The 62,251-nt window shown below is 45.1% G+C and overlaps 1 protein-coding gene and 1 long non-coding RNA gene across 2 annotated transcripts; both read left to right on the top strand.

Annotated features, from left to right (window-relative positions):
- Positions 1 to 15,823: 15,823 nt before the first annotated feature.
- LOC136601941 (protein kinase C delta type-like) lies at positions 15,824 to 21,711 on the top strand. Its single transcript, XM_066588863.1, has 5 exons — positions 15,824 to 16,171; positions 20,776 to 20,867; positions 20,980 to 21,042; positions 21,402 to 21,514; positions 21,698 to 21,711. The coding sequence occupies exons 1-5, from the start codon at positions 16,001 to 16,003 to the stop codon at positions 21,709 to 21,711; spliced, it is 453 nt and encodes a 150-aa protein (XP_066444960.1). The 5' UTR covers positions 15,824 to 16,000.
- A 42-nt stretch (positions 21,712 to 21,753) lies between these two features.
- On the top strand, positions 21,754 to 22,533 carry LOC136601942 (uncharacterized). Its single transcript, XR_010789510.1, has 3 exons — positions 21,754 to 21,841; positions 22,097 to 22,222; positions 22,305 to 22,533. It is a non-coding gene; the product is annotated as an uncharacterized lncRNA (long non-coding RNA).
- The last annotated feature ends 39,718 nt before the right edge of the window (positions 22,534 to 62,251 follow it).

Genomic DNA, 62,251 nt, shown 5'->3' with positions numbered 1-62,251 from the left:
CTCCTGCAACACACCGCTCACCCACGCCAACACCCAAATCTTTGCGGGCGAGCAGGCAGGTACTCGGTAAGGACGATACTCGCTCGAGTATCTGTCCTTACCGAGTACGCTCGCTCATCTCTAAACATCACCTTTTTATTTTTCAGCTAAAAGAAAAAAAGATTAGTACTGTGGTAGCCAGTAGATCAAAATGTGATTGTTCCCAGTAAGAGAAACGAAGCACAGTCAAACCTCTAATTTCGTTGGTAATTAGAGATGAGCGAACGTACTCGTCCGAGCTTGATACTCGTTCGAGTATTAGCGTGTTCGAGATGCTCGTTACTCGTAACGAGTACCACGCGATGTTCGGGTTACTTTCACTTTCATCTCTGAGACGTTAGCGCGCTTTTCTGGCCAATTGAAAGACAGGGAAGGCATTACAACTTCCCCCTGCGACTTTCAAGCCCTATACCACCCCCCTGCAGTGAGTGGCTGGCGAGATCAGGTGTCACCCGAGTATAAAAATCGGCCCCTCCCGCGGCTCGCCTCAGATGCGTTGTGGCTTAGCTGAGGGAAAGTGCTATCGTGCTGGAGCTGCTGTAGGGAGAGTGTTAGGAGTTAGTGTAGGCTTCAAGAACCCAACGGTCCTTCTTAGGGCCACATCTAACCATGTGCAGTACTGTGGAGGCTGCTTTTTGCAGTGTTGCACATTTTTTTTTTTTTGGTATATCGGCCGTGCAGAGCATTGCGCCCTGCAGTAATACTACAGGGACAGAAGTGGTGGTTAGGCAGGGAGAGTGTTAGGAGTGATTTTAGGCTTCAAGAACCCCAACGGTCCTTCTTAGGGCCACATCTAACTGTGTGCAGTACTGTGGAGGCTGCTTTTTGCAGTGTTGCACTTTTTTTTTTTTGGTATATCGGCCGTGCAGAGCATTGCGCCCTGCAGTAATACTCCAGGGACAGAATTGTGTAGGCAGGGCCAGAAGACATATATTATTGACTTAATATACGCAGTTGGCCTTTTCAAAAAAGTATTGGGCAAAAAATCTATTTGGCCTGCCTGTCACTGTGCTCAGTGTTCTGGGTCCGTGTGTGCTGGGTGTAGTAGTTCTACAAATAAATACGCAGGCAGCTAAGTGTTACAGCAGCCGTGCGCCAAATTATTTTCTGGCGTTCTGTAAACGAAGTCAGCCTCCAACCACAGGCCAATAAGCGGCACATTTAATTACAGCGTTCTGTTTCTACACTACTGCTAATACACCATGCTGAGGGGTAGGGGTAGGCCTATGGGACGTGGACGCGGGCGAGGACGCGGAGGCCCAAGTCAGGGTGTGGGCACAGGCCGAGCCAGTGCGGTGGCCAGGGGTACAGGCAGGGCCAGACCGAATAATCCACCAACTGCTTCCCAAAGCGCCCCCTCGCGCCATGCCACCCTGCAGAGGTCAAGGTGCTCTACGGTGTGCCAATTTTTCACAGAGACGCCTGACGACCGACGAACAGTGGTGTGCAACCTTTGTCGCGCCAAGATCAGCTGGGGAGGCACCACCACCAGCATGCGCAGGCATATGATGGCCAAGCACCCCACAAGGTGGGACGATGCCCGTTCCCCGCCTCCGGTTTGCACTACTGCCTCTCCCCCTGTGCCCCAACCTGCCACTGAGATCCAACCCCCCTCTGAGGACACAGGCAGTACCGTCTCCTGGCCTGCACCCACACCCTCACCTCCGCTGTCCTCGGCCCCATCCAGCAATGTCTCTCAGCGTAGCGTCCAGACGTCGCTAGCGCTACTGTTTGAGCGCAAACGCAAGTACGACGCCACGCACCCGCACGCTCAAGCATTAAACGTGCACATTGCAAAATTGATCAGCCTAGAGACGCTGCCGTATAGGCTTGTGGAAATGGAGGCTTTCAAAAGCATGATGGCGGCGGCGGCCCCGCGCTACTCGGTTCCCAGTTGCCACTACTTTTCCCGATGTGCCGTCCCAGCCATGCACGACCACGTCTCCTGCAACATTGTACGCGCCCTCACCAACGCGGTTACTGCCAAGGTCCACTTAACAACAGACACGTGGACAAGCACAGGCGGGCAGGGCCACTATATCTCCCTGACGGCACATTGGGTGAATTTAGTGGAGGCTGGGACAGAGTCAGAGCCTGGGACCGCTCACGTCCTACCCACCCCCAGAATTGTGTGCCCCAGCTCGGTGGTGGTATCTGCGGGGGTGTATGCTTCCTCCACTAAACCACCCTCCTCCTCCTCCTACGCAACCTCTGTCTCGCAATCAAGATGTGTCAGCAGCAGCAGCACGTCGCCAGCAGTCGGTGTGACGCGGCGTGAAAGCACAGCGGTGGGCAAGCGTCAGCAGGCTGTGCTGAAACTACTCAGCTTAGGAGAGAAGAGCCACACGGCCCACGAACTGCTGCAGGGTCTGACAGAGCAGACCGACCGCTGGCTTGCGCCGCTGAGCCTCCAACCGGGCATGGTCGTGTGTGACAACGGCCGTAACCTGGTGGCGGCTCTGCAGCTCGGCAGCCTCACGCACGTGCCATGCCTGGCCCATGTCTTTAATTTGGTGGTTCAGCGCTTTCTGAAAAGCTACCCCCACTTGTCATACCTGCTCGGAAAGGTGCGCCAGCTCTGTGCACATTTCCGCAAATCCCACATGCACGCTGCCACCCTGCGGACACTGCAACATCGGTTTAATCTGCCAGTGCACCGACTGCTGTGCGACGTGCCCACACAGTGGAACTCTACGCTCCACATGTTGGCCAGACTGTATGAGCAACGTAGAGCTATAGTGGAATACCAACTCCAACATGGGTGGCGCAGTGGGAGTCAGCCTCCTCAATTATTTACAGAAGAGTGGGCCTGGTTGGCAGCCATCTGCCAGGTCCTTGGAAACTTTGAGGAGTCTACCCAGATGGTAAGCGGGGATGCTGCAATCATTAGCATCACCATTCCTCTGCTATGCCTCTTGAGAAGTTCCCTGCAAAGCATAAAGGCAGACGCTTTGGAATCAGAAACGGAGGCGGGGGAAGACAGTATGTCGCTGGATAGTCAGAGCAACCTCATGTCTATATCTCAGCGCGTTGAGGAGGAGGGGGAGGAGCATGAGGAGGAGGGGGAACAGACAGCTTGGCCCACTGCTGAGGGGACAGATGCTGCTTGCCTGTCACCCTTTCAGCGTGTATGGCCAGAGGAGGAGGAGGAGGAGGAGGGGGAGGAGCATGAGGAGGAGGGGGAAGAGACAGCTTGGCCCACTGCTGAGGGTACAGATGCAGCTTGGTTGTCATCCTTTCAGCGTGTATGGCCAGAGGAGGAGGAGGAGGAGGAGCCTGAAAGTGATCTTCCTAGTAAGGGCAGCCATGTGTTGCGTACAGGTACCCTGGCACACATGGCTGACTTCATGTTAGGATGCCTTTCTCGTGACCCTCGCGTTACACGCATTCTGGCCACTACGGATTACTGGGTGTACACACTGCTCGACCCACGGTATAAGGAGAGCCTTTCCACTCTCATACCCGAAGAGGAAAGGGGTTCGAGAATGATGCTATACCACAGGGCGCTGGTGGACAAACTGATGGTAAACTTCCCATCCGACAGCGCTAGTGGCCGAAGGCGCATTTCCGCGGCCCAGGTAGCAGGGGAGGCGCAGAGATCAGGCAGCATGTACAGCGCAGGCAGGGGAACACTCTCTAAGGCCTTTGACAGCTTTATGGCTCTACAGCAAGACTGTGTCACCGGTCCTCAGTCAAGGCTGAGTTGGCGGGAGCCCTGTAAAAGGATGGTGAGGGAGTACGTAGCCGATGGCACGACCGTCCTCGGTGACGCCTCTGCCCCCTACAACTACTGGGTCTTGAAGCTGGACACGTGGCCTGAACTCGCGCTGTATGCCCTAGAGGTGCTTGCTTGTCCTGCGGCTAGTGTCTTGTCAGAGAGGGTGTTTAGTGTGGCTGGGGGAATCATCACGGATAAGCGTACCCACCTGTCAACCGACAGTGCCGACAGGCTTACACTCATCAAGATGAACAAAGCCTGGATTTCCCCAGACTTCTCTTCTCCACCAGCGGACAGCAGCGATACCTAAACAATACGTAGGCTGCACCCGCGGATGGAAGCATCGTTCTCTATCACCATCCAAAACGGGGACCTTTTTGCTTCATCAATCTGTGTATAATATTCATCCTGCTCCTCCTGCTCCTCCTCCTGAAACCTGACGTAATCACGCAGAACGGGCAATTTTTCTTAGGCCCACAAGGCTCAGTCATATAATTTTTCTAAACAATTTTTATACGTTTCAATGCTCATTAAAGCGTTGAAACTTTCACCTCAACCAATTTTTATTTTAACTGGGCTGCCTCCAGGCCTAGTTACCAATTAAGCCACATAAACCAAAGCGATTAATGAGTTTCACTTGCCCTCTCGGTTGGGCATGGGCAATTTTTCTCAGGTACATTAGTACTGTTGGTACACCAATTTTTGTGGGCCATCGCCTACAGTGTAATCCAATTAATTTTTTGCCCACCTGCATTACAGCTCACGTAACATCAGCTGTGATGGGCACTGCAATGGGATATTTTTATGTACCGCCGGTGGGTTCCAGGGAGCCACGCATGCCGTGGGTCCACAGGGAGTTGTAAATGCATCTGTTTCCACTTCTAAAGAACCCCAGTCTGACTGGGGCATGCAGTGTGGGCCGAAGCCCACCTGCATTAAACATGACATTACTACCTCAGCTGTGATGGGCAATGCAATGGGATATATTTATGTACCGCCGGTGGCTTCCTGGCACCCACCCATGCTGTGGGTCCACAGGGAGTTGTAAATGCATCTGTTTCCACTTCTAAAGAACCCCAGTCTGACTGGGGCATGCAGTGTGGGCCGAAGCCCACCTGCATTAAACATGACATTACTACCTCAGCTGTGATGGGCAATGCAATGGGATATATTTATGTACCGCCGGTGGGTTCCAGGGAGCCACCCATGCTGTGGGTCCACAGGGAGTTTTAAATGCATGTGTCCACTTCTAAAGAACCCCAGTCTGACTGGGGCATGCAGTGTGGGCCGAAGCCCACCTGCATTAAACATGACATTACTACCTCAGCTGTGATGGGCAATGCAATGGGATATTTTATGTACCGCCGGTGGGTTCCAGGGAGCCACCCATGCTGTGGGTCCACAGGGAGTTGTAAATGCATGTGTCCACTTCTAAAGAACCCCAGTCTGACTGGGGCATGCAGTGTGGGCCGAAGCCCACCTGCATTAAACATGACATTACTACCTCAGCTGTGATGGGCAATGCAATGGGATATTTTTATGTACCGCCGGTGGGTTCCAGGGAGCCACCCATGCTGTGGGTGCACACGGAATTCCCATTGCGGAGTTGTACCTGCCTGTGACTATATATAAAAAAACGCGGTCTGACTGGGGCATGCAGACACCTTGACAGAATGAATAGTGTGTGGCACATAGGTTCCCCATTGCTATGCCCACGTGTGCAGCTCCAGATGGAGGTGGCACAGGATTGGATTTCTCATTGCTTCTGTACAGCATTGTGGGCTATCGCCCTGCCCCTTTTAAAGAGGGTCGCTGCCTAGCCATGCCAACCCTCTGCAGTGTGTGCCTGCTTTTCCTGTGGCAGACGCACTTATAAATAGACACGAGGGTGGCGTGGCATGAGGGCAGCTGAAGGCTGGGCAGGGACAGTTTGGTGTGCGCTGTGGACACTGCGTCGTGGGGGGGGGGGGGATTTGGCAGCATGTAACCCAGGAGAAGTGGCAGCGGAATGTCATGCAGGCAGTGATTGTGCTTTGTTGGAGGTAGTGTGGTGCTTAGCTAAGGTATGCATTGCTAATGAGGGGTTTTCAGATGTAAAAGTTGTTGGGGGGGGGGCACTCTTGCTGCTATTGTGGCTTAATAGTGGGACCTGTGAACTTCATATGCAGCCCAACATGTAGCCCCTCGCCTGCCCTATCCGTTTCTGTGTCGTTCCCATCACTTTCTTCAATTGCCCAGATTTTCACAAATGAAAACCTTAGCGAGCATCGGCGATATACAAAAATGCTCGAGTCGCCCATTGACTTCAATGGGGTTCGTTACTCGAAACGAACCCTCGAGCATCGCGAAAATTTCGTCTCGAGTAACGAGCACCCGAGCATGTTGGTGCTCGCTCATCTCTATTGGTAATCCATCCGAAAGCATTCGGCCAAACTTGAAACCAATGAAACTAAAGGCAATTATTTCCATAGGAATCAACTTAAATTCAATTAATTTGTTCTACACATTCGAAAAAAAACACACCAAAAGAGAATAAATATGGTTTTAAATACCAAAAACAATAACAAATGAATATTAAAGACTACTACATGTTACTGTGTTTTATCTGTGGTGTTACACAAGAAGAAAAAGAGTTACAGCAGCACTCCAAAAGTTCAGTCACACCGCTGGTGCAAGGCACTATGCAATAGCCCAGTTAGGGTCCCGACTCCCCGGGTCCACCGTTGGTCATAAATGCAGAAAAGGAGAAGAACCAGGCAGCATTCATTAAAAATCCTCTTCTTTATTGAAATAGCATGAGGAAGCAAGCAGCAAGGCTGCTTTTTTTTGCACCCAGGCCCCTGAGCCTTTAGGTATGCCCCTGACCTATTGTATACTTATAGGCTTGTAAGTCTCACTTCAATAATTAATCAAGGTGATTCTGAGAGATGCCATCCTAGAATACCTCAAGGAAAACAACAGCATAACTCATCAGCATGGGTTCATAAAGGGTCGATCATGTTAGATGAATTTGATCAGCTTCTATGATAAAGTAAGTTCTAGGCTGGACCTGGGAGAGTCTATTGATCTCGTATATCTGAATTTCTCTAAAGCAATTGACATCATGCCACATATGGTAATAAGTTGCTATGTAAAATGAGACAGCTCGGTGGAGCTGGGTAAAGAACTGGCTCAGGGATTGAAAGCAGAGGGTGGTAATAAATGGTTCGTACTCTGATTGGGCCCATTGCTAGTGGGGTGCCACAGGGTTCAGTATTAGGCCCCATACTGTTTAATATATTTATCAATGACCTGATAGAGGGACTGCACAGTAAAATATTAATATTTGCAGATGATACTAAATTATACAAGATAATTAATACAACAGAGGACAATGTACTGCTACAAAAGGACCTGGATAAGCTGGGGGTTTCGGTAAAAAAATGGCAAATGAAGTTCAATATTGATAAATGTAAGGTTATGCACATGGGCAGGAGAAACAGATGTCACCAATACACACTAAGTCGGGTACTACTAGGGAAAAGTGACATGGCAGAAAACCTGGGGTACTAGTGGACTGTAGACTCAATTGGAGCAATCAATGCCAGCCAGCTGCTGTGAAGGCAAATGGTGTGCATTAAAAGAGGTTTAGGGGCGATGGACAAGAACATTATTCTTCCACTATGTAAGGCACTGGTCAGGCCTCACATGGAATACTGTGTACAGTACTGGACACCGATGCTCAGGAAAGATGTAGCAGTGCTTGAGAGGGTCCAAAGAAGAGTAACTAAATTAAGAAATGGAATGTGAGGACTGGAATACCCAGAGAGATTATCAAAATTGGGATTATTTACTCTGGAAAAAGATGGTTAAGGGACAATCAAATAACTACGTATGAATACATCAGGAGACTATATAAGAATCTCTCCCATGATCTGTTTATTCCCAGGACTGCAACAGTAACAAGAGGGCATCCTCTATGTCTAGAGGAAAGAAGGTTTCATCACCAACATAGAAGGGGGTTCTTTACTGTAAGAGCAGTGAGACAGAGGAACTCTCTGCATGAGGACGTGGTGATGGCAAAATCCATAGAGGAGTTTAAGAGGGAACTAGATGTCTTTCTATAGCACTATGATATTACAGGATATAGACATTAGGAGACCAGTGGGGTTGTTGATCTGAAATGTTGATCCATTGATTACTGTGATTGCCATTACGGAGTCAGGAAGGAATTTTTTTTCTCCAATTGAGCGAAATTGGCTCAGTGGTTTTTTTTTTGCCTTCTTATGGACCAAAAAAAGAGGGGTTGAACAGGCTGAACTAGATGGGCATTGTCTTCAACCACTGGCGTAACTATAGGGGATGCAGGGGATGCGGTTGCACCCGAGCCCAGGACCCTTAGGGGGCCCATAAGGTCTCTCTTCTCTATATAGGGAGCATATAGTGGGGGCGCTGTTACCGGTTTTGTATCTGGGCCCAGGAGCTTCAAGTTACGCTACTGTCTTCAACTATGTGGCAGCCAAAGATGGATACTGAATATGTGTAACAATCGCAAATTGGTTCCGACTAGAGATGAGCGAGCGTATTCGCTAAAGCAAACTACTCGAGCGAGTATTGCCTTATGTTAGTACCTGCCCGCTCGTCTCAAAAGATTCGGGTGCCGGCGGGGGAGAGCGGTGAGTTGCGGGAGTGAGCAGGGGGGAGCGGGGGGAGAGAGTCAGATAGAGATCTCCCCTCCGTTCCTCCCCGCTCTCCCCGGCACCCGAATCTTTTGAAATGAGCGGGCAGGTACTCGCATAAGGCAATACTTGCTCGAGTAGTTTGCCTTAGCAAGTACGCTCGCTCATCTCTAGTTCCGACGTGTTATAAAAGATTCAAAATATCACCATGTATCCATGTAAATCCTCAGTGGAAAACCAAAGTTACTGCCAGCAAAAATAGATGCTGACTGTGCATAACACTCACAGATGGATTCCAGCGCATTAAATAAGACTCAACGCGTTTCTATGATGCGGATAAATACTCTTTCATCAGGAGTCTAAAGCTAGTTAGAGAGGTTAGTACTTATAGCTGCAGGTCACTCTAAAGCTTAGTAAGTCAGTCTTCATGCCCTGACATCTGGGTGAATAGACTAGAGTTTGGTAGATGGTTCTGACTGCCCTGATAACTAGCAGCATAGAGAATCAAAGTCTCCTGTCTATTGGTAGCAGGTAAGTCTGATGGCTACTATTTGAACCAAGGAAAAATTAATTTCAAGCTTTAGGCCGAATGCTCATGGCAGGTCCGGATACCGCCTGCAGAATCCCACATGGAATCCAGCCCTGACCATGGCGGGTGACCATGCATACCTGCCATCTTCTTCGCTGGCATCCGTGTGCACCTGTCTTCGGCTTCTCTGTACTTCGGATGGTCCGCACGACAATGTCAATTTCAGACGGACGCTGATCGGATGGCTACAATTGACTTCAATGGAAGCTGTCCTTGCAGGAACCACAGTAAAATGGAGCATGTTGCAATTTTTCATCCGCGAGCAAAAACCACTATTAGTTTCCGCTCGTGTGCATAAAGAATAATTTTTCCATAACATGCTATGGAGGGTTATTGCTGCAGTATCCAGAGGCGGATGCTTGATCAGGATTCTAAAGCAAAAATCTACCCGTGTGCATGAGGCCTTGGAGGGTAATATTTGTGGCATCCTGTAATCTGGTTACTGAGCCCTTATGGAAGGTGCAGTCAGACAAATGTAAACTATAGAGCCTCATTTATCAAAACTGTCTAGTGTTAAGACTATCCCTGTTGCCCATAGCAACCAATAGCAATACTGCTTTCATTTTTCAACAGCAGTTTCAGAAATGAAAGCTGCGCTGTGATTGGTTGCTATGGTAACAAGGGCAGTCTTACTGCTAGACAGTTTGGATGTAAAGAAGTATAAGGAGATTTATGAAACTGAAAGAAAACTGTGTATGTTGCTCATAGCAACCAATCACAGCACAGCTTTCATCTTGTATTCTGATCTGGTAAAATGAAAGCTGCCCTGTGATTGGTTGCTATGGGCAACATAGACAGTTTTCTTTAGGACAGTTTCATAAATCTGCCCTATCTCCCTAAAATACAGTTCATGGGAAATTAAACTACATAAGGTTCAGTAACCGTCTCATGATGCTTCATGGTAATAGTCATTGTAATATGGTTATATTGTTATAATAGTATATACCAACAGACATGAAGATATAATAAAATAATACAAATAAAATATAGAAGTATAGCCCTAAATATATACAATGGGCAGGTAGATGGATGATTGATTTTAGTATGTTATTTAATACACATCACAGCATACAAATTGACAAATGACTAAAATGGGCCCTAAATCCCTCCATCTGTAAGCTAATGCTGCAGTGTAAATGTAGTTGTACTTTAAGTTCAACACTGAAGGGAAAAATAAAGATAAAACCAATATAATTTACATAAAAAACTAGGAAGAATAAAAAAGAAAAGCATTTTTTAATATAACCATTTATTAAGCTTGAATTTACAAATCCTTATGCTATAGCACATATACTTGAATCTCATTGGTCAGTTACTGATCACATGACCAGTGTCATCCAGGTGTATTGTGATGATGTACATATAAGGCAGCTGGCACATGCACAAAGTGACAGTTGGAGAGTACTGGCGACAGTATAGGAGAGTTGTCTATGGACAGAGAAAAAAGCGTTTTTATGGAGAAAGAGGAGGTTGTTGTGGGGAGGAAGAAAGTGGAGAAGAGAAAGCACATCTCAATCTCATCGGCTGATGAGATGTCTTCAAGCCAGAAGACCAAAAAGAGCAGAAAGCAGACCAGGAAGAGGAAGAGGAGTGATCCAATTCCAGGACCGAGGACGTCTGCCGCTCCAGCAGTGGATGAACAGGACGTCATTCCACATGCGAAAAGACCAAAGAACAGGAGAACCAACCAGAACTGTTCAGAGGATGGAAAAAAGCCATCAAGGGACAGCAAGTTCCAAAAGAGAAATTATGGACCTGATGACCAGAGAGTCGCAGGTAGATATATCTGGTCATTATATAACTGTACTGTATATGCATGTTTTATATCTCCACATGTAATCCAGTGATAAATGTTATTATTTTAAATGTACTTGTTTTTAGTAATGTCATATTTCACCATTTTCAGGGAACGCTCACATGTAGAGGAAATGTGGGGAATCTTCCACAGTGCAAAATCCATGCTAAAATCAGCATTAAAATCCACACCATTTCTGTGGACTTTATTATGGATCCGCAGCAGACTTCACCCCTTCTATAGAAAGAATGATATTAGCTGCGGATCCGCACCACCATTAGTACAGATTTGGATGTCGTTTTTGATATGGATTTTGGTGCAGAAGCTCCTCTCCATTTGCGCTACATGTGAGCGCCCCCTTATGTCAGAGCGGGTGATGACAGATGGAATAGGCCCAGTTGACCATTATAATGTTAGTAGAGTTGTCTTCTCTCCCCAATTCATGATGAAATCCCCCTAACATCACACATCCTGCAGGGTGACGTCTGCTGAGGTGAAGCCAATGTGATCTGTTGTCCGCAGACGGTTAGGGGGGATTTATTGTGAATTATGGACAACCCAAAGTTTACATGGATCTCTCCTACAGAAATGTCCTCTGCTGGGAGGGTTTGTTTATGAATGTATAACCCCAAACTGCTGACGTTGGTATTTAATGAAAGGCCAATTGTTGGCACTTCAAAAGCCATAGCATTGCTTTTCAGTCGCCCAAGCTATATGAAGGCCTGTTTTATGTGAGGCGACTTATATTTTTCCTTGGTACAGTTTTGGGGTCAATGTAATGTTCTGGGTTATCGCAGCACTACACTCTTACGGAAACTGTCTAAAAGAAAATTGTTGTTGCCCATAGCAACCAATCTTAAACTAATGAGGTGAATGAAAGCTGCACTGTGATTGGTTGCTAGGGGCAACAGAAAAATATTTTAAATTGTCAAAAAATGTGTATGCATGAACACTGTGTTGGTCACAGCATTTTAACGCTGTGGAGCCGCTGGTGACGTTGCTTATTGGCGCGTACTGTAGCTAAATTGTACTGCACATGACAACATATCATACGCACGTGTCATGCACTGTTTTTTTTTTCTGCTTAAGTTTCATGCGCCATTGTTTCACAACAGCCCGTAGACACCCATTTGCAATGTAATTATGCAGCCATAGAGAACAATGGGCTCTCTCATGCATAATATGCCACAAAATAGAACATGCTGCATTATTTTATGCACTCGCCTATCACACAATTGCAACACGCAAGTGAGAGCGGAACTGCATAAAACAATGTATTTGATTGTCTGCAAATTACCGTGTAACACATGTGCATACAGCGCACGTGTAATACATACAGGGGCAAGGAGTGGAGAGGGGCAGGAGCTCAGCACACTAACCTTCGCCGACTCTCTACGTATACGCCGCCCCGTGCATCACACGGTAGTGTATATTGGCCGGCTGTTTTCATGGCTCATGTGAATAGGCCCATCGTGCCATAAAAAAGTATTAGTAATGCCAGAATGGTAAACTTTTTTGTTTATTCTGAAACTGAATAAGTGGCATGTACTTCAAAATAGCACCCTGAAAACTATAAGTCATCCCACAAAAAATACGCCCTCCTGCACCTCCATCAATGGAAAAATCAAAAAGTCATGGTTACACAAAACAAAGTTTGTGTTTTTATTGTGCAAAAGTAGTAAAAGCAAAAACTATATCAATTTACAATTGCAGAATTGCAGTTTGTTTCCATTCCTCACCCCAAAAAGAAGTAATAGATATTTTTTCAACACATTGTATTTACCCTAAAACAGTTCTACTGACCCCTTAAAGTAACAGGACACAAGGTTACATCATGGCAGAGTGGTACTTAACGCGACAGGACGTAACCTTACGTCATGTGCATGCAGTGGGATCAGAAGTGAGCCTGTGCCATCGCACAGCAGGAGCCAGCTGTTACTGATAGCTGGCCTCCCGCTGCAACAGCTGTTAACCCCCTACATGCCGCAATCAGTGTAGATCGTGACATGTAAGGGTTCACATAGGGAGGGCGCTCCCTTTGTTGAGGAGTAATCGTGGAGGGCCAACGGGTTGCTATGGCAACAGGCTTGCCATTGCCTATGATCACTACTACATCGATAAGGCATTGCAGTACATAAGTCCTGAAATGCCTTATCATAGCTGCAATGGTTCAGTTCACCCTCGGGGCTGATTTAGACGGGCATATATCGATCGGATTTTCACGTCTGCCTATTATACACTGCCCCTCTCTGCAAAGGGAGTATGTGCGCTGGGCCAGGTGCTAGTGCACTTAGCCCCTGCCCCCTCCTCGCCTCTTGCCACTGTTTGCAATGGGAGGGGTGGGGCAGGGCTAGGTTTGACCCCCCACAAACACTGTCCTGCCCCTTGCACTGCAAACAGTGGTGAGGGGTGGAGAGAGGGTGGAGAGGGGGCGGGAGCTCAGTGCACTAGCTCCCAGCCCGGCCCACCTCCCTCCATTGCAGAGAGGGGCAGTGTATATCGGCCCGGGCGTGAAAACCCGACCGATATATGGCCGTCTAAATAAGCCCTCAGGAACATGAAGAGAGTAAGAAAACAAAAATAGTGTAAGAAAAAAAAGCCCTGAAAAAATAACAAAATATCATTTGCAAAAAATTTCAGAAAAACACCACATATTTAGTATTATCATGTCCATAATGAGCTGTACTGTAATTTCAGGACACTATTCATCCTGCGCAGCAAAAAACATAAAAAAACTGGAGGTAAAATGCTTATTTTGTTCGCTTTACCTCCCAAAATACGCAATAAAAGTGACCAAAAAAGCCATATGTACCCCAAAATGGTACAAAGAAAAACCATGACTCATGACTCAAAAATCAACCCCTCACAGAGCTCCTTCCATGGAAAAAGTTATTGGACTAATGTAGTGATATAGAAATAATTATAATTTCAAAAAAAGGGGTTTCACTGTAGAAAAACAAAAAAAATTATAATATTTTTGGTATTCTTGTAATCGTACTAACCCACAGTACTCATTGAGGGCTTATTCAGATAGGCAGACAGAAAAATAAAAAAGTTATGGCTTTTGACAAGAGGAGATGAAAATCCCCTAAAAATCGTTGCGTCCTTATATCGAAAATAGGCCGTGTCTTTAAGGGGTTAAAGAATACACCTCCTCCTGCAACAAGCAAGCCCTCACACAGCTACAATGACAAAAAATAAAAAAATAGTGCTTTGCTGTTTTGTTAAGGCCTCTTGCACACGGGCAGGTCGGATCCTGCAGTGGAATCCGGCCCTGGCAGCAGCGGTGGCCGCACATACCTTCTTTTCTTATTTTTCATCTGTACTGCATATGGTCCGCACGGTCCACTCCTGCTTTTCCCGCATCATTGCTTAGCCATGACGCAGAATCCACGACCTTTCTGCAATGTTAGTTGCAGAGGGGCCGTGGATCGGATGGCTTCCATTGACTTCTTGCGCAAGTGGAAACCCCAATTGCTTTCCGCTCGTGTGCATGAATAGTCACTTTTCCATAGGATGCAATGGACGGTATTTCTTACGGAACATGGAGGTGGACGCCCGCTCCGGATTCCACAATGCAAACTCCACCCGTGTGCGTGAGGCCTAAGGATTTGCATTGTTAGGCGATGACGCAGGAAAAACAGGAGGTTTTTTTAAAAAATCAGTACTGCGCATTTTTGACAGTAAGCCATGCGGACCATCGCCAGTACGGATGAAGGTAAAGAAAAGCAGGTACGTGTGGAAGCTGCTGCTACAAGGGCTAGAATCTGACCCGCCCGTGTGCATAAAGCCTAAGATTCATAGCAGTGGCTCATACAATAAGTTGCAGGTTATGATGACAGAATTGAACTTTTGCCATAAGCAGGGAGGGGAGCAAGCTGAACTTTTGACCAGGGCCCATAAACCTTTAGTTCCAGCATGGGACAAGGTCAGACTCCCCGCTTCATGGTTGTATGGTATATTGCTATATGTGACATCCTCCCTGCTCTGCTGTAATTGGCCGCTGAATGTTTGACTGACAGACTCTGCAATAAATTGAGTAGTTTATAACGCACAGCTATATGCCACAAGCATATAAGGAAAATGGTGGAAAATTTTCAATTAATTCCAACTGCAATTCCATGGATATGGATTTGTTCAAAAAGTCTTCAGCCCGTGGTAATAAAATCCTAGAATCCCCCACAGCTGCCATATTGACGGCTCTCCAGTCTTCACCTCCCGATGCAGGGAGCCAGCGATGACGTCTCCAAGAAAAGGGCCACATAACCGATGTAGCCAATCACCTGCTTCCTTCAGCCGGTGAATAGCTGTGGCACTTATGTTACCCCGTTTTAGGAAGTGAAGTTCAGCAGGTACTAGAGGGCCGGTGAGATGCGGGGAAGAGTGGAAGGCCGCCTGCAGACAGCCGGGTCAGATCCGGCTACGTGAATTCTCTCAGCGGGACCCGAGCGCCTGCAGAGAGCACCGCGGACTCATCTGCTCCCACAGCTCCGGCTCTTTTATGTACCGGCTGCTGGGCAGCCGGCACATGCGCAGAGCAAAGTCGGCGGCCGGTGAGTGACGTTTCTGTGCGGGGCTCTGCGAGTCCAGCACAGAATTAGAGCATGCCACGGTTTGTTTGCTGCGTGTGATTTCGCGCAGACAAACCGCGGCCGTCTGCATAGGATTGCGTGCTGTAATGCAATCCCATGCAGGTATCCAGGGGCAGAAATTCTGCGGGGAATCCCGCCGCTGAATTTCCACCTGTCTGCAGCAGCCGACGGGTGAGCATGAATCCTGTTATTTTATTGCCACAGGCTAAAGGCATTTTTGATTATGTCCCAGGATAACCCCTTATGACCCCTAGCTGCCACGGCAAATCATTGGCTTCCCACAATTGCATTGTGGAAGGTCAATAGGGTGACAGGGGTCCTATGTCTGTTAACCAATTAGATGTTGCAGGTTGTATGCTATATAATACAGCTAGTTCCCACAAGTGACGGGCTGGGGGGGGGCACATCTCTTGTGCCCGCACCATTTGCAATATCTCCTCAGTGTGAATAGTGTCTAGTAAATGCTGGACTTATTGTAATACATTCCATTTATCTTCCCTCCTAGGATCCAGCGGAGTTCGTCCAACCGGCTCCGGCACAATCTCTGATTCCTTCAAAGAGAGATTAGTATTCCACCAGGAGCTTAACCGGGGAAGTTACGGCACAGTCATGAAGGCCGAAGATACTTTAACCCACCGAAAATTTGCGGTTAAGATTATCAGCAAGACGGCCCTACGAGCTCAAGGGAAGGAGAAGTACATCATCGTGGAGAAGCAAGTTCTACAGCTGGCATCCGGAAGCCCTTTCCTTGTGCATGCAGACTTTGCCATCCAGACCAAGGTATAACTGTGACTACCTTGTATTAGCGAATGTCATACACTACAGGCTTCACTGGCAGGGACATATAAGATAGTCATAGGGCCACATAACAAAGGTCAGAAATTGTCCCCTTCCAGCCAGAATAGCAATAGTTCTAATCCTACCTTGAGGAAAGTCATTTCCTGCCACATAATTCTCTGCATTAGGGGTTAAACACATGGGCAGGTATTAGTCCTGTTAGTCAGCTGTGACAGTCACGGCCGTGTAATGGAACAAAACGAAAACATTGATTTCTATGGCTTTATTCTCACTAGCAGGATTCTCGCCTGTTCATAGTACGGGGGAGAATAGATAGGACTTGCAGTATGTTTCCTGCTGTTTTTTGAAACTCCTGCGCCATGGTGTGGAGATCAAACAGCCCGAGAAGAAAAAAAACAGCAACCTCTTAATGCGCAGTCCGCTCCGTAGCGGTGAGCGTAGTTGCCCATATGGCTGTGTGAAGCCGCCTTAGTGTCACCTACATATATTTTCACCCCTTCTGCCATACACATGTAGTATATAAACTTTTTATGACATAGGCCATTTTCCTCCACCAGAGTGACCATAAATTATAAATCCTTCAAGAGTACTGATTTTGGTGCTATAGTTCCAAATTTAGTGTTTTCTATAGCACCAAAAAATCCTGCATTGTTTTTCCAATCTTATCAACTGGCTTTTTTTAAGCCAAAACCTTGGAAGCTCAGAGCAGAAAAAGAGCTGTAAGAAAACCTTCCTTAGCGCACTGTATGGCATAGTGCCTATAGGGTTACAGTGCGACATACATGACGTGTTGGCGCCCTTTCTGTGTAAGGGTTTATTTACATGAGCATATATCAGCCGGCGTTTTCACGGCCCGCAGATATACGCTTCCATCTGAGCAGTCCCCTCCTTCCCTTTCCCTCATTGGCTCTCTGCCTCTCTGCCCCTTTTCTCCCCTCCGAGCGATTTGCTCCCGCCACTTGTCCATAGCCAGCAATGGGAATGGGTGGGACAGAGTAGAGCTTACCTCCGCTCACCCCGCCCCCTCCCATTGCAAACCACGGAGTGAAGGAGAAATGCAGAGAGCCGGTGAGGGGAGGAAAGGGGGGGACTGCTCAGATGGGAGCGTATATCGGCTGGTCGATATACGCTCGTGTAAATAAGCCCTAACAAGGGTTTGTACTGCTGCTCTTTTCTACGTGTTGGAGGGTATGAATTACACTGATGTATACTTAATGTGCTTTAGTAAAGAAACTAATAGGATTCATGTGGCCAATCAGATACCGGCATGCTGTATTGCCATAGCCTATGATCGCTATAGTAAGCCATAAGACATGGCAGGAGAGAAGTCCTGCCATGCCTTATCGTAGCGATCTGCAGTCCTGCAGTAAAAGTCCCTCAGAGGGACACAAATAGTGTAAAAAAAAAGAGAAAAATAAAATACAAAATATAAAAAAGTAAAAAAAACTGTTAAACCCCCTTTTTTATGCTTTTTCTCATATTAGCATAAAAAAATTTAAAAAAATTTAAAATACCACGTTTGGTATCGACGTGTCCGTAATGATGCGTACAATACATTGAATGCCCGTATTGTCCTGCACGGAAAAAAGCGTTTAAAAAATGCTAAACAACTGAGGCAAAAAACACAATAAAAGTGATTTAAAAAAATGTGTGTACCCCTAAATGGTACCAATAAAAACTACAGCTCGTCTTGCAAAAAAAAAGACCATCCATGGAAAAATAAAAAAGTTATAGCTCTTTGAATGTAGTAATTTTAGAAAAAAATAAAAATTTCCAAAAAAAGGGTTTTTATTATGGAAAAGTGGAAAAACCTAAAAAAATATATAATAATTTTGGTATTGTTGTAACCGTACTGTCCCACAGAAAAAAATGTATTGTGTCATTTATACTGCAGAATTAATGCTTTAAAAAAAATGCCAGAATTGATGCGGTTTTTCTCCCTACGATCATTAAAAAAATAATAAAAGTTTTACAATATAGTCTATGTACCCAAAAATGGTACCAGTAAAAACTACAGTTCACCACGCAAAAAACAAGCCCTTATTCGGCCGCGTCGACGGAAAAATAAAAAGTTATGGCTTTTGAGAAATGGAGATGAAAAAATACCAAAAATCATTTGGTCCTCAACGCCAAAATAGGCCTTGTCCTTAAGGGGTTAAGCATCTCCTAGCGTATTGCACACACATTTGCGCACGCCCCATAGACTTCTGTGCATACACAAGTAGAACATTTTGCAGCTTTTTTTGCGCACATAAAATACGGAAATGTGTACAAACCGATTGAAGTCAATGGGTGCTATTGTCTGCAGAATGTGCATGGAGATTTTGCACTTGCAAACATCCCAGTGACGTCGCCCTTCGACCTTGTTATAGTTCTTGCACTCTGGCTACTTGCTGTGAGTGTCTGCCCCTTTTGTACATTATATACTTTATATATTTGCAATGTGTATATGGATGATTATATTTAAGCGTATCTACAGTATGGCTTTAGGCGCACATGTCATTTAATCATACTGCAACTCATTTATTATGTACATTCATATATTAGATTAACGCCTTATGGACGCGGCCTTCTTTTTCCATTTTTCTTTCCCCCCCCCTTTAAAAAATCCTAACTCTTTTATTAAACCATTGACATAGGTGTCTGGGGGCTTGTTTTTTGCGGAACAAGTTTTAGTTTTCAATGTAGTGGAAGACATTTAGAAACTTCTAAGTGGAGTGAAATGAAAAAAAGAACAAAATTCCGCCATCTTTGGGTGCGTCTTGTTTCTACAGCGTACACTGCAACAAGAATGACATAACTTTATTCTATGGGTCAGTACAATTACTACGATAACAAATATATATATAAAGTTGGGCAATGGCTCATTTTTTGCAGGACTCCTGTAGTTTTTATTGGTGCCATTTTGGAGTGCTACAGCTTTTTTTATTACATTTTTTCTTGGAAAGGAGGTGACCGGAAAAAAAAGCGCAATTCTGGCGGGTTTTTTTTTTAATGACGATGTTCCCGTTGTGGGGAAAATAATGCATTACTTTCATAGATCTGACTTTTATGAATGCAGCAATACCAAATATGTTTTTTTGTTTTATTATTTGGATTATTTTACTATAAATATAGCAAAGGGTTTCTTTTTTAACTTTTATTACTTTTTTTTAAATAAATAATTAATAAATCTTTTTTAGATACGTTTTTGCAGTTTTTTCTTCCCCATTTCTTTGATCATACCATAGCATTACATTATACCATGACCTGACAGGCAATCTGTCAAGCCACGTAACAGGCATTGCTTGATAGGCAATCTGCAATGGAAACCTGGGGTTAAGGTCTCCCAAATAAGCATAGTTTGGTAATCATAGGGGGAAAACTCAGTCCAATAAACAGAACCCCTATTCAAAAAGGTTTTCTGACCTTTCAAAAACTTGTCCCAGAGTAGGAAATTACATTAAAAACAAAGTCATTTTTCAGCCTTCCACTGCGCCTCCAGTCTGGTGCTGCCAACCCACTTCCCTATGTTCTGAGCCCCAGAGAAACAAGAAGCTATGACGTAACATTCATTACTCACATGACCACTGAGGCCAGCGATTGGCTATAGTGGCCATGTGAGCGATGAATGTTATGTCATTGCTTCCTGTTTCAGCGGGTACTCAGAGCAGAGAGGAATGGGTCAGCGGTGCCAGACCAGAGGGGCAGTAGAAGGGTGAACAGTGGCTAGTTTATGCCATGCACAGCTCTGGGGGAGTCTTTTTTACAGCATTAATGCGTGACACAGTTATTATTTGCACAGTGTACCACGGGTCATCATTAGCACTAAAACACAGCACTTAGTATTTCCATATCACTGTATGGTGGGCCCTCAGAATCAGTTATACCAGTGGGCCTTAGGTACCAAAGTCCGACACTGATGGCCAACCTTCAATCATTCTAGTAACTGGCAGGGAGTACAACAGTGAGATAACTAATGATTGGAGAGTAATAACATCATCTAAGTTTGTTGGCATTTGCTTAAGTAGCTAGTTTTAAATAACTGTACTTGTCTAGACTGTGTAATGAATCTATGTAGAAATATATTAGGGGTCAATACATCTCTCTCATCATCTGTTTATACCCTGGACTGTGACTGTAACAAGGGAACATCCTCTATGTCTAGAGGTAAGAAGGTTTCTACACCAACATAGAAGGGGTTCTTTACTGTAAGAGCAGTGAGACTATGTAACTCTCTGCCTGAGGACGTGGTGATGGTGAATTCACTAAAGGAATTCAAGAGGGGCCTGAACACGTTTCTTGAGTGTAACTATATTACATGTTTTAGTCTATGTTATAGTCATTGATAACTTCAGAATGGTTGATGATCCCGGAATATATACTGATTGCCAGACTTGGAGTAGGAAAATCCTTTTTTTTCTAAAAAGAGAAAGATTGGCTTATACCCCATTGTTTTGTTTTTTTTGCCTTCCTCTGGATCAGCATTGGGGCTAATAGGCTAAGCTGGATGGACACAAGTCTTTTTTCAGCCTAACGTTACTATGTTACTAATAAAATGTGCGCAGGGTGATTTGGTAATGTGACATATCGGTCCTATATTGCAGAAGAATGTTCTATTTGGATTGGAGTTCGTGAGCTGCGGCGACCTCTTCGACCTTCTACTGAGGAAGGGGAGACTTGACCTCACCAGTTCCAGGTGAAACTAGAGTACATTGTACATATATGAGATGTGTAACACTAAAGAATAACATTTCCATGAGCTGCCTGTCTTATTTTTGGGATATAATACTCTTTTTTTCCTTTTGAAGATTCTATGGCGCCGAACTTGTTTGTGGGATCCAGTTCTTGCACCGTAAAGGAGTCATCCACAGGTAATGGCTTTCTAACTACTCACTTCTTAAAGGGGCCTCTCATGAATATAACCCTTATCCAAATACCCTGTTAAGGCATATGGTTGTCTGTCTGAGAAGGACCCAACCTGCCGTGCATTAAATGGTCATGCTCTAAAGCCAGATTTTCCCTGAAGAGTCCAAAACATCAGGCTAGACTTGTCTTCTCATGGTGATAACAGCTGATTACCAGCAGTTAGAGAAGATGGGCCTATGCTTGTGATTAGCTGCCATTCAAAAGGGATTCACTTCATGAGACAACCTCCTAATTCCAATGTGAATTTATCACATAATATTATAAGCTGAACACTAACTTTATATCCACATTTTTTATCTTGCAGAGACCTCAAGCTGGAGAACATCTTGCTAACTGATACTGGCCATGTTAAGATCACGGATTTCGGACTTTCGCTTGTCAACATGCATGGAGGCCGAACATCCATTGGTGTAGCTGGTACAGTAGGTTATATCGCTCCGGAGGTAAGAAGAGAACTTTACTCCTTTTTTTAAAATTGTACTAATAATTTGCATGGAGGACTATGGGAGAGGGTGTAATAATCTGATATAGAGAGCGATATATCAGTATGGTCAATACAAGATGTCGCTCTACTAGTACTAGTTCTCTTCTTTATTGCAGATGCAGGCCAATAAAGAGTACAACGCTGCTATTGACTGGTATGCGTTTGGTGTCATCCTAAATGAAATGCTGACCGGCGAGTGTGATTATGATCCTACACTCCTACGTGGGATTTCGTACAGTGCTAGAAGCATCATTGAAAAGGTCAGTATGTTCCTGTTATAAGGGTTTAATACTAGGGGTTACACAACGTTAATAGTAGCTGACAATGTATAAGAGATGTACTGATGACGGTTTTAAACATACACATTTTATCCCAATCACCAACCTCCTAAAATGAGAGCAATAGATGCCCATTCATGGAGAACAGCATTCAGGGAGTAGTAATTGCTTTTGTCCGTACTGCGCCCAGATCCCAGGTTGCAGTTACTAAATTCTAGATACATTTCTAATTTTTAGCTCCTCCAGAAGGATCCTGCCCGGCGCCTAGGACTACATGGGAACATCAGAGGACATCGCTTCTTCCGGTACATCGATTGGCACTCCTTGGAAAGACTGAAAGTGACTCCACCATACATCCCTGAAGTAAGTGACACTCATCCCACCTTCCAAGAAGCCAAGCTGGATGACATTGAAGAAGCAGAGGCCAGTGTATCTCTACCACCAGATACACAGACCAGGTACCCCGGGTTTTCGTTTGTCAACTGGAAAACCCTCAGCAAGACACCTGCTGAATAAGATCATGGGAGGAAGCCGAGAACCGCAGCCTCTACAAGACCATCTGGAGAAGACCAGAAGATCCGATGGCCAGCAGTCACCCTGGACCCCTGTATGGAGAAGCCAGCAGATCCACCCAGCTGCTGGTGGTAAGTAAGCACTATACCATCTGCGCTACACGTCATAGGCATGTGGAACACTTTTCCATCTTACCGGTAAATGACTTTCCCCATGCTCAGGATAGCAATAGCTTCTAGTGCTGTCTTGGGCAGAGGGAAAATACACAGGTGTGTGATGGCCGGCTATGAAGGGGTGAAGAGGAGGCCGGATTTTTTTTTAACACCTAAACACATGCCTATGACTATTGTACAATTACCGGTAATTGCATTTCCTCATCCTTATGATAGTTCTATCATGAGTGATAAGGAAAAAGGTGTGAGATGGCCGGCTATTAAGGGGTAAGGAGGAGGCCGGATTTTTTTCCCCACAGATACCTGCTCCACAATATCTTACTGGGGTTGAAGATTCCTGGAGAAAACCCAAGGAGAAGCCAGCAGATCCACCCAGCAGCTGGCGGTAAGTATGGCTTATAACATCTGCGCTACAAGTCATAGGCATGTATAAGATATTTTTTACTTGCTGGTAAATGACTTTCCCCATGCTTACAATAGCAATAGCTTCTAGTGCTGTCTTGGGCAGAGGGGAAATACCCAGGTGTGTGATGGCCGGCTATGAAGGGGTGAAGAGGAGGCCGGATTTTTTTTTTAGCCTAACACCTAAACACATGCCTATGACTATTGTACATTTACCGGTAATAACATTTCCTCATCCTTATGATAGTTCTATCATGGGTGATAAGGAAAAAGGTGTGAGATGGCCGGCTATTAAGGGGTAAGGAGGAGGCCGGATTTTTTTTTCCCACAGATACCAGTTCCACAATGTCATCAGAGCAAACTGTGCGCCCTCTAGAGGACCATCCAGAGAAGACCAGAAGATCCGATGGCCAGCATTTACCACAGACACCTGTATGGAAGAAGACCCCATTACTCTAAAGGCACCTCACTGGGGTTAAAGATTGCTTGAGAAAACCTAAGGAGAAGCCAGCAGTGCCACCCTGCAGCTGGCGGTAGGTATGGTTTATAACATCTGCACTACAAGTCATAGGCATGTATAACCTATTTTTTTTCACTTACCAGTAAATGACTTTCCCCATGCTTACGATAGCAATAGCTTCTAGTGCTGTCTTGGGCAGAGGGGAAATACACAGGTGTGTGATGGCCGGCTATGAAGGGGTGAAGAGGAGGCCGGATTTTTTTTTCTTTTAGCCTAACACCTAAACACATGCCTATGACTATTGTACATTTACTGGTAATAACATTTCCTCATCCTTATGATAGTTCTATCATGGGTGATAAGGAAAAAGGTGTGAGATGACCGGCTATTAAGGGGTAAGAAGGATGCTGCTGCAGGCCCCAATGAGAACAATGGGCAATCTGATGCGAGGATTTGCCCAAAGATAGGACCGCTACGATTTGTTTTTCCGCATCGCACCGCAGAAAACAAAAAAATCGCTCATTTGTATGACCCCATTCTAAAGAATGGGGTTCATATTCATGCGAGATATGTGTGTCTCGCAACGCACAAATCTTGCACGAGTTGCTCAGACGTGTGAAAACGGCCTTACAGCAGAAAAAAATCTTCAGTATTAGTTAGGCATTCTAAAATGCTGTGGATTTTCACCATAAAATTTATTCATTGCAATACAATGAGTAAATCCCGCTTTGAAAATCTGCACCAAAATTCACATCAAAGTCCACTTGGGGATTTTGGTGTGGATTTTCTCCTTGATTTACTCTTAGCATGCACCCTTAATTGTGGCCCTTGTCCACCAGCTAGTCATACTAATGGGTGGAGGATGTCAGATATTAAGAGATGTAGGAAGCCAATTGTTTTCTGTTTAATTAACCGCACTGTTATTTCTTCTACATAGATGACAGGAACACCTTGACGAGGTGCGACACATCAGGACGGCCAAAGAAGAGTCCATGCAGTAGTAGGGTCAACAGACACAATCCATAGAGGAGTTCCACATGAGGAGCATCTGGCTAAACCATTTACTGACCGCTGGCGTGACTGACTATATGGAGCAATTCTGATGGACGGAACGTTGTGGATTTATCTATAATTACACTGAAGATGTGGTTTATATGGAATGTTATTATATGTGGTCAGGTTTATGGAATGTATTATACCATAATGTACATCTAGTCTAGGGCTACATGGCGCCTGTGACTACATCACAGTTTGCATGGCCAATGTTGTTGGGTAACCCTAAACTTATTGTTTTGTATCATTAATAATAAATGATTATTAATAAATATTAGTGTTGTGTATTATTTCATACATTAGGTGATAGATTTACTGTTATTTTCCTGGTGTCAGACCTTAATGGCCTATTTGTAGCGTATTGTAGGTCATCAACGTTTGTCTTTAGTGCTGCATCACCTTCAAAGCTTCTCCCTGCACAGCGGCGCTTCCTGCACAGGGAGGGCTAGAGGCGCCGCTGTTCACGGAACAACTGGGAAGAGGATGCAGCACTAAAGCAGTGCTAAGCAGCATTGCAGTGCCTGTAATGTCAGGACCTGTGGGCCCCTTGTAAGACCCGTTATGGCCAAAACAGACAAACGCGATTTCTTCATGTTTTGCAAGTGTGAAAATCATGGCAGCAAAATATGACCATTGATTTTAATGGTTTCGTCGTGACTTGCAGGATTTTCACACATTAATACTATGCGCGAGTAAACAGAGGACTTGCCCTATCTTTTGCGCACGTAGAAAAACTAAAGGGCAGAACCTATCTTTATGCTTTTTTTTTTTTTTAAACTGTGTTCAATAGCGCAACATTTGAATGGTAAAAAAGAAAAGGAATTGTGACTGGTTTATGCGCTAATAAGCTTCGTAGTGGTAAGCGTATTTGCACATCAGCCTGTCTGAAGCCGCTCTAGGTGTCAGAACATGAAGGTATATCCTAGCAATACGCTGTTATTTTTAACAATATGGCTCAAACAAAAGCCACTCTCCACTTCAGTGCCATCAGTTAATACCTAAGGGCTTAAACACATGGGTGCATGTGCTGATATGCTTGATGCGGAGGAGCGTATTAGCAGATGATCCGTTTTTTGGAGTATCCATGCTTTGTGCAATTGAGCACAAGTTCGGGAAAAAAAAGAGCGGGATGATACGTCCTGCCTTATCTTTCTTGCACGCAGGAAAACTAATACTGTATACAAGTGCATACAGGTGCTGGCGACAATAGGAAAGACACAACAATAGGCTCCAGGAGCACTGCAAATGGAGTGACCACCGAGTGCGGCTGCAAAGTGGCCCTAATGCAGTCACACTATTGGCATAGTAAACAATGTTTGCTTCACAGAGGTGCTTTCTAGATGTCAGATATTGCAAAAAGTCAATCGTATACTGATAATGGCAAAAGACATCCAAAATATACTGACAATATTTGGTGCACTGTGCGGACATGCCATTCTCCGAGCGCCACCAAAAACCATTTGGGTCTCTTTGGCCAACCTATCCCTATAGGGGGTACAGGTCGTGTCCCACAACTGCAGGTGGACTTCAAATTTCCATTTCTATTCTTTTCTATTTGCTGTTGAAAGTTCCACTGACACTGTGAATGTCTGCCGTGCCATTTATAGTGACTGCTCAGAGTGGTGCAAAAGATTATTTTGCGCGGGGAAATGCAAAGTTACAAATGCAAATGCGGGGGCGCAGTAGATGTTAAAAAAAAAACTACCGAATATAGGGCAAGACATTTTTGCTGTGCTTCGTTTTTGCAATTAAAAAGCCGGTACACACGCTTGTGCCTAACACTCTTCCCGTGGCTTAGATTGCCTAATTAGGGCGAGTGGTCTTGTTTTCCCAGCATAGGATGCAGCTAAACTCCCTCCCCCTCCTGTTTTTTCAGTAGATCAGTCAAAAGATAGGGCAAGACAGCAGTAACTTCTGCTCACCTAGTTGAGCCATCTCACCATGACACAAATTACTGTGCGGCCCCCATGCATTCTGCGTTAAGTAAATAACCCACCTCCAGACTTTGGCCAACTCTTTGTCATGAAAATTATTTAAAATTAGATTTTAGAAGGTTTGCAAATAAATAAATATAATTTGCAAAAAAAAAGATTGGTCATCCAAAAAAAAAAAAAATAGAATTTTTTCGTTAATACACCCCAAAATTTGCTACCCAATTTCTGCCAAGTACGGAGATGCCACATATGTAGACATAAATTGCTGTATGGGCACATGCAAGAAGGAGTGCCATTTGGCCTTTGGAGTATACATTTTGATGGAATATGACTGGGGAAAAAAATCCCACGTGCATGCTTTTAGCTGCCCTACGGATGCTAATGCATGCTTATGGGCAGCTAGAGGTGCAGATCTTTTCTTTCTTTTTGTTATAGATTCCTGGCCACCGAAAACTTGTTTGCTGCCATGCACTTTTTGCTTGCACATCGTATGATTTCCCACATCGTGAGGAAGATGTACAACATCATCTAGGAGCATTTAAAGGGAACCCAATTTCAGACTACCAGCGAGCAGCAATGGCTTGCCTTGGCTGCAATTTTCAGCAAGCTGCACAATTTCCTAACTGCATTGGGGCCCTGGATGGGAATAACATCCGTGTTAAGAAGCCGTCGTGCTCAGGGTCCTGATATTTTAATTACAAACATTACTGTTCGGTAGTCCTGTTGGCTGTCGCCGACAGTGACTATCAATTTGTAATGGTGGATATTGGGGGCTATGGAAGCTCTGCTGATGCTCTCATTTTCAGGTATTCCAGAATGGGCCAGCTTCTTCTAGCCAACCAGCTGGCCCTGCCAGAGCGACTGTTGCTTCCTGGTTCTTCAGGTCCAACAGCCCCATTCGTAATTGTCACAGATGAGGACCTTGGGCTGTCAACCCACGTTCTGCGACCATTTCACCACAAAGGGTTGGACACCAGAAGGAGAGTCTTTAAATATCGACTCACGTCTGCTCGGCATTTCGTTGAATGTGCCTTTGGAATTCTCTCCAGTAAATGGCGAGTTTTCCTGGGCACCATTCAGATGGAACCTGAAAATGTGTGCTCTGTAGTTAAAGCCGCTGTGGTTCTGAATAATTTTTGCTGGAGCAAAGATGCGGGTTGGACGTTTGATGATGGTCAACTACCAACAACTTCAACAGTTGGCGGTGGTGATCAGAATCAAGTGGTGAGGCCTGCATCTTCTGGACTTTGGATTAGAGACCAGTTCGCGGACTATTTCCTGACTTCCCAGGGAGCAGTTCCGTGGCAGCTGGCCTCTGTCTGTTAAGCCTGAGGGTCAGGACTTTCTAAACTATGATATTGTTTTTTTACCGGCCAAAATTTTATTTAGCTAGTTTTATTTTTTTTTAGTTAGGGACTCGCAAGACAATGAGGACCCTTGATATGGGTTGTGAGCTCAAATAATATGGTCAAAATTTGCTCAAGTGACTAATGTGTTTTAGCTGACTTTAGCCATGTTATGAACCAATACCTCAAATTTTCCGTTGGGATAGAATTAAAAAATGTATAATCCTTAAAAAATAAAAACACTTTTCTGGAAAACCTGCTTTTTGTCATTTATTTTTTAACTTTAAATAATTTGGGTCTTTTCAAAAGTAAAATAGCGATTATCTATCCAGAGAATAGAGCAACAAGAATTGAGCGCACAGGTTCTCTTGGTCGTGACTCCAACCCATTATTTGTGCTGGCGAATGCTTCCGTTCCAATCTGTGGCTGTAACTTTATGCGCCTGCTGATTGGTCATCGGTCATAACGATGGACTACGAGCAACTAATGATTACCTGTTCCAATGGAACGGAATCAATAGTCTTTTAAGGGAGATCCACTAAATCCTGAAAAGCAAACTACTGGAAATATTACATTATAAAACATTACATTAACTGTCTAGAAAAAAAGGAATTGCAAGAGCATTCAGAATCCGTGGGGGAGGAGTGGATGGTGGTGGATCTGGATGTGTAGCAGCCACCTGGCATTGGGTAAGTTGAATCTTGCATTGGTCCATGTCAATAAGCACTTCATAGGGCACAGTAGGTGCAGCTCTCCATTTCTTCCTCCACTGAAGCCTCTGAAATTGGTGTTGTTGGCGATGCCACACTGCCTTTCAAAAACTGAACTTCTACTGCAGGGCTCTGCACCCTCTCTGGCAAGCTATCACTTGTCCTGTGAAGAAGATATGAAAAATTAGTAGTTGACCTCTGGCAACTGGTTTTAACACATGTGTCAGCGCCAATGTTTACTTACAGTTGCATCACCACAGTACGGAGAAGGTATGCCATTCGATGGAAATGAATATCCTCTCTTTTTTGTTGGGTGCTGCATGCATTGACACAACCATAGATGTATGCATCATTGCAGTAATGCATGCAGCATGCATTGTCAGAAGTATGCATGGGCACACCAATGCATGTGTGGTTGCGCCGGTGAATGTTGCATGCATGGTTGAGACTGTGCATCCAGCATGCATTCTTGCAATCATGCATGCAGCATTGCAACGGTTTCAATCGAGCATGTATCCTTGCAAACATGCATGCAGCATGCACAATAATATAGAGCACTCTGCTCCTAATATGGAAGAGAAAGCCGCGGAGCTGCTGCTGAGCTCACTGACCACCAACAGCAATAGGCTGCCCCGCCAATACTCAGCGCACCAGATGAGTGCCATGGTTGCGAGAAAAAGTGATACTGTTACAATTATCCAGTTTTCTGCATTGATTACTAATAAAATGTGCTCTGATTGTTATCTATGGCTCAATTATAGACAATCACAATTTAAATAAACTAATTAAACTAACAGTTGTACCATTCATGTATTTTATTTTACAGTGCAGGAAGATTCCGCTTGTGTAGGTTCTCCTTAAGTAACAATCACCTCCACCAAAGTGTTCTTATAGCTTGGAGGAGGAATTTTGGACCCTTCCTCCCTGGAAATGTACTTCAGTTCATCAATATTTCTGGGATGCCTTGGGTGCACAGCCCTCTTCAGATCACACGACAACATCTCAACAGAGTTAAAGGAGATGTCCCGCGCCGAAACGGGTTTTTTTTTTTTTAAACCCCCCCCCCCGTTCGGCGCGAGACAACCCCGATGCAGGGGTTAAAAAAACCACCCGCACAGCGCTTACCTGAATCCCGGCGGTCCGGCGTCTTCATACTCACCTGCTGAAGATGGCCGCCGGGATCCTCTGGCTTCATGGACCGCAGGGCTTCTGTGCGGTCCATTGCCGATTCCAGCCTCCTGATTGGCTGGAATCGGCACGTGACGGGGCGGAGCTACACGGAGCTACACGGAGCCCCATAGAGAAGAGGAGAAGACCCGGACTGCGCAAGCGCGGCTAATTTGGCCATCGGAGGGCGAAAATTAGTCGGCTCCATGGGAACGAGGACGCTAGCAACGGAGCAGGTAAGTATAAAACTTTTTATAACTTCTGTATGGCTCATAATTAATGCACAATGTACATTACAAAGTGCATTATTATGGCCATACAGAAGTGTATAGACCCACTTGCTGCCTCGGGACATCTCCTTTAAGGTCAGGACTCTGATGTGACCGTAATAAAACACAAATCTTTTTCAACTGCTCTTGATTTATGTGTATGCTTTAGGCCATAATAGTATATCAAATTTATATAGTTTTTCATCTTACTACTTCTGTAGAATAAAAACACTTAAATTTTTTGTGTCGCTGCATTCCAAGATCCATAACATTTTTTTTCTGTCAAAGGAGCTATGTGTAGTGCAGAAAGTAAGTGAACTCTTGAATTTAATAACCTTTAGATTTCTACTTTTGCAAAATAAGACTAATCAAAGTGTAACTGTACATTCAAGAATATTTTGCCATGTGATAGGAACATATAAAAAGACTGGCAACATATTGCAGTGCCAGCAAAATGACATTTTTACATCCTCATGCTAAACGTCTGGTGCCCTAATTTTTCATGGAAGAGTAAGGCTGGGTTCACACAGGGCGGATTTGCCACGGTTTTGCCGTGCGGATTTTCGCCGTGGCAAATCCGCCCGCGGCCGCTAATCTCGGGATTAGCCAGACATGTGGATGAGATTTCTCAGAAATCTCATCCACACGGGACGGCCAATCCGCTGCGGTAAGTCCGGCTGAAACCGCGGCTGCAGCATGTCTATTTACTTTTACTTTTTTGTTTACTTTCGTTGCGTCCGCGCTCTCCTCTATGGGAGCGCCGGCCGCAACAGAAAAGCAAGCGGCCGGGCCGCTTCAAAGCCACCACGGCTTTTTCCGCGGCGGTTCTCCCGGTGGAAATCTCGCGGTTTTTGCTGCGGCCAAACCGCGGGATTTCCGGCGGGAATACGCCCTGTGTGAACCCAGCCCAATATTTCACAACTCTGCAGTTAAAATCCAAGAAAGAACTACAGGGTGCCTTGCTGCCATCTAGTGTCCACATTTGGTCTTGAACTTTTTGGAAATACTACGTGTTATTTTACAGTACTTGATTCAGACTTTAGTATTACAATAAGACCCTAATACTGAGAAGAATTGACTCGTGGGCTCTTTACCTGGAATAATACTCTGTTAATGGAATCCTCCTTATTCTTCTAAAGGGCCTTTAATTTAGTGTTTGATATTAGGCTGTGCTTTAATCCCTTAGTAACCACCCCATAGTGTTTTTACATCCTGCTTTGCTGAGCTTTAATTCCCTGACCCTTAAAAACATGCTTCCTCTGGGTATTAAAGCCCTGCAGGCTGTGGGTGTGACACCTCCATGCTGTCGGTTACCTTTTGTCTGATGGGGTCTATAGGAAGTCCCCTCCCAGTAATGTGATTGGCGTTTCCAATGGAGAAACGCCGATCGCATGAATGTAAATAAAAAGGTTTAAAAAGTTAGATTTACAGATCCCCCCCGTGGATCGGATTCATGAGGGCAGCTGAAAATACCCCTGTCCTCTGTGATGTCCCACTGTGATCTGGTCCTCCAAGACCTGATGCCGGGCTTCTGCGCATGCGCGCCAGACATCATTACGTCAGCCGCATGTGCAGAAGGCTGGTAGGACCAGGAAATTTGAAATCTCCTGGCTTCCGGCTACTGAAGGTAGCCGGGAGGCAAGAGAGGTCACCTGGGACCGTGGTGAGCAGTCCGCGGGGCCTGTGATCTATGGTATCCAATGAATAACGGCGATTATGAAAAAGTTAAAAAAAACGTCAAAAAAGTTAGTTTCAGCCCCCCTCATGGATTGGATCCATGAGGGCAGCTTAAAATACTCCCCTCTGACTTCCACAATGTCCCATGGCGATCTGCACCTGCCACGGGCTTCTGTGCAGATCGCTGTGGGATATCGTGGAGGTCAGGGGTGAGTATTTTCAGCTGCTTTCATGGATGGGCAGAAGGTCAAAGCGCCTGGCAAATGTAAAATCTTCCTGCACCTGGCTGTCAGAGATAGTCCAGTGAAGGGTGTTGTCACCGGAGACCGCTGTATGCGGTTCCCAGTCACGTGATCACCATTATTCACTGGATAACGGTGATAATGTAAAGTAAAAAAATGTAAAAAGAAATAGTTTAAAAGATTGTATCTATGAGGCGATAAAATTATATACCTAAGGACCGCTGAATTTGCACTCTGATCTGATCTTTATCCATGGACCTTTCCCAGCTTTGGTTCATGCGCCTGCCAGCAAAATGGCGGACGCATGCGCAAAAGTCAAGAATTGTCCGTTAAATTTAAAATCATCCTGTTACTGGCTACCGAGGGTAGCCAAGAGCCTAGAGATGTCACGGGGTGCCGCGGTGTGTGGTTCCTGGTCCCGTGATCGCTATTATCCAATGGATAATGGCGATCACGTAAAAGTTTTTTTAAAAAGTTCCATCTCCCCTTACCGATCCCAGGAGGCATTTGAACCCCAACGTGACGAATGCACAGTACATTACGTGGACGTATGCAGAGCCAGAGCGGGGCTCACTGCTGGGATCCGCTGGGGGTCTCCGCCAGCAAATTCCACAGGCGGCCGTGTAAGCCCGGCATTATTTAGACCACTATCTGTAATGTGGACGTAATTTACAAGAAGCCCCCAGAAATGCTCGCCTTCCTGCAGTTCCAGGAGCAGCTTGTTGAACGCCTTCTGTTTGAGATCGCCACACCTGCTTTACTTAGATTCATTCAAAAACTGTGGGGTCAAAATATGCAGTACATCCCGAGATTAATTCATTAAGGGGTCAAGTTTTCAAAATGGGGTCATTTGTGGGGGATCTCCATTGTTTTGGCCGCTCAAGGGCCCTACAAGTGGGCAATGGGGCCTGAAGCACCTTCAAGCAAAATGTCTGTTCTGAAAGCCACCCACTGCTCCTTTCAGTTTGGGCCCCGTTATGCAAACGGACATAAGATTAGGGCCACAATGAATATGTTTCTGAACACAGGACAAACAGGGGGATCCTTTTTTGGAAGAAAGCCTACATTCATATGTTTGCTATACGAAGAAAAAACTGCTTTCAAAATGACACAATTCCAAAAAAAATGAAAATCGTAATTATTTCCTTCTGCTTTGCTTACATTCATTCAAAACTATGGGGTCAAAATACACAGTACACCCCTAGATAAATTTGTTAAGGAATATAGCTTTCAAAATGGGGTTATTTCTGGGGGTTCTCTGTCGTTTGGGCTGCTAAAAGGCTCTACAAGTGTGCTATGGGGCCTAAAATGCCTTCAAGCAAAATGTCTGCTCTGAAAGCCACTGGCTGCTCCTTTTGATTTGGGACCCATTGTGCATACATACAGTACATAATATAAGGGCCACAATGGGTATGTTTCTGAACACAGGGCAAACAGGGGTATCCATCCTCATTTTCCTGTGCACTATAGAACAAAAACTTGCCTTTAAAATAACATATTTGCAAAAATATGAAATTTAATTTTTTCTTCTCTAAATTGCATTAACTTTTGAAAAAAACTGTTGGGTCAAAATACTCATGACTCCCCTCAGTGAATACATGAAGGGGTGTAGTTTTTAAAATGAGGTCATTTATGGGGGTATCTACCATTCCGATACCTATGAGCCTTTGCAACCTTGGCTTGGTGTAGGAAAACAAAGTGTTCCTCAAAATGTTGATAATCAATGTTAAATTTGTACGTCTCTTAAATGGTTAAAAAAAGGTAGGTTTTTCCAATGTGCTTCCAGAATAAAGTACACAGATGGAAATATATATCTTATCAAAAATTTGTACAGTACGTTTACATATATTTGAGATATTGCAATTGAAAATGTGAAATAATGAAATTTTGGCACTTTTAATAAATATACACAAATTCTATCTGTCCAATTTTACCACCTAAATGAAGTAAAATATGTGGCAAAAAACATGTCAGAATTACTTGGATATGCAAAACCTTAACTGAGTTATTCTATTTTAAAGTGACACATGTCAGATTTAAAAAAAATTAGCCTGGTCATTAAGGCGCAAACAGGCTTGGTCACTAAGGGGTTAAAGGGGTTGTCCCGCGGCAGCAAGTGGGTCTATACACTTCTGTATGGCCATAATAATGCACTTTGTAATATACATTGTGCATTAATTATGAGCCATACAGAAGTTATAAAAAGTTTTATACTTACCTGCTCCGTTGCTGGCGTCCTCGTCTCCATGGTGCCGACTAATTTTCGCCCTCCGATGGCCAAATTAGCCGCGCTTGCGCAGTCCGGGTCTTCTCCTGTTCTCTATGGGGCTCCGTGTAGCTCCGTGTAGCTCCGCCCCGTCACGTGCCGATTCCAGCCAATCAGGAGGCTGGAATCGGCAATGGACCGCACAGAAGAGCTGCGGTCCACGGAGGAAGAGGATCCCGGCGGCCATCTTCACCGGTAAGTATAGAAGTCACCGGAGCGCGGGGATTAAGGTAAGCGCTCCGGTAAGCTTTCTTTAGGTCCCTGCATCGGGGTTGTCTCGCGCCGAACGGGGGGGGGGGGGGGGGTTGAAAAAAAAACAAAACCCGTTTCGGCGCGGGACAACCCCTTTAAGTTCTAAGGGGCTGCCAAAAAAAGAATATATCTTTAATTTTGCAAGTCCACCCTGTGATGGTGACATAGTGGGGGAGTCTCAATAAGCCTTGATCCAAATGGGCCCACCTTACAACATATATAATTGAAGAGGCCCCTTCTGTTTTTTTAGTGTCTAGTCTTCTTGTCTAACCCTCCATTCACCTTTTATGCTCCATTTATGTGTCCATCTCAACATAAACCATGGAGGAATGGCCAAGGTTCTCACTCTGCAAACTAACACCAGCCTTGCTCCCTCTGGATGATTCCTCTCATTCTTCTACACTGCTCTTGTGAGCTCCCTCTCCCTAGAAGCTTCAGTGGCCTCCCAGCCAGATGCACTCCTTCACAGACACGGGGCCTGCTACTGAAAGAACTGTTTAAGGCTAGGTGTGTTAAAAAACTGTTTATATGACATCCACAAAAAAACAGATATTTTTCATCCATGTGCAGCCCCGTCTGGCTTATGTAGTCAGTTCACTTGTTCATTTACGCTGTGTAAAAAAAAATCCAGATAGCACATGTATGGTATTCGGGTACTGTCCATTTTTTTCTAGCCCTATTGAACTGAATAGGCGAGTCTCGTCCATAAAACTGATCACAATTGTGGACGTGATAAATTTTTTCTCGCAGTCTGTGTCTGCGTGAAAAAACTTGCTAATGTGTATTGCCGCATTGAACAATATGGGTCGGTATGCTTTCTATGTGTAGTCTGTTAAATGGACACAAAAAGCACTAATGTGCTGGAGGTTTAAAGTCTCTGTTGACATTACCACCAAACTCACTAAAGAGATTCAGGAGCTAGGCCATTACACATCTGCCTTGGATGAAATTATACATAATGCCAGCATGGTCCTTAAATCCCCCAAAAAAGAAGTAGAACGACTAGAGGATGAAATTCAACTTTTCAATAATAAGTTAGAAGATATGAGGAACAGAGGTAACTTGAGAAACCAAGGTCTTCTTGAGTCTATCACAGATTTGCAATCAACTTTGACAGCTTTGTTCCAGGAACTTTGTCCAAATATTCCAATTAAGCACTTGTATCTTCTTTACAGATGTATGCTTGTAAACCTAATGGCTCTCCCCAAGATATTATACTCAAACTTTATTTTCTTCATACAAAAGAGCAATTATTTCAAGCAGATTAGGCCTCTTCCAAGCTAACTTTTCAAGGCCATGACTACCAGTTATTTCCTGACTGGGCTTCCGCAACAATTAAGGAACAGAAAGGCCTTAAACGCTACCTGCAGATTTTGCAGTGGAAGCAGATCCAATATCGTTGGGGTTTTTCGTTTAAGTGGATCTTTACCTCTCAGGATAAAATTCACACCATACACCTCTCCCAAAGGAGCTATCATGTCTGACCTGAGCATAATTTACACTATGCCTAGGACGAACAAGCATAGAAGGGGAATGCACACAAACGGACACCAAAACAGGCTGAACACTAAATGGGACTTGCAAGCAGAAATCCAACAATGACTGGCAAACGCCAAAACACTTATCTAGTATACCAAACACATAAGCAGATGGAACAGCTAAAGAACATAAGAGGTATTGGTTCGTATTGACTAAGATACTTAAGCTCATGAGCCCACGACAAGTGTCCTCATTGTCTCATGAGTCCCTATTCTAACAAGACTACTTAAACCTCACGGAGTCCTGCCTGAAAGCGGGGTGATTGTCCTAATACGGAATGGCCTTACTCTGGAACCTAGGGTCCTGGCTCGCCATATATGGTAAATGGCATACAAGCTGAACAGGACACTGTTCTCACCAATAGATGAGGGAATTCCACGCAGAACCTCATGCTTGCAGCAACATCAAGCAAAACATGCATGACTCTATACATCAGGGTTTTAGGAGGGAATGAGGAGAAAGATAAATGACCATCAACCTCTAAAGACTGGTATATATATGCATCAGAGGGTGGTGATTGGCTGACGGGAGCAATACACACCCAGCCGGCTCAGTCATCCCACACCTGTGGAAGAGTGCTCCTGGAAACCCATAGAACTACAGGTCCCAGGAGCACAACATGACAGGAGACTGCTGTTTTGAAAGCCTACAATTCCAGCAGGATCTCCATCAAGATCTCTGAATCGCTCCCCAGCATCTACCCCTTCTGAAGTGCCTACTCACAACAAAGGTCTAATGGCTCCAAGATCTTCTTTCAAGACTTGGCGATCTCTTTCTATTTTGCTAAAATGTACTGATCAGATGTTTTGTGATTTTTCTTTGTTTAATTTTCTCTTTTTCTACATGTTTTATAGGAGCGCTGAAACATGCCCGAACTTTGTATTGCTGAACGGTTTCTTGGGACGACCCATGCTGTCTCACAGGATGCTGACTGCAAGCTTGTAGAGGCGGGCACCATGAAGATGTAGGCTGGGAGCAACCTTCCGGTAAGGTCTACCTCCTTCTTCCTCTATATGGCAGCATCTTGGGGAGCTACATGAATCTTCCTCCTCCTGGCTCTGTCTCCTCTACTGAGGAGCTGCTATCAGCCCATTAGTACCCTGCAACACAATTATTTAGTTATCCTACTATATTTATGTTATGAGCTTGATTCTGGTATTGTATTTATGTACTGAAGTTGGTTCTGAGACTGTATTTATGTTATAAGCTTGGCTCTAGTGCCATATTTCTGCACTGAGCTTGCTTCTGGTCCAGTATTTATTCATTGAGCTGTTCTGCTGTGAGTATGCTGCTATCTTGCTGCTTACTGCACAAGCAGAGTACAGGCAGACTGCCCTTCAGCACAATATATACCTTTTTTTTCTTATGATGGAGGGAGGGGCAAAAAGATTCCGCACAGGATGCCATGTAATGCTATAAAGGCTTTTGTTTCGAGAACTTTCCTATTCTTTGTTATGCCCTCAGTCCCCCCCCCCTCTCGGCCTATTCATTATAGCCATGGAACCCTTGGCAATTAAAATCCATAGCAAACTCAATATTAACCCCTTCCCGCTGCAGGGCGTAAGTTTACGTCCTGGCAGCCTGGTACTTCCCGCAACAGGACGTAAACTTACGTCCTGGAGATAGCGCGGGATCACATAAGATCCCGCGCTCTCTCGCAGCGGGAGCCGGCTGTCAGTCACAGCCGGCGTCCCGCTGCAACAGCGGGGGGGCATCGGAGATGCGCCCCCCGCTGTTAACCCCTCCCCTGCCGCGATCTAAGTAGATCGCGGCAGGGAAAGAGTTCACAGAGGGATCACGCTCCCTCTGTGTCTCCAGGCCTGCTCTCGCAATGTCATCGCAAGAGCCCGGCCTGTCACCATGGCAACAGGACGCCAGACACTGGCGTCCTGTATTGCCTATGCCTATAATCGCTGTACAAGCGATACCAGCGATCATCAGGGCAGTGGTTAAAGTCCCTCAGAGGGACTCAAATAGTGTAAAAAAAAAACAAAGATTAAAAAAAGAATTTAAAAAAATGTAAAAAAAGAGTTAAAAAAACAATTTTTTAATGCTTTTTCTCAGATTAGCATAAAAAAAAGTACAAAAAAAAATAAAACCCCACATATTTGGTATTGTTGCGTCCGTAACGACGCGTACAATAAGTTGCACATGCTTTTAACTGTGCACAGAAAAAAGCGCAAAAAAAAAACGCTAAAAAACTGAGGCAAAATGCTAATTTTTAGCATTTTGCCTCACTAAAAATGCAATAAAAGTGATCAAAAAAGCCGTATGTACCCCAAAATGGTACCAATAAAATCTACAGCTCATCTTGCAAAAAATAAGCCCTCATAGAGTGCCGTACATCAAAAAATAAAAAAGTTACAGGACTTTGAATGCAGCAATTTAGAAAAAAAAAAGATTACCCAGAAAAAGGGTTTTTATTGCAGAAAAGTGGGAAAACCTAAAAAAAATGTAAGAATTTTGGTATCGTTGTAACCGTACCGGTCCGCAGAAAAAATGGAATGTCTCATTTATGCTGCATGAGTACCGCTGTAAAAAAAAAAAAAAAAAATCTATGGCAGAATTGATGCGTTTTCTCTCCCTGCTATCATTAATAAAAAAAAAAAAAGTTTTACAATATAGTCTATGTACCCAAGAGTGGCACCGATAAAAACTACAGTTCGCCACGCAAAAAACAAGCCCTCATACGGCCGCGTCAACGGAAAAATAAAAAAGTTATGACTTTTGATAAACGGAGAAGAAAATCCGCCAAAAATTGTTGCGTCCTTAAGCCCAAAATAGGCCATGTCATGAAGGGGTTAATGGAAACAAAGTTGCATTGGTTCATCATAAGCTTTGCATTCTTGCTGATGACGTTTTAATGCTGGCGCCTACCACTCATATATTTCTTTTTAATCTACTTTCTGAACCGTCTAGGTTTGGGTTGTTTTCAGGTCTCACAATTAACGTTGCAGCATTGAAAACATTAAATCTTACACTGCCTCAATCATTGATGTCCGAACTTCAGTCCAACTTTCCTTTTCAATGGTCACTTGGACTATTTGTGTGTTCGCCCAACTAGTTTTTATATGTCATTATATGCTCAGAATTACCCTACTTTCCTCCGCAAATTCTGCTTGCTTCTACAAAGTTGGAGCTGTTACCATATTTCACAGATAATGGAAAGGGAGCAAGAGGCTCGATGGTGTGCTGAACAGGCCGAGAACCAGGAGCTTGACTCTTCAAGGAACTTTGATGAAGACATAAGGGCTACACATTACGGTATTGCAATGATACCTTCATCTGTCCGACTACATGCAAGTACAAGTAAGGCTTTATGAAGCACACATGAGTCAAACAGCACACATGGGTCAAACATTTTGTATGTCTACATCAATCTAAAGCTTAAATCAATTTGTTGTGTGCCTTCTCCTAAGAATTAAATGTAGCATAACTCATTGGGAAGCAGGATGAACAAAGTAAACAGTAATTGCTATGGCATTCAACATGCAGCACTGTAACTGTGTGCTGGGTGGGGTATTAGCTAAGGCAACCATTCAACACCCAGCGAGCATCATCTATGAGTCCTATTCTCATAAATAGGACCTGTACATGATATCTGCTGGGTATCAGGGGGTTACCTTAGTAGCTCTTGTGCCTGTTGTGCAACCTTGGCTCTCTATGTCATATCAAATTAGGCAGCAGAGTACTGTGTGCCTGAACAACCTCTTTACTAAACCTTCTTTTCCGTATAAAGCTGTTGGTTAATAGGGTATTACTGGACTTGACAGCCAGTGCTGGTTTTAGACAAAGTGTAGCCCTGGGCAAAATTAAAAGTGGGTCCTAAATTCCAAAATATTGTAACATCACTGTCACATTCAGTCAACTAGGAACATTTAAAACAAATATGATCATATTTTATCCCAGTTCTCAAACCCCAGGCCAGACCAGGTACTTACCTGTCCTCAGCCTTTTGCAGCCCCCCTGTTCTCCCTTCTTTGTTGGTGACCAAAGCATCTGAGCCAGATACACCAGGAGAACAGCATCTGACCACCGTGGGCTTTGATTGGCTACAGAAGTCAGGTGGTCGATGTTCTTCAACAAAGACTGAGATCTGCAGTACTGGATCACCAGGGAAGAGGGCAGATAAGTATTTCTACTTTCATTATTTTAATAGAGTTGGACCCCGAGGCTGCCATTGCAGATTGCCTGTGGTGTGGCCTTATAGATTGCTTGTCAGATCGCACTATAATGTAATACTATGGTATTGCATCATACTTCATGAGCGATCAAACCAGAACAAGTTCTTGTCCTGTGTGGGGGCTAAAAAAAATGTAAAAAACAGTTTTAAAAAGTTTTATTAAATATTTAAAAAAAAATTAAAAGGTTATAAAAGTTAAAAAAGCCCCTTTTGCCATACTTATAATTAAAAAAAATCTAAATAGAAACCCAAACATATTTGATACCGCTGCATTATTTACGCAGCATGGTGAACGTCATAAGAAAAAAAAATTGCGCATCTACTTCACTAGTACTGTAAGACTACAGACTTTTCACAGCCAATTAGCGTATGTTCACATACAGTGTATTTGCTGCATATTCTCCAGTGGGGATTTGCATGCAAAAATCCACAGTGTATTACACTTCAAGCAATGTGGATGACATTTCAGTAAGGCGGCTCTCACACAGCTACACGCTGTAAAACACCTCCGTTGATTTCAATGGAGCTTCTCAGATGAGCATTTGATAGAAATGCCGCAATTTTTGAACACTGTCCGCTCTATTTTAGTGCATTTCAGCGATTTTTAACGCACCTCATCACCCATTGCAATGATGGGGTACGTTTAATAATGCTGTTGAATACGAATGAAAACGTCTGTGTGAGAGCAGCCTAAGGGCTCTGTCTTGTGGGCGTACTGTCACGGTGTATTGCACACACGTATTTCCTGTGCACGATGAATGGAGGCAATAAAAGTCAGTGGACTTTCACTCTCCATGCACACCTGCATGTGTGCGCTGCATATCGATACGCAGGAGAAATGAATCACAGCATGCTCTATTTCTCCATGTATCATAAGCAGCCCTTGAATGGAATTGGAAAAATAAATCATACTATGCATGTCCATAACGTTAGATTCCTGGGCATGCGCAATGCCAAACACAGCCCATACCTGATTTCTGCTGGCAGAGCGTATGGGCCGTAATGTGTGCAACACTGCGGGAGACTCGCAGCATTGCATGCATACGCCCATGTGAACGAGCCCTAAAGTCCAGATACCTAGAACTTTGCCAGAGTTAATTTGGTGCAGGTGTTTACCTGTTGTTCGCATGGAAAATTTTAGGAAGTCATGGTTACTTCAGAGGAACCGAGAGAAATAAAATATGTATACACATAGAGGAGCATTACATTCTCCTCTGACTGCACGTACCAATGTCCCTCTGCAGAATGTGCCACCCCTCCCACTCTCCTCACTTTTCCCCCCTTAAAAGTAACACCCATTTTTATTCAAATTTACCCCCAGACTGGAGGCTGCAGCCCCCTCTTAGCCTTAAAGGCATGCTCCAGCCTTGCAGTCCATGGCCACTTCATTATGTACTTTACAGCCTTTCATTATATACACAGAGGTCAGTTAGATTCTCCTCAGTATATCCACATAGGGGTTAGTTAGATCCTCCTCAGTATATGCACACAGAGGTGAGGCATATTCTCCTCAGTGTATGTACATAGAGGTGAGGTAGATTCTCCGCAGTATATACACATAGAGGTGAGGTAAATTCTCCTCAGTGTATATACACATAGATGTGAGGTAGATTCTCCTCAGTATACAAATTATTTCCTGAGGCTTTATGGGTTCTAAGAAAATAACCATGTCATGTATCATAGATTTTCACAGTTTTCACGCTTAGAATTAAATATATTAAAGCTGCAAACCCCTTTACCTTTCTTATTTAGAACGTAAAGAATGGCCAAGGCAAAGTTGACGTTTTTGCAGTACAGATGTGTATGTTATTAGTTACATTACTTAGGGGGCCACTTACTTTTGAACTTAGCATTGAATAATCAAGTTGTGACCCCTTTACTTTTCCTATTTAAGACCTAAAGAATGGTTGTATCAAATTTCATGTTTGTACGACACCGGTAAGTCAGAGAATTAGATTAGGTGCATTACATAGGGGGTCACTTACTTTTGCACTTAGAATTGAATAATCAAGTTACGACCCCTTTACTCTTCCTACTCTTCCTAAAGAATGGTCATGGCAGATTTTAAGTTTGTACGACAGCAGAAAGTTAGAGAGCCAGTGGCCAATCAGTCAGTGAGGGCTTTCGCCTTTATATATATACTAGCTGATATACCAGGCCTTGCCCAAGTTAATTTGGTACACCTGTTATTCACATGGAAATTTTTCATTAAGTCATGGTTACTTCAGAGGAATGAAGGAATAAAATATGTATACACATAGAGGAGTGTTAGATTCTCCTCAGTGCCAAATTTCATGCTTGTACGACACCTGGAAGTTACATTACATAGAGGTGCACTTACTTTTGCAATTAGCATTGAATAATTGTGTTGTGATCCTTTGAATTTTCCTATTTAGGACCTAAAATGCTTGTGCCAAATTTCACGCTTGTACGACACCGGAAAGTTACATTACATAGGGGTGCACTTACTTTCTCAATTAGCATTGAATAATCAAGTTGTGACCCCTTTACTTTTCCTACATAGGAACTATAGAATGCTCCTGCCAAACTTCATGTTTCTACGACACCGAGAAGTTAGAGAATTAGGGCCCATTTAGAGGGGACGACTGTCGGGCAGATGATGCCTGACACTCGTCCCTGCACATACTAGCTCCCATGCACCTGCACGAGAGCTAGTATCACTGGCTCACAGCAGGGAGGCTGCTGGAGATTTCTCTCCTTGTGCTCCCCTGCCCCTCTCTATTGACGTAACATAGCGGCTGTTGAGTACTGAACAGCTGCTATTTATACTATGCTATTTATATCTGCTCATCATCCATCATTTATGCAAAGGCAAGTATGAGCAAGTATATGCGGGGATGAGTGTCGGGCATCGTTTGCCGACACACATCCCATCTAAATGGGCCTTAAGTGGCGAGTCAATCAATGAGTTAGTCAGTAAGGGCTTTCGCCTTTATGTATATGATAGCAAGTCTGCATTTCTATTGTGATGTAACAGAATGGTAATAGCGAGTTAGGACCTTGCTTATCAGCTCTGCTCTGAAAATTATACACTGCTAGTGGTCCATTTAAACAAAACACTGTTTGGTCACCTGAAAGAAGTCCTACGAGAACAAACATTCATGTTTGATAAAGAGGTGAAGACAGCAGTGCCTTGTGGCTCGCAGCTCAGTCGAAAAGATTTTTAAAGAGGTATTTTTAAAGTGTATTCAAAAGCAATCAGATTATGTCAAAAAGTAATGTATTTGTCTTTTCTGAAAGTTGACTAGTGTGGATAATTTTTGATTCAATCTCATATTTTTAGAACTTTACGCCTTTCCAGTAAGCGTTGACAAGAAGGGCAATTTGCCACCCTGGCAATCCCTGCCAAAGTGGCCTCTCTTTCCACCTTGCCAACATTGGAATTGCCTTCAGTCACTATGTCTGTTTGCACTCTGAGTCAAAGGAATGCTTCAGCTTTTCATGGCAGATGATGGCATAAGTGGGTGTTGAAGTGCTTCATAATGTAATCTTTCAATCCAGGGTTGTTCCATTCTAGCTTTCACTTGGGTTAATTCTTCAATGACAGAACTCAGTGAATCTTGTAATTTTCTGACTTTTTTCTTCCAAGGTTTCCCTCTTCCAATCATACGGCGGCCTTCGTCGATTTGAGATCTCACAGCAAATGGGCCATAGAGCTCATTCTGGCTTGGGGAAATGACTTCCGTTAACAATCGATGGAAAGTTAGTGAAAGATCCACAAGGACATTGCGTACTCCAATTATGAACTGGTTACGCAGGATCTCATCTTCCGGTTCCAGCGTTTTTAGCCAAGAGGAATCTCTCATCTGTATGCTGGGCAGAAGCTCTTGGACAGAGTTGGTATATTGTAGGATGCCCTCCTCCATCCTTTGGCCTCAGCTCTCAGATTTCCAGCACTAGCGGTTTCACCATAAACATCTTCAAGCAATTTAGTAATGCTGTTAATAGTTTGCCACTCTGACTCAGGAAGCAGGTGCACAGTTTCTCTAGCATTCCCTTCTGTGTTGTCTTCCTGGCTCTCAAGTTCAACACATCCCAGATCGGATTGACAGATTACTGGAAGGGTCTGGTGAGGATCCAGCGGTCATGGTGCACCTTGGCATCAATGAATAAATTAGAGGTCAATGGAGGGCCCTCAAAACAATTTCAGGGACCTAGTATCCAAGCTTAGGGCGAGGACCTCCAAGGTAGTTTCTCAGAAATACTACCTGCACCACAAGCCGCACTAAAAAGGCAGCAGGATCTTAGGGAGTTGGTGTAAGAAGGAGAGGTTTAGGTTCCTGCAGAACTGGGCTGACTTTGCTGTCAGCTACAGGCTTTACTGTAGGGATGAGCTGCATTTTAATGGGTAGGGTGCAGCTGTGCTGGGGGAGAAGATGGCTAGAAGGCTGGAGGAGTGTCTAAACTAAAAAACTGGGGAAGAGGGCAAAAAGAGAAACAGGGAGGTAGACAGTGTAGATAGAAACCAGGGACCAAGTAATAGGAATGGGAGTCGAGCAGGGGGTGGGGTTAGTACAGTTAGAACTGACAGAAGAGCTAATAGTACCATTAGTAGCACAATGAATATAAAGAACAACAATAACCTTACATTCATTGCCATACAATTTATACGAAGTCTGATCAGTAAAATGAGTGAGCTTGAAGTGAGAAAGTCTGATGAAAATTATGATATAGTGGGAACAACGGAAACATGGCTTGATGATAAGTGTGATTGAGCGGTGAATTGGCAGGGCTATAATCTCTTCAGAAAAGACCGTGGAAATCAGAAAGGGGGAGGGGTATGTCTGTATATAAATCGTAGTTAATGCCGAGGCTACAAGAAGATACAGGTGCAGGAGATGAATGCGTGGAATTTCTGTGGGTAGAAATACAGAGAAAAAAAAAACAAAATCCTGATAGGGGTTTTCTATAGGCAACCAAAAGCAACGGAAGAAACTGATATTTTATTATTAAGGATAATAGAAGAGGTCTCAAAGCGCAAAGAAGTAATTATTATAGGGGACTTTAATTATACGGATATAATATGGGAAGACAAAACCTGCAAATATCACAAGGGTGATAAGTTCTTCAGAACAATTAAATGAAACTACCTTATCCAACTTTTGCAGTAGCCAACCAGAGGGAGGGCCACTCTGACTTATTATTAATCAACAAACCAGACAGAATCTCGGGGGTGCAGTTTGAGGGACACTTGGAAAATAGTGACCACAATCTAATTAATTTCCAGCTGTCATTCAATAAGAAGCCATATCAGGGAGTGACAAAAAAACTAAACTTTAGTAAAGCAAAATTTGATCAGTTCAGAATTACTATTGGTTACATTAATTGAGACAACATCCTCATAAATAACAGTACAGACGACAAATGAGAGAAGTTTATGAACATCCTAATTACCTCATGTGAGCAGTTCATACCCCTTAAAAATAAAAGAACTACAAGTAGAAGGAAACCAATGTAGCTCAACAAGACTGTTAGGGGGCAATAAACGAAAAAAAGAAAGTGTTTAAACTACTAAAGCAAGCGAAGAAGCGCTAAAATCATACAGGGAAAAAAAACAAATCATATAAATAAAAGATCAAAATTGCTAAGGAGGAGGCAAAAAAGTGATCACCAAAGAGAGCAAAAATAACCCAAAGGATTTGCATTGAAAGCACTAGCCCTATAACACATAATGCAGGAGAAACCATAGAAAACCATAGAAGACAATGGGGGAAAAGGCAAAGGGGAAAAAAACAACCTCCCTTCCCTGCTAAATATTGCATGCCTTACACAGGAGGAAGTGCACAACCGGTTAAAGAAGATTAAAATCGCCAGGCCCAGATAGAATACAACCAAGGCTTCTAAGGGAACTAAGTGACAAGATAGCTAGACCGACATTTCTTATATTTATGGACACTATTGACACCGGGATTATACCACTGGATTGGCGCATTGCCAATGTGATTCCAATATACAAAAAGAGGTCTAAAAGAGAGCCTGGTAACTACAGGCCAGTAAGTCTCACTTCAATAATTGGAAAAATATTCGAGGGGGTTCTGAGAAACAATGGCATAACGCCATCAGCATGGGTTCATGAGGGGTCGATCATGTTAGACCAATTTGATCAGCTTCTACAATGAAGTAAGTTCTAGGCTGGGCCAGGGAGAGTCTATTGATCTCATATATCTGGATTTCTCTAAAGCATTTGACACTGTGCCACATAATAGGTTTATATACAAAATTAGACAGCTTGGACTTGGCAAAAAGTGTGTATCTGGGTAAAGAAGTGGCTCAGAGATAGAAAAAAAAGGGTGGTAATCAATGGTTCATACTCTGATTGGGCCCGTTGTTCGTGGGGTGTCACAGGGTTCAGTACTTGGCTCCATTCTATTCAATATATTTATCAATGACCTGATAGAGAGACTGTACAGTAAAATATCAATATTTGCCGATGATACAAAATTATATGAGATAATACAATGGAGGACAATGAACGGCTGTAAAAGGACCTAGATAAACTGGGGTCTTGGGTAGAAAAATGGCAAATGAAGTTCAATGTTGATAAATGTAAGGTTATGCACATGGGCAGGAGAAACGGATGTCACCAATATACACTAAATGGGGTACAGCTAGGGAAAAGTGATATGGAAGAAGACCTGGGGGTACTAGTGGACTGTAGACTTAACTGGAGCAACCAATGCCAGTCAGCTGCTACAAAAGCAAATAAAATCTTGGGATGCATTAAAAGAGGTATAGGGACGAGGGATGAGAACATTATTCTTTCACTATATAAGGCACTTCCCAGACCTCACATGGAATACTGTGTACAGTTCTGGACACCGATGCTCAGGAAAGATTTGGAATGCTTGAGGGGGTTCAAAGTAGGGCAACTAAATTAATAAACAGAATGGGAGGACTGGAATACCCAGAGAGGCTGACGGTTAAGGGGGCGACCAAATAACTATGCATAAATACATTAGGGGACAATACAAGGATCTCTACCATGATCTGTTTATACCCAGGACTGTGACGGTAACGAGAGGGCATCCGCTCCGTCTAGAAGAAAGCAGGTTTCATCACCAACACAGTAGGGGGTTCTTTACTGTAAGAGCTGTGAGACTGTGGAATACTCTGCCTGAGAATGTTATGATGGCAAAGCCCATAGAGAAGTTTAAGAGGGGACTAGATGTCTTTCAACTCATGTGCGCTATGATATTACAGGATATAGACATTGGGGGTTGTTGATCTCAAATGTTTATCCAGGGATTACTCTGGCTACCATTATGGAGTCAGGAAGGATTTTTTCCTTCAAAGGAGCTAAATTGGCTCGTTGTTTTTTTTTTTTTTGCCTTCCTCTGGATCAACAACACAGGAGTATAAACAGGCTGGACTAGATGGAGATTGTCTTCATTCAGCCTAACATACTATGTTACTATGTAATTTATTTAAGGCAAGCTCTATCTGCAACACTATTATGGAGAGTGTGAAAAAAAGGGCAACATTCAATCTATTTCTGCAATGTCATTCAGACCCTCACATGCACCGCCAGTCGTTTCACATGGAGCAGTCGCGGTATGCAGTTATCATGATCACTGGTGCCCAGCCATCAGACCCAAGCGATCAAATGTTTATGCCCTATCTTGTGAATAGAGAAGAATTCTATTAAGTGTGAAAACACCTTTAACTGTCTATAGTCTGCATGTTAAAATCGAATTCCTCCAACCCCAAACGTTTAGTACCATCTGCCTACCCCATCTGTTAAATACATATAATTATTCACTATGGTGGACATTATATAGTAAAATGGGTGTTAGTTTTATGCAAATGATTGCAGGATTGTCATTGTGCCTGACTGCACTGACATTGTGCAGTTTTCATTAAGCCATCGCTGATCTTTCAGCATGCTGAAAGATCAGCGATCAGTTATCAGGAATTGTCATCAGGGAGCGGGATACAGCTGAAACAATAGTATCAGCTGTATGTCGCTGTGAATTCCTGATAACTGATCGCTGATCTTTCAGCATGCTGAAAGATCAGCGATGGCTTAATGAAAACTGCACAATGTCAGTGCAGTTAGGCACAATCATTATCACTCAAAAGACGGCTTTGAGCGATTTTTGAGCGAAAATCGTTGTGTCTAAAAGGGTCTTTATCTGGGGTCTCACAATCCTGCAATCATTTGCATAAAACTAACACCCATTTTACTATATAATGTCCACCATAGTGAATAATTATATGTATTTAACAGATGGGGTAGGCAGATGGTACTAAACGTTTGGGGTTGGAGGAATTAGATTTTATCATGCAGACTAGAGACAGTTAAAGGTATTTTCACACTAAATAGAGTTCTGTGTCCTGTAACTTGTTACAGGACACAGAACTTGTCCGGTATGAGGACACATAGACTTGCGGTGAGTTCCTTCTGTGTGCATGTGATCTGAGTGGAGTCTGTCTGGCTCTGTTCCCTGTTCTCTGTCCTGTTCCTGATGCAGCTGGCTGTGTGTCCAGTGCTTTGTTCTGTCCTGTTGCAAGCTTTGTTGAGTGATCTCTGTCTTGCTGGTTCATGTCCGTTTGTACGTTTAAATTCTGTCAGTTTCTTGTCAGTCTGCTGCGTGACCTGCTATCTGTGTCCTGTCCTGTTGCAGCCTTCTGTGTGAACGCTGTCCGGTTCTATTGGACTCCTGGTTAGTGTAGGGACTAGCGGTATAACCAGGAGCCGTGAAGTGGCCCGCTAGCTTCCAACATCTTGTACAACATGTCAACCAATACCTGGTATTTACGTTCAGCTTATCTGTTTCTAGTGGTTACATGTTGTGTGCTGTGGATCCTGTTCTGTCTTTGTCATGTGGCATGTGTATGCCTCCTGTTCTGTGGGGTGGTTCCTAGGATCAGCTAGGGCCGAGTTCCGAAGACCGCTGGGCTGCCCTTATTGGGGTAATGTTCCCCGCTTAGGTAGGGCCATGCCATCTTCCCGTGTAGAACAGGGTCAGTTGCCTGAAACCTGTGTGAATCCCGTGTGACCCTGGTGCTACCTGTGTGCGTGCATCCCATCCATTCTCCCCATTTTTGGGGTACAATCGGGTGGGCTCCCATGCTTAGGTTGCCCACACGATCGTAACAATCACTATATACAGCAGCTGCACATACATGATAATATACCGGAGATACCCAGGTTAGCATCCAATATCGCTCTCCCAACCATGTGAAACCAGTGGATGCGAGGAGTTTTCATGTGAAAACAGCCTCGCATCACTTCAGGGATGGAGGGAATCCCCGCTGTGGCTGTCACAGCCGCAGCAAAGGATCGCAAGCTTGGCTGCAAGTCAGCAGGGAAACATTAAACATGATACAAATAGCACATTTTTCACTTGCGTTTTTTGGGTTAGTGTCAATTTTCTTGTTTTTTTTTTTAAAGATGTTTTTTAAAAGGCAAGCCCTTAAATATATTGAAGTTATGAGGGGAAATGTTCAACATGAAGCAGATATTGCTGCTATCTTAGGCTACAGATTCCCAGGCACTTTTCACAAAACTCTGTTGCCTTGTCCACCAGCTTTTTAAGCAATACTAAGGATGCATTCACATGGGCAAGTCAGATATCGGTCCGAGAAACTCACTGAGTTGCAATGCGTTTTGCAAGAAAAATGTATCAGATCTCTGCAACGTGCGATTTTCACGTGTGTGAAAGTCTCAACTACATGCAACTGCGATGGGAATTTTCTTGCCATGATAAACAATGAGCGGTTCTAAAAACAGGATAGCCCAAAAATAGGGCATGCAGTGATCTTTCAATCTTGGACCATTAGTCCAAGAGAAAAGAGGGGTGTCCTATTCCCAATCATTGTTTTACAGACTCGTTAAAGCGTTGTACATTGATTTGCAGGAATGCTGCCATCCAATAGGTGGCGCTGCAGAGGTATCATTCCATCTTCCTTATTTCAGAGAGAAAAGTCGCTCATGTGAGTAAATACATTGAAAGCAACGTGTTCTTTTCACGCACGATATCTGGATGAATCCCCATGTGAATGCGCCATTAGTTATCAAAACGCAATACAGTTTTCCTTCAGATGGATAAATGGACAACCTCCTCCTGCTTCATCTAAAATAAATAACGTTTGGACTCCAATTTCCCACAATCATAAGTCTCACCTTTCTCACCTCAGAACTAAATACCAAAAGATAGTTCATATTTCCCAGATGACATAAAGGGGTATCCTTTTAACACTAAGCAATTGCAAATTAACCCCTTAAGGACATGGCCTATTTTGGTGTTGAGGACCAAACGATTTTTGGTAGTTTTTCATCTCCATTTTTCAAAAGCCATAACTTTTTTACTTTTTCCGTCGACGCGGCCGTATAAGGGCTTGTTTATTGCGTGGCGAACTGTAGTTTTTATTGGTACCTCTTTTGGGTACATAGACTATATTGTAAAACTTTTATTATTTTTTTTATGATCGTAGGGAGAGAAAACGCATCAATTCTGCCATAGATTTTTTTTTTTTAAAGCGTTAATTATGCAGCATAAATAACACACTACATGTTTTTCTGCGGACCGGTACGGTTACAATGATACCAAAATTCTTACATTTTTTTAAGTTTTTCCACTTTTCCACAATAAAAACCCTTTTTTGGGGAAATTATTATTTTTTTCTAAACTCACTGCATTCAAAGTCCTATAACTTTTTTATTTTTCCATGGACGGAGCTCTGTGAGGGCTTATTCTTGCGGGACGAGCTGTAGTTTTTATTGGTACCATTTTGGGGTACACACGTTTTTTTGGATCACTTTTATTGCGTTGTTTTGGGAGGCAAAATGCTAAAAATTAGCATTTTGCCTCAGTTTTTTAGCATTTTTTAAACGCTTTTTGCCGTGTAGGATAATAAGCATGTTCAATGTATTGTACGTTTCACTAAGCGCGCTCCCTCTGTGAACCCTTTAGCTGTCGCGATATACTTAGATCGCGGCAGGGAAGGGGTTAGCAGCGGGGGGCGCATCTCTGATGCCCCCTGCCGTTGCAGCGGGATGCTGGCTACTAGTGACAGCCGGCTCCCACTGTGGGATAGCGCGAGATATGCTATGATCTCGCGCTATCCCCATGACGTAAGGGTACATCATTTTGCAGGAAGTACCCCGCTCCCATGACGTACGCTTACGTCATGGGGCGAGAAGGGGTTAAGGGGTTTTCAGAAAAGTTTTTTTTTTCCTATAAAACCTCATGTATTAAAATAACTATCAGGCATATAGACCCCTCTCCCCGATGTGTCCCATGTTGCTGCTCTGGGTCCTGACATCAGATTCACAAAACGTCCCAGGTGCTACAGCCAATCACAGCACTGCCATTGGCTGCAGCGCCTGTGATGTCCTGTAAATTATCAGATTGTCATGCAATCATTGTTTTCCAACAGATAATGCCGATTGCATGGATGTAAATAAAAAGAAAAAAAAAGTTAAGAGCTTCAGCTCCCCTCACGGATTGGATCCTCCATGATGTCCCGCGATGATCTGGTCCGGAAAGGACCTTCCAGCAGCTTTTGTGCACACGCCAAAGGAAAAATGGCGATGCCTGGACAGAAGATCTGTTCGATGTTGGTGATTTGGAATCTCCCGGCTGGAGAAGCCATCGGGGACCGTTGTGACTCGTCCCTGGGACCGTGATCGCCGTTATCCAATCACAGAAAAGTTTAAAAAAGTGAAATAAAGTTAGTTTCATCTCCCTTCACAGAGCCAATCTGCCAGGGAAGATGAAAATACTCACCAAAGGTCCCTCGAAGCCTACTAAAGTGCTGGGTACCCCCGCTGATCTACGCATGTACCGACAAAATGGCTGCATATACGCAGTACAAGCATATACCACAGTGACTTAGGCATAGTAACCAGCAGGGACCACAGTGATTGGAACCCTGCTAACATGGATGGCTGTGATATACCTATCACAGCCACCCATGTCATGTGTTTAGTAAATACGGCACAGGATTAGTCCTGCATATCTTCCTCCCCTCACTGAGAGAGTCTTGTGAGAGGAGAAAGATAGCAGCGAAAAATCCTGTGCCCATCAGCCAATCATCAGCGCCTCTCACACCCTAATTACCTCGCTATACCCACGTCCGTTTTTTGGGGTTAATTTTTTTTTCATTTAGTCTATGTTAGAGATGAGCGAACGCGTTCGTCCGAGCTTGATATTCGTGCGAATATTAGGCTGTTCGGGATGTTCGTTATTCGTAACGAACACCATGCGGTGTTCTGGTTACTTTCACTTCCTTCCCTGAGACGTTAGCGCGCTTTTCTGGCCAATTGAAAGACAGGGAAGGCATTACAGCTTCCCCCTGCAACGTTTAAGCCCTATACCACCCCCCTGCTGTGAGTGGCTGGCGAGATCAGGTGTTCGCCTAATATAAAAGTCGGCCCCTCCCGCGGCTCGCCTCAGATGCGGTGTGAGTTAGATGAGGGACAGTGCTGTTTATACCGGAGCTGCTGTAGGGAAAGAATTGGTAGTTAGTGTAGGCTTCAAGACCCCCCAAAGGTCCTTATTAGGGCCACTGATAGCTGTGTGTTGGCTGCTGTTAGCAGTGGGATTTTTTTTTTTCTCAAAATCGCCTCTGCAGACCGTTGCACCCGGCATTAGGGACAGAAGTGCTGCATAGGCAGGGAGAGTGTTAGGAGTGAGTGTAGCCTTCAAGAACCTCAACGGTCCTTTCTAGGGCCATATTTATCCGTGTGCAGTACTGTCCAGGCTGCTGTTGGCTGTGCTGCATTTTTTTTGGGCTTCTCAAAATCGCCTCTGCAGAGCATTCCACCCTCCATTGATACTGCAGGGAAAGAATTGTATAGGCAGGGCCACAACACAGTTATTATTCATAGAATATACGCAGTGCTGCCTGTTGGTGGGAAAAAACTGAAAACAAATCTATTTGTCCAGCCTCTGTCCGTCCTAACGCCTGTGGACACGTGTGAGCTGCGTGAAAAACATTGCTAAATCATACGCACCCAGCTACGCTTTACTGCTGGCTTCGCCATTTGCTTTCCTTAATTGGGAAAAAAATACCTGCTCTGCCAGAGTTATAATAACTCTGCTACCCTCACGTTCTGTGACACATAAGCAGGGACACAGCACAGTTATTAAACTTCTCATGTTCATTGAATATACGCAGTGCTGCCTGTTGGTGGGAAAAAACTGAAAACAAATCTATTTGTCCAGCCTCTGTCCGTCCTAACGCCTGTGGACACGTGTGAGCTGCGTGAAAAACATTGCTAAATCATACGCACCCAGCTACGCTTTACTGCTGGCTTCGCCATTTGCTTTCCTTAATTGGGAAAAAAATACCTGCTCTGCCAGAGTTATAATAACTCTGCTACCCTCACGTTCTGTGACACATAAGCAGGGACACAGCACAGTTATTAAACTTCTCATGTTCATTGAATATACGCAGTGCTGCCTGTTGGTGGGAAAAAACTGAAAACAAATCTATTTGTCCAGCCTCTGTCCGTCCTTACGCCTGTGGAGACGTGTGAGCTGCGTGAAAAACATTGCTAAATCATACGCACCCAGCTACGCTTTACTGCTGGCTTCGCCATTTGCTTTCCTTAATTGGGAAAAAAATACCTGCTCTGCCAGAGTTATAATAACTCTGCTACCCTCACGTTCTGTGACACATAAGCAGGGACACAGCACAGTTATTAAACTTCTCATGTTCATTGAATATACGCAGTGCTGCCTGTTGGTGGGAAAAAACTGAAAACAAATCTATTTGTCCAGCCTCTGTCCGTCCTTACGCCTGTGGAGACGTGTGAGCTGCGTGAAAAACATTGCTAAATCATACGCACCCAGCTACGCTTTACTGCTGGCTTCGCCATTTGCTTTCCTTAATTGGGAAAAAAATACCTGCTCTGCCAGAGTTATAATAACTCTGCTACCCTCACGTTCTGTGACACATAAGCAGGGACACAGCACAGTTATTAAACTTCTCATGTTCATTGAATATACGCAGTGCTGCCTGTTGGTGGGAAAAAACTGAAAACAAATCTATTTGTCCAGCCTCTGTCCGTCCTTACGCCTGTGGAGACGTGTGAGCTGCGTGAAAAACATTGCTAAATCATACGCACCCAGCTACGCTTTACTGCTGGCTTCGCCATTTGCTTTCCTTAATTGGGAAAAAAATACCTGCTCTGCCAGAGTTATAATAACTCTGCTACCCTCACGTTCTGTGACACATAAGCAGGGACACAGCACAGTTATTAAACTTCTCATGTTCATTGAATATACGCAGTGCTGCCTGTTGGTGGGAAAAAACTGAAAACAAATCTATTTGTCCAGCCTCTGTCCGTCCTTACGCCTGTGGAGACGTGTGAGCTGCGTGAAAAACATTGCTAAATCATACGCACCCAGCTACGCTTTACTGCTGGCTTCGCCATTTGCTTTCCTTAATTGGGAAAAAAATACCTGCTCTGCCAGAGTTATAATAACTCTGCTACCCTCACGTTCTGTGACACATAAGCAGGGACACAGCACAGTTATTAAACTTCTCATGTTCATTGAATATACGCAGTGCTGCCTGTTGGTGGGAAAAAACTGAAAACAAATCTATTTGTCCAGCCTCTGTCCGTCCTTACGCCTGTGGAGACGTGTGAGCTGCGTGAAGAACAGTGCTAAATCATACGCACCCAGCTACGCTTTACTGCTGGCTTCGCCATTTGCTTTCCTTAATTGGGAAAAAAATACCTGCTCTCCAAGAGTTATAATAACTCTGCTACCCTCACGTTCTGTGACACATAAGCAGGGACACAGCACAGTTATTAAACTTAGATAATTCATTCACTAGAGGCAGTGGGGCCTTTCGTTTTCCAAAAAGGGCAAAAATTATATTTGGCCTGCAGTCTTGCGCCAATTTATTTCCTGCCTGTGAAATCAAATCACTGGTAATACAGCATGCTGAGGGGTAGGGGTAGGCCTAGAGGACGTGGACGCGGCCGAGGACGCGGAGGGCCAAGTCAGGGTGTGGGCACAGGCCAAGCTCCTGATCCAGGTGTGTCGCAGCCGACTGCTGCGCGATTAGGAGAGAGGCACGTTTCTGGCGTCCCCACATTCATCGCCCAATTAATGGGTCCACGCGGGAGACGGTTATTAGAAAATGAGCAGTGTGAGCAGGTCCTGTCCTGGATGGCAGAAAGTGCTTCGAGCAACCTATCGTCTACCCGCAGTTCTGCGCCGTCCACTGCTGCCAATCCGAATCCTCTGTCTGCTGCTCCTCCTTCCTCCCAGCCTCCTCACTCCACTACAATAACACCTGCTCAGGAGCGGGAGCACTCCCAGGAACTGTTCTCGGGCCCCTGCTTAGATTGGGCAGCAGCGGTTCCTCTCCCACCAGAGGAGTTTATCGTCACTGATGCCCAACCATTCGAAAGTTCCCGGGGTCCGGGGGAAGAGGCTGGGGACTTCCGCCAACTGTCTCAACAACTTTCTGTGGGTCAGTAGGACGATGACGATCAGACACAGTTGTCTTGCAGTGAGGTAGTAGTAAGGGCAGTAAGTCCCAGGGAGCAGCGCACAGAGGATTCGGAGGAAGAGCAGCAGGACGATGAGGTGACTGACCCCACCTGGTGTGCAACGCTTACTCAGGAGGACAGGTCTTCAGAGGGGGAGTCAAGGGCATCAGCAGGGCAGGTTGCAAGAGGCAGTGCGGTGGCCAGGGCCAGGGGTAGAGGCAGGGCCAGACCGAATAATCCACCAAGTGTTTCCCAAAGCGCCCCCTCGCGCCATGCCACCCTGCGGAGGCCGAGGTGCTCTAAGGTCTGGCAGTTTTTCACAGAGACGCCTGACGACCGACGAACAGTGGTGTGCAACCTTTGTCGCGCAAAGCTCAGCCGGGGAGCCAACACCAACAGCCTCACCACCACCACCATGCGCAGACATATGATGGCCAAGCACCCCGCAAGGTGGGACAAAGGCCGTTCACCGCCTCCGGTTTGCACCCCTGCCTCTCCCCCTGTGCCCCAACCTGCCACTGAGATGCAACCCCCCTCTCAGGACACAGGCACTACCGCCTCATGGCCTGCACCCACACCCTCATCTCCGCTGTCCTCGGCCCCATCCAGCAGTGTAGTTCAGCGCACCGTTCAGACGTCGCTTGCGCAAGTGTTCGAGCGCAAGCGCAAGTACGCCGCCACGCACCCGCACGCTCAAACGTTAACCGTCCGCATCGCAAAATTCATCAGCCTTGAGATGCTGCCGTATAGGGTTGTGGAAACGGAGTCCTTCAAAAGTATCATGGAGGCGGCGGCCCCGCGCTACTCAGTTCCCAGTCGCCACTACTTTTCCCGATGTGCCGTCCCAGCCCTGCACGACCACGTCTCCCGCAACATTGTGCGCGCCCTCACCAACGCGGTTACTGCCACGGTCCACTTAACTACGGACACGTGGACAAGCACAGGCGGGCAGGGCCACTACATCTCCCTGACGGCACATTGGGTGAATTTAGTGGAGGCTGGGACAGAGTCAGAGCCTGGGACCGCTCACGTCCTACCCACCCCCAGAATTGCGGGCCCCAGCTCGGTGCTGGTATCTGCGGAGGTGTATGCTTCCTCCACTAAAGCACCCTCCTCCTCCTCCTCCTCCTCTGTCTCACAATCAAGATGTGTTAGCAGCAGCATGTCGCCAGCAGTCGGTGTCGCGCGGTGTGGCAGCACAGCGGTGGGCAAGCGTCAGCAGGCCGTGCTGAAACTACTCAGCTTAGGCGATAAGAGGCACACGGCCCACGAACTGCTGCAGGGTCTGACACAGCAGACCGACCGCTGGCTTGCGCCGCTGAGCCTCCAACCGGGCATGGTCGTGTGTGACAACGGCCGTAACCTGGTGGCGGCTCTGCAGCTCGGCAGCCTCACACACGTGCCATGCCTGGCCCACGTCTTTAATTTGGTGGTTCAGCGCTTTCTGAAAAGCTACCCACGCTTGTCAGACCTGCTCGTAAAGGCGCGCCGGCTCTGCGCACATTTCCGCAAGTCCCACACGGACGCTGCCACCCTGCGCACCCTGCAACATCACTTTAAGCTGCCAGTGCACCGACTGCTGTGCGACGTGCCCACACGGTGGAACTCTACGCTCCACATGTTGGCCAGGCTCTATGAACAGCGTAGAGCTATAGTCGAATACCAACTCCAACATGGGCGGCGCAGTGGGAGTCAGCCTCCTCAATTCCTTTCAGAAGAGTGGGCCTGGTTGGCAGACATCTGCCATGTCCTTGGTAATTTTGAGGAGTCTACCCAGGTGGTGAGCGGCGATGCTACAATCATTAGCGTCACCATTCCTCTGCTATGCATCTTGAGAAATTCCCTGCAAACCATAAAGGCAGCTGCTTTGCGCTCGGAAACGGGGGCGGGGGAAGACAGTATGCCGCTGGATAGTCAGGGCACCCTCCTGTCTATTTCTCAGCGCGTACAGGAGGAGGAGCATGAGGAGGATGAGGAGGAGGGGGAAGAGACAGCTTGGGCCGCTGCTGACGGTAAACCGGCTGATTGCCTGTCATCCTTTCAGCGTGTATGGCCTGAGGAGGAGGAGGAGGAGGAGGAGGAGGAGGAGGATCCTGAAAGTGATCTTCCTAGTGAAGACAGCCATGTGTTGCGTACAGGTACCCTGGCACACATGGCTGACTTCATGTTAGGATGCCTTTCTCGTGACCCTCGCGTTGCACGCATTCTGGCCACTACGGATTACTGGGTGTACACACTGCTCGATCCACGGTATAAGGAGAACCTGCCCACTCTGATTCCCGAAGAGGAAAGGGGTTCGAGAGTGTTGCTATACCACAGGACCCTTGCGGACAAGCTGATGGTAAAATTCCCAGCCGACAGCGCTAGTGGCAGAAGGCGCAGTTCCGAGGGCCATGTTGCAGGGGATGTGCGTAGATCGAGCAGCATGTACATCCCAGGCAGTGCAACAGTCTTTAAGGGCCTGGCCAGCTTTATGGCTCCCCACCAAGACTGTGTCACCGCTCCCCAGTCACGGCTGAGTCGGCGGGAGCACTGCAAAAGGATGGTGAGGGAGTACGTAGCGGATCGCACGACCATCCTTGGTGACGCCTCTGCCCCCTACAACTACTGGGTGTCGAAGCTGGACACGTGGCCTGAACTAGCCCTGTATGCCCTTGAGGTGCTTGCTTGTCCTGCGGCTAGCGTGTTGTCGGAGAGGGTGTTTAGTGCGGCTGGGGGAATCATCACAGATAAGCGTAGCCGCTTGTCAACCGACAGTGCCGACAGGCTAACACTCATCAAGATGAACAAAGGCTGGATTTCCCCAGACTTCTGTTCTCCACCAGCGGACAGCAGCGATACGTAAGCAATACGTAGGCTGCACCCGCGGATGGAAGCTACGTTCTCTCTCACCATCCAAAACGGGGACATTTCTGCTTCATCAATCTGTGTCTAATATTCCTCCTCCTCCTCCTCCTGCTCCTCCTCCTGAAACCTCACGTAATCACGCTGAACGGGCAATTTTTCTTAGGGCCACAAGGCTCACTCAAATAATTTTTCAGAACAATTTTTATAAGTTTCAATGCGCTTAAAAGCATTGGAACTTTAACTTGAACCAATTTTTCGTTACACTGGGCTGCCTCCAGGCCTAGTTACCACTTAAGCCGCATTAACCAAAGCGATTAATGGGTTTCACCTGCCCTCTTGGCTGGCCATGGCCAATTTTTGGGATGTACATTAGTACTGTTGATACAGCAATTTTTGTGGGCCCTCGCCTACAGTGTAATCAAATTAATTTTTAGCCCACCTGCATTACAGCTGACGTTACCTCAGCTGTGTTGGGCAATGCAATGGGATATTTCTATGTACCGCCGGTGGCTTCCTGGCACCCACCCAGGCAGTGGGTCCACAGGGAGTTAAACCTACATGTGTCCACTTGTAAAGAACCCCAGTCTGACTGGGGCATGCAGTGTGGGCCGAAGCCCACCTGTATTACGCACGACATTACTACCTCAGCTGTGTTGGGCAATGCAATGGGATATTTTTGTGTACCGCCGGTGGGTTCCAGGGAGCCACCCATGCTGTAGGTGCACACTGAGTTTTTAATACATCTGTACACTTCTAAAGAACCCGTCTGACTGGGGCATGCAGTGTGGGCTGAAGCCCACCTGTATTACGCACGACATTACTACCTCAGCTGTGTTGGGCAATGCAATGGGATATTTCTATGTACCGCCGGTGGCTTCCTGGCACCCACCCAGGCAGTGGGTCCACAGGGAGTTAAACCTACATGTGTCCACTTGTAAAGAGCCCCAGTCTGACTGGGGCATGCAGTGTGGGCCGAAACCCACCTGCATTAACCCTTTCCAGTCCACTGTGTGACCTGTGAAGACATTAGGGTTTAAGGCTGTACAGCTCCGTTGTTGGTAGACGTCCGTCGGGGTTCTCTTACTGTATATTGCCAGCCTCTCTGCTGTCGGAGCCTATCCTACGTGTCAGCTCATGCAGTACTGGCTTTAGCCAGCATATAGCGCCGTTGTATAACAGCAGAAAAAGAGTAAGCCCCCTAGGAAAACCATATACAAATTGGATTGGAAAGGGTTAAGCACAACATTACTACCTCAGCTGTGTTGGGCAATGCAATGGGATATTTCTATGTACCGCCGGTGGCTTCCTGGCACCCACCCATGCTGTAGGTGCACACGGAGTTTTTACTACATCTGTACACTTATAAAGAACCCCAGTCAGACTGGGGCATGCAGTGTGGGCCGAAGCCCACCTGCATTAAGCACGACATTACTACCTCAGCTGTGTTGGGCAATGCAATGGGATATTTCTGTGTACCGCCGGTGGGTTCCAGGGAGCCACCCATGCTGTGGGTCGACAGGGACTTCACAATAGGGAGTTGTACCTGCCTGTGTCTATGAATTAAAAAGCCCGGTCTGACTGGGGCATGCAGACACCTTGACAGAATGAATAGTGTGTGGCACATAGGTTCCCCATTGCTATGCCCACGTGTGCAGCTCCTGATGGCGGTGGCACAGGATTCTATTTCTCATTGCTTCTGTACAGCATTGTGGGCTATCGCTCCGCCACTTTTAAAGAGGGTCGCTGCCTAGCCGTGCCAACCTCTGCAGTGTGTGCCTGCGGTCCCTCGTCATGGCAGACGCAATTCTAAATAGACATGAGCGTGGTGTGGCATGAGGGCAGCTGAAGGCTGCGCAGGGACACTTTGGTGTGCGCTGTGGGGGGGAGGGGGGGCGGTTGGGCAGCATGTAACCCAGGAGAAGTGTCAGTGGAGTGTCATGCAGGCAGTGATTGTGCTTTGTTGGAGGTAGTGTGGTGCTTAGCAAAGGTATGCCATGCTAATGAGGGCTTTTCAGAAGTAAAAGTTGTTGGGAGGGGGGGGGCCCACTCTTGCCGGTATTGTGGCTTAATAGTGGGACCTGGGAACTTGAGATGCAGCCCAACATGTAGCCCCTCGCCTGCCCTATCCGTCACTGTGTCATTCCCATCACTTTCCTGAATTGCCCAGATTTTCACACATGAAAACCTTAGCGAGCATCGGCGAAATACAAAAATGTTCTGGTCGCCCATTGACTTCAATGGGGTTCGTTGTTCGAAACGAACCCTCGAGCATCACGGGAAGTTCGTTACGAATAACGAACACCCGAACATTTTGGTGTTCGCTCATCTCTAGTCTATGTCCATTAAAAAAAAATGTTTTCCTAAAATGCCCTAGATGCTCCCTGCCAAAATCTGACTTCCTACATGACATCTGGCACTGTCCTAAGATCAAAAAGTACTGGGCTGAGATTCAAAAGCTGGTGCAAGATATTGGAGGTCAGTTCTTTCAGTTAACACCACAAATATTCATATCCCACTTTCTCCCGGATCAGACGAGAAAGGCCAATATGATACATACTACTCTCTTGATAAGTAAGAGATGTTTATTGAACAATTGGTTACAAGCCAATGCCCCCCCCCCCCCCCCCCCCCCGCCGACCCCCAGGGATAAATGATACTTTACAGCAACTAAAATACGTCTTGAAAATGAAGAGAGTGAAGATAGAGCAGCGCGTGACATTGCAAGCCCCCAATTTTTAAAAACTTGAGGGATTTTATAAAGAAGTATCTAAACCCCAACAAAATCACTGAATGTATGAGGCAGTTCACCAACACAATGTGGTACTATACTCAAGATGACGCGAACCGTCTGGGAACCTTAAAGATAGCATAGCATAGAAGGCAAAGGATCGCTAGTAGTGTCCACTGCTGGGTTGATATTAGTTATTGTTATTGTTTTATAAGGATGGTATTGGGAGGTTTGAAAGGAAAGGGATGGGGGGGGGGGGGGGGTAGAGAAGGTAGAGTGCAAGTATGAGGCATAAGTGTTACACATAGAATATAAAACTGGGAAGGCTATGTCCATATTCAAACGTGTTAACAGAAATACTAAGACATAATTGATGTAAAAGGAAATGCATGGTATATATGATCTTACTATATATCATCAATACTGCCTGCTTATGTCTGTATATTATGGAAAAATGTTAATAAGAAAGAGTTTAAAAAAATCAACTGCAGACCTGCCACTCCTCTCCAGTGTGAAAGGAGCAGCAACCAAAATCAACTGCAGATCTGCAACTTATTTAGAGTCAAAAAAGCACCAATGGTGCAGCTGTTAATGATAAATCTAAATCAGTTATCATCATGTATACAAAAACTGAGTAGCAGCATTAGATACTATGGGAGGAAATCATCAGCCGAAGTGAAATTGCCTCCTCCTCGCCCTCTAGTGGCTATAGGGCCCTCTGCACTTGTGTACAGAGCTGTGAACTGTCCGCAAATTCCTGGATGGTTGGTAAAAAATACTTTTTCCCAGTATTCGTGAAAAGGGAGATGCGACTGTGAATTTTTCGAACCTGCTGTTATTTAAGCAAGTTATTATTAAACAGCTCACGGTAAATGCTGGAAAGGCTGGTCTCACACGAGTGTATGAGTACCATGTATTACAGGGCTCTGTACACCAGTGTGATCAACGGTAATTCACAGGCAATCAATTACATTACCTTACTCAGTTCCGCTCACGTTAGCGTGTTGGAATTGCATAATATGAGAGCATAATAAAGAACGCAGCATGATCTATTTTGCTACATACACACGCGTGCGAGAGGGCATTGCAACGTCGCAGGAAACCTAAAAAAAAAGGTATACTGCATATGACAACATATGTGAGATACGCTGTC

This window comes from Eleutherodactylus coqui, unplaced genomic scaffold (genome assembly GCF_035609145.1).
Source record: "Eleutherodactylus coqui strain aEleCoq1 unplaced genomic scaffold, aEleCoq1.hap1 HAP1_SCAFFOLD_319, whole genome shotgun sequence".
Taxonomy (NCBI): domain Eukaryota; kingdom Metazoa; phylum Chordata; class Amphibia; order Anura; family Eleutherodactylidae; genus Eleutherodactylus; species Eleutherodactylus coqui.
The sequence above is the reverse complement of the archived record's forward strand: the minus strand, read 5'-3'. Positions and strand labels throughout refer to the sequence as shown.

Coding starts and splice junctions, on each gene's coding strand:
- LOC136601941 (XM_066588863.1), top strand. CDS start 16,001: ATGAAGGCCGAAGATACTTTAACCCACCGAAAATTTGCGGTTAAGATT. Junction 16,172..20,775: donor ACTTTGCCATCCAGACCAAG/GTATAACTGTGA, acceptor CCTATATTGCAG/AAGAATGTTCTATTTGGATT. Junction 21,043..21,401: donor CGTAAAGGAGTCATCCACAG/GTAATGGCTTTC, acceptor TTTATCTTGCAG/AGACCTCAAGCTGGAGAACA.